The sequence below is a fragment of the Pinus tabuliformis genome, chromosome 2_2, assembly GCF_031772625.1.
Source record: "Pinus tabuliformis cultivar Carrire ecotype Pingquan chromosome 2_2, CPIR1, whole genome shotgun sequence".
Classification (NCBI taxonomy): domain Eukaryota; kingdom Viridiplantae; phylum Streptophyta; class Pinopsida; order Pinales; family Pinaceae; genus Pinus; species Pinus tabuliformis.
In genome coordinates this window covers 965,866,643-965,938,731 of record NC_142300.1, presented here as the reverse complement: position 1 = coordinate 965,938,731, position 72,089 = coordinate 965,866,643, and the positions used below count along the sequence as shown (strand labels likewise).

The 72,089-nt window shown below is 36.2% G+C and overlaps 2 protein-coding genes and 2 pseudogenes across 3 annotated transcripts; all 4 read right to left on the bottom strand.

Annotated features, from left to right (window-relative positions):
• Positions 1-22,258: 22,258 nt before the first annotated feature.
• Positions 22,259-22,603, bottom strand: LOC149196443 (protein PMR5 pseudogene; annotated as a pseudogene).
• A 1,492-nt stretch (positions 22,604-24,095) lies between these two features.
• LOC149196442 (uncharacterized) lies at positions 24,096-27,207 on the bottom strand (annotated as a pseudogene). Its single transcript, XR_016254672.1, has 6 exons — positions 26,844-27,207; positions 26,238-26,501; positions 25,837-26,090; positions 25,594-25,805; positions 25,126-25,393; positions 24,096-24,658 (listed from the first exon to the last, which is right to left on the bottom strand). The product of XR_016254672.1 is annotated as an uncharacterized LOC149196442 (transcript).
• LOC149196441 (glucan endo-1,3-beta-glucosidase 2-like) lies at positions 26,877-31,041 on the bottom strand. Its single transcript, XM_089408285.1, has 7 exons — positions 30,846-31,041; positions 30,455-30,534; positions 29,476-30,120; positions 28,841-29,431; positions 27,936-27,963; positions 27,254-27,753; positions 26,877-27,117 (listed from the first exon to the last, which is right to left on the bottom strand). Exons 3-6 carry the CDS (start codon positions 30,044-30,046, stop codon positions 27,576-27,578), a joined length of 1,368 nt encoding a protein of 455 aa, XP_089264411.1. The 5' UTR covers positions 30,047-30,120; positions 30,455-30,534; positions 30,846-31,041; the 3' UTR covers positions 26,877-27,117; positions 27,254-27,575.
• Positions 31,042-34,116: 3,075 nt separating this feature from the next.
• LOC149196440 (alcohol dehydrogenase-like) lies at positions 34,117-36,984 on the bottom strand. Its single transcript, XM_089405561.1, has 7 exons — positions 36,848-36,984; positions 35,783-35,865; positions 35,562-35,637; positions 35,398-35,459; positions 35,003-35,098; positions 34,704-34,865; positions 34,117-34,426 (listed from the first exon to the last, which is right to left on the bottom strand). Exons 2-7 carry the CDS (start codon positions 35,861-35,863, stop codon positions 34,310-34,312), a joined length of 594 nt encoding a protein of 197 aa, XP_089261687.1. The 5' UTR covers positions 35,864-35,865; positions 36,848-36,984; the 3' UTR covers positions 34,117-34,309.
• Between the last annotated feature and the right edge of the window lie 35,105 nt (positions 36,985-72,089).

Here is a 72,089-nt window from a genome sequence, read left to right as displayed (position 1 = left end):
TTGCATGCTCCAATGCAACGGTTGGGAAGGCATGTCAGCTGTAGGGAATAAGTTCGTTCTGTAGCAAAAAGGATTGATAAGAATTTACTACATATTTTATACATACTAAAAATTCAAAGTTCCATTATGATCTAGAAGTTAGGTTCATGATATAAGGTACCAGTACTCACTGTTTCTCAGTTTTTTCAAAATTTAAATCCAATCATATCTTGAAAAATTATTTGGAATTCGGAATAGAAGAGAACACACTTTAGGTCATTTGAACTAGGAATAAGTTTTTTAAAAAGACTCATCTAAAACAACACGGGGTGAGATTTTTTTGCGAATCTATTCTAAATATTAAAATTCTAGAGATCCGAATTGGTGATGAGATTTTTTTTTCAGAAGAAAAAGCATAATATATTATATAAGATATATAAAGAAACAGATACATTTGCCAGATAGACCTTTATAGGATTAATTTAGCTGACTTAGGATTCCAAAAATTTGGCCAGCCCATTGAGCTAACACAAGTACCATACAAAAAGCATGATAATCAGATGCATTTGCTGACATAGGAGCATAAAGATCTCTCCAAAGAGAAAAACAGAATTCAGAAGCTTGTTCTAGATATTCCAAATCCATTACAATCATAATCAGCTCTGGAGGGAAGAAAAAGACCAAGATTCTAGAGACAGGAGCAAAAATAAAAACAAAAAAGATTTGAAATTAAAAGTCTGGTAAAGAAAAGTCCTGAATAGGGAATATTTCCTCGCCAAACTTTACCTTCATGTACCATATACCTGGTTCCAAAAGAAAACCCTCCTTTGATAATATATCTGCTTGTAGATTCTGAGACCTGTAAATGTGCTTGATGGAGCGTCCTTCAGACTTGGTGATGAGACTTGTTTTATGGAGTTCTAAAAAAAATAGTTCCAAATTTGTTCAAATACATTCAATAGCTTGAAAAACACTATAACACTTTGATTCTGCAAATTACACTCAAATTTACTATTCTAAAATTATTTTATCAAATTTCCAGCAAAATTAATAAAGAAAAACCTTCCCAATTAGTAAAAACTTCTCAAGTTTAAGATTCTGAAAATTCTTTATCAAATTTCAAAGTAAAATTAACTATAAAAAATCAAAATTGAAATAGGATAACCTGTTGAGTATTGCTTTGGCAAGATCTTTATCGCACCGCTCTCAAGCGTACATAATCCTGCTATAGCAAGATATTTGCAAGTGAGACAGAGTGGAAGAGCTATGAAAGACAGGATGAGCTGAAGCTGCAACTCCAATCAGATCAGATTTGAAAAGACTAGAAACCAGATACAGATCGTTCTGATTTCATCATTCTGAAAAGAGAAACAGCTTTACAGGATTGGTAAAAGAGAAGAGAAACAGCTACAGCTCTGTCCTGGCTTTCCTGGCTCGCCTACCCTTAATGCTTTCTTTCTTTGTATGAAAAGTGTATCCATCAAGGCTTTATGCCAACTGAAGCTCTCTGCACTAAATGCGCAGAAATCAAAACAGATGTAATTTGGGAAGTACGCTGTGATGCATGGGAAGTACTCAAAGAAAACGTCGCCAACTTATAAGTTAACATGCAGTGCAACGCTGAGATGCGCCCGCAAATTATGCTTCGAGAGGTTTTTCAAGTATATTTTTGGGTATTTTTTTTAATTAATGGATAAAGGAGTTTTAGAATTATAAATTTAATTCGTAATTGATGGGTTATTTAAAAATAAAATTTAAATAATAAAATAAATATTTTTTTTAAGTATAAAATAGTGTTTTAGATGGGAACTTGTAATTTCCATAGATCTATGTAACAGTTTGAAAAACTTATAGTTTAGTCTAGAACTAAGATATGGTTATCGTGAGACCATCTAAATTTTGGTGGGTATCTTAAATTTCAACAAAAGATTTATATCAAAAGATTTAAATCTTTATAAATAAAATGATAAGTTACCAAAATTAAAAATATTGATTAATAATTAAATTATATTTTATGTTGGAATGTGATGCGTTCAAAGACATCAGAGAAAGTTATGAGAACATGTTAGTATCAGTTTTTTGGCAACTTTTTTTAGCAAGAGGATTGTTGGAAAGTTGGATCAGCTCATCATCAATTTGAATTGGATTTTGATTTCTCTCTGGATTTTGAGTAATAGCTCTCTGGATTTTGATTTTTATAAAAATTGTGTATATGGGAAGCAGAATCGGGTGAGTTTCCCCTCTGGTAGTAAGAAAGCGAAACAGATATTAGAACTTGTGCACAGTGGTGTGTTTGGACCTGTGAAGGTTCCATCACTAGGTAAGTCTGTGTACTATGTATCATTTATAGATGACTTCTCAAGGAATACATGGATATATTTCCTTAAGAAGAAATCTGAAGCCTTTGACAGGTTTAAAAAATTTAAGGCTCTCGTGGAAAATCAGAGAGAGAAGAAAATGGACAGATAATGGTGGAGAGTTTTGCAACAACAAATTTGAAGAATTCTGTAAGAAGTGTGGTATAGCATGACAGAAGACTACTCCATATACACTTTAGCAAAATGGAGTTGCAGAAAGAATGAATAAGACGTTGATGGAAAGGGCAAGAAGCATGCTCAGTGGTGCCGGGTTAGGACAGGAATTCTGGGCAGAGACGGTGGATACTGCATGTTACCTGGTCAACAAGTCACCTTCATCAGTGTTGGAGGATATGACTCCACAAGAGGTATGGACTGGTAAGAAACCCTCTCTTTCACATCTGAGGGTATTTGGATGTGATGCATATGTATATGTTCCAAAGGAAAAACGAACCAAATTGGATAGTAAATCTGAAAAGTGCATTTTTATTAGGTATAAAGATGGTTTAAAGGGTTATAAGCTTTGGAACCCAGTCACACGGAAGCTTGTGTACAGCCGAGATGTGGTGCTCAGAGAGGTAAAAGATGTTATTAAACATGAAGTCCAACTAAAGGAACCTGAGAAGATAGAGTTTGAGCTTAAGGAGGAAGAATCAGACTCTACAACAGAGGAGGAATCAGAAGATGAAGAGCCACAAACTCCGGGTGTGAAAAGATCAGTTCAAGAAAGAAGGCAGTCAGAAAGGTATAGTCCATCTGCTTTTTGTTCAATTTTTTTTTTATCTATTATTGATGATGATTCCAGAAGTATGAAGCAAGTAGTAGATTCAGAGGATGGAAAACTCTGGAAAGAGGCCATGGTTGATGAAATGGCATCTTTGCACAAAAATGAGGCTTGGGATCTAGTGGATTTGCCGGCTAGAAGGAAACCCATTGGCAGCAAATGGGTGTTCAAGAAGAAGACAAATGCAGAAGGAAAGGTGGAGAAATACAAAGCTCGGTTGGTAGCAAAAGGTTATTCCCATGTGCTTGGAATTGATTTTGGTGATATTTTTTCTCCTGTTGCCAAGGTAACTTTTATTAGATTACTTTTATCTGTTGTTGCTGCTTTTTATTTTGAGGTAGAACAGATAGATGTGAAGACAGCATTTCTTTACGGGGATCTGGAAGAGGAAATATACATGAAGCAACCTGAAGGCTTTGCGGTGAAGGGTAAGAAAGAACTAGTATGCAAGTTAAAGAAGTCTCTATATGGGTTAAAACAGTCACCAAGGATGTGGTATCAGAAATTTGATACATTTATACGGGGACTTGGCTTCATTAGAAGCAAAGCAAATCACTGTGTGTATTTTAAATTAATTGGTGACCGTGTTATTTATTTGGTCTTGTATGTGGATGAAATGTTGCTGGTTGGAAATGACAAAGAAATTATCCAGGATTTGAAGACCCAATTGTCCTCCAAATTCGACATGAAAGATCTTGGTGCTGCAAACTATATTTTGGGCATGGAAATTAAAAGATATCGGGCAAAGAGGAAGCTCTGGTTAAACAAGAGGAAGTATGTTGAGACAATACTACAAAGGTTTAATATGCAGGATAGTAAACCGGTGAAGGTTCCTATTCTTATAGGTGTGAGGTTATCTGCTGAACAGTGTCCCAAGACACAAGAAGAAGAAGAGGACATGTCCCGTGTTCCATATGCAAATGTAGTCGGTAGCTTGATGTATGCAATGGTCTGTACTAGACCAGACATTGCACATGCAGTGGGAGTATTGAGCAGGTTTATGTCAAAACCAGGGAAGGAGCACTAGATAGTTGTGAAGCGGGTTTTCAGGTATTTGCGTGGCACTAGTGATTATGGTTTGTGCTACCAAGGAAGATCAGGATTGGACAAAATGTTGGATATTCGTGGCTTTGTCGATGCAAACTGGGCTGGAGATCTGGATCAGAGAAGATCTACAAGTGGGTATGTGTTTAACCTATTTGGAGGTGCAGTCAGTTGGGTGAGTAAGAAACAATCTGTAGTGGCATTATCAACTACAGAGGCAGAATACATGGTAGCCACTCATGCAAGCAAGGAAGTCGTTTGGTTGCAGAGATTGTGTTCAAGTATGGGGTTAGTACAGGGAGCTATAAGGATAGACTGTGACAGCCAAAGTGCAATTTTCTTGGCAAAGAACCTCGCATATCATTCAAAGACAAAGCACATTGATGTTCAATATCACCTTATGAGGGATATGATAGAAAACAAAAAGGTATTGCTGGTAAAGGTGGACACTTTGAAGAATACTGCAGATGCATTGACAAAATCTGTGAGCTCTGAGAAGTTCTCTTGGTGTATAGAGACAAGGGGCGTTTCAGGGCTGGAAAAATGATTAAGCTCTCTTCTAGCCCCCTTTGGAAAGAAAACAACAAGTGGGAGAATGTTGGGTTGTGTTATATTCTTTCCACGACTAGCCCGCGTAGTTAACCAAGGGGTTAGACGGGGGGCGGAGCCCTCCTTCGTTGCACCAATTGTGTAGCCGGGGGGGTCATAGGGGGATTGAGGTGTACCCGTAACCCCACTTTATGGGGTCCGGGGCAGTGCCTCGGAAAGTTTTGGTTTTGGACCCTATGTTAGGATGGGCAGACCCACCTATGGTTTTGTGCATGATTTTCGCACATGTTTTTGGACGCGATGGTTTTCGGTCCATGGTATTGGATGCTTCAGCGTGTATAAATATGTATTATAACATTGAAAGGAACATAATATAAAAAATCAAGCTGGTAGTCCCGGTTTTGGGATCTAGCGGAAAATCTCTGTGTATATGTGTTTTAAGTGTTATGCTCTCGCATTGTTTATTTTCTGTGTTTTAGAATTCGTGTGTAGGTAATTTCTGTACGGGGTTAAAACCTACAAAAAATATTTAGTGTTGTCATCACCTTCTTGCAACCAAAGAGCAAAAATTTTCAACAAACATTTTTTCTCCCAATCCAAAAGGATATTCCTTTTAGACATTACAAGATCAAAGATATTTTCCTTTAAATCCTCAAGGGTCTCCTAAGAGGTTTGCAACTCATGAAGATATTTTAATGACTTATATGTATTTAAGGGATTTCGAGTCTACCTCTCTTTTTTCTTTGCCTAATTTGAAATGATTTTTTTAGAACATTGATGTTTTGTTGAAATTGAATAGCAGGGCAGTCTTGGAGGTCTAGGGAGAAATGGATCCATTTTTCCTTGAGCATATCGTACAGGGAGGGGTCCTCAAGCTAAGAGGGGTTTAACTCGAAACTAGGAGACTTTGTTGGAAAGGGCTCAATTTCCATAATAATAGGAGAATGGTATAAATCTTCCCCTACAAAGGTCCATTATCAAATTTTGAGGTAGGTATCAAGAAAGGCATCCACAATAAGGAAACAATTCAAATGTTTTTCAATCCTAATAGAACTCAATCTATTATTTTTCCACATTCAAATATTTTTTGGGGGAAGAATATCATTGATTTCCAATTCGTTAAAGAGAGGAATGAAAAAATCAGAAGGGGATCAGGTCTAGTTGAAGTCCCCCAGAGTTCAGAATTCCCTAGTGTGAAATTTAAATCACCTCCAGTAATAACTCACCCAAAAATGAAAACAAGGAGAGTTGCAAGGTATGACCGGAAATATTTCCTCTCTGCATACTGACCATATATATATATATATATATAGAGAGAGAGAGAGAGAGAGAGAGAGAGAGAGGCATAAGAAGGACATATCCCTCATCAAAGAATGAATAACCAGAATGAGACTCAATAAGAAATACCATTGAGAAGAAAGATGAATTTGATGAGAGTTCCATCCCAAGATGAGGCCTCTCGATCTTCCAATGGTGTCAATAGCCAAGAATACTAATTGAGAAGTGAGGAATTCAAAAAATGAATGGATTTATCTCTTTCCATCATCATTTCTTGAAGAAAAGAACTTATGGGGAATGAATTTCAATAAGCCTTTTTGTAGAAATTTTGAATAATTTAACACATATTCAATGGAGATTATCCTAATCATGTACTATTGCGGAAAACATACACAATACATAAGCTCCTCTACGTTGATCATCAATATAGCAGCATCAATAACAATAAAACATCAAGAGCATTCACTCATTAACACAATATGTATCCCGGGGAAAGCATCTCGCTAAAAACCCCAACTATCTGTATATTAATGATTGAGTCATGTAACATTACACAGCATAATACTTCTCACAAGTATCTCCACCTCTGTTACACACAATACAGCTCAGATCTGATCTCCAAATCTCTTCCACTGCTTGCCTGCCTCCACTGCTCAATACCTGCTCAAGAACTGATGAGAATGACTCACCAAACTCGTTTTTCACCTGCAAAATAGTCACTCACTCTTTGTTGGACGTGAGCACAAGCTATTATGTGGGAAAATACATGAGCAAACTCATTGGCATACTCAATCCCTTGATTGTGCAAGATCTGGTGCACAACTATAGTCACAACTGATAGCAATCTGATTCTCTACCACCTGTCCCTGTTGAACTGAACATGCACTGACATGCAACTGAGTTAACTGATGTATTCATTAGTTGTATTATGAGTTAATAACTTGTGAATTAATTAATAACTAATTCACCCAACTCATCTCTAGTCTATTTTCCAGTTAGACTAAATACAACCAGTTTAACAAAGTTAAACTGAACACAACTCCATCAACTCCACAATCAACTCCACCAAACTCAATTGATTGAGTTCTAACTGAAGTCATGCATGCAACAACTCAACTGACTACTAAGAAAAGCGTATTTCCTTCTGACAGCTGCATGTGCCACCTCTGTAGCTCAAATTGAAGTGCTCCAAGAGAATAAGATTAAGTTTATAGTCCAAATATTATTGTGAGATAATAATATTTGACTTTTCTATTTTTGACAGCCAGTCTAAAAATAGACTTTGATCACTCACACTGTGATCACTCACACTTTCATCAAAAATAGAAGTCCATCTATTTTTTTCCAACTTGATCAAGCATCCATAAACAGCAACCTGCAATCCATAGACATGATCCATATGTCTAAAAATAGACATAGTCTAAAAATAGACTTGCGCCAAAAATAGCCTGCGGGCCCACTTAGTGAAGGCGACTCTTTTCACTAAGCTCCATCATCTTGTTGCAATCTCAACACTCCCTCTCGACAAGATATGGATTATCAGCAACCCCTATCCTGCCTCGGTGGTACTCGAATTTACTCCTAGTGAGAGCCTTCGTCAAAATATCAGCATCCTGATCCTCCGTTGGGATGTACGAAAGTAACATGATCCTCCGCTGCACACAATCTCTGATATGATGGTACCTGATGTCAATATGTTTAGATCTATCATGAAATACAGGATTAGCCGAGAGTTTAATGCAACTCTGGTTATCACAGTAAATCACAGTAGGATCCAAATGAGAACCGAACAAACCAACTAGGATCTTCCTCATCCATATAGCCTCGCATGCAGCCAAACTTGCTGCCATATACTCGGCCTCCGCTGAACTGAGTGCCACAGATCTCTGTTTCCTGTTGTACCAAGAAACTGTTGTCGATCCAATACTGAAGACCCCTCCCGATGTGCTCTTTCTGTCTGTTGGGCTCCCTGCCCAATCTGCATCTGTGAAGCCACATAGCTTCACCTCATCCTCCTGTCTGTACCACAAACCATATCCTGATGTGCCTCTCAAGTAGCGCAATACATGCTTGCCCGCCTTCCAGAAAAGCTTGGTAGGCTTAACCATAGCTTGTGAAAGCTGGTTAACTGCATAGCATATATCAGGTCGTGTATTGACCAAATACATCAGCGACCCCACCAACTGTCGATAAACAGTGGCATCCACTTCTTCTCCCGAAGTGGCATCCTCCTTCCTCCAACCTCCAGGAAGAGGAGTATCAACAGGCTTGCAGCCATGCATGTTGAACTTCTCCAGTATCTCCCGAGCATACTTGCCCTAAGAAACAAACAGTCCACCACTGCGCTGCCATATTTCCAATCCCAGGAAATAGTGAAGGAGGCCCAAATCCTTCATCTCAAACTCTGTAGCAAGATCCTTCTTGCATGACAGTATCAACAGCTCATCACCCGTTAGAATCAAATCATCAACATACAGTACAATGATAAGCAACTTACCCTCCACCACAATCTGGTATAGGTTAGGATCCGCCTCGCTCTTAGAGAATCCAAGTCCTGTGAAATAGTTGTCTATCTGTGTGTACCAAGCACGTGGTGCTTGCTTCAACCCATACAGCGCTCTCTTGAGCCTGCACACATGCAACTCACTGCTGAAGACTTCAAAGCCTTCGGGTTGCTCAATGTACACCTCCTCCTCAATGACTCCGTTGAGGAACGCAATCTTCACATCCATCTGATGAATGTGCCATCCCATCTGCGCTGAGAGAGCAAGAATCGTCCGTATGGAAGAATACCTTGCGACAGGTGCAAAGGTCTCCTCATAATCAATCCCCTCAATCTGTGAAAAGCCTCGGGCAACAAATCTTGCCTTGTACTTCTCCACACTCCTGTCAGCTGCCTGCTTAACTTTGTAGATCCATCTCGAACCCACCACTGATTTCCCTTCCGGTCTAGGAACAATCTCCCATGCACTGTTTCTGACAATAGAATCATACTCTTCCACCATGGCGTCTACCCATGCGGGATCCTCCACAGCTTCCTCGAAAGAGGATGGCTCAGTCACAACACACTTGCTCATAAGAGCCATGTATCCAGTGTACCGATCAGGTGACTGTCTCTGCCTGCGTTGGGCTGTAGATGGTCCTACAACTTTCTCTGCATCTTGAGCCAGTCGCTCAGCTTCTGTCAAGCGCTTTCGCCCTCTGATGGTTGGCGCTGCATGAGTGGTCTCTTCCACTCCATGAACTTCGTCCTGTGGCTGATCCACGTCCTGAAGCTCATCCTTAGGAACTAATAGCTCCTCATCTGCATGCAAGTGTAGCTCCCTCTCAAGCGAACACTTCATGGCTTTCTCCTCCTGAAATTTTATATCCCGTCGCACAACAGTTTTACCACTGTCTGGCAAATACACACGATAGTTGTGGGGCGTATCAGTGTACCCCACAAATATCCCAACCTCTGCGGTCGACTCCAACTTCTTCCTGGCATCCTTCGTCACATGCATGTAAACGTTAGCACCAAAAATCCTCAAATGAGAAAGATCAGGCTTCTTACCAGAATAAGTCTCCTCAGGTGTACTCATGCCAAGTATCCTATGAGGACAACGGTTCTGCACATAAACTGTTGTATTGCATGCTTCCACCCACAAGTGAAGGGGTAGGCCCTGATCATGCAACATTGCCCGTGCAGCACCCACAATCGTTCTGTTCTTCCGCTCAGCTACCCCGTTCTGTTGTGGGTTATGGGGAGCTATGAGCTCTCTACGAATCCCTTCTGTCTTGAAGAAATCCTTGAACTCGTCCGAGATGTATTCACCACCATTATCGCTCCTAAGAGCCTTCACCTTCTTCCCCGACTCCTTCTCGACTAGTGCTTTGAATTCACAGAACTTTGAATATGTCTCGCTCTTCTTCTGCATGAAGAAGATCCAGCACTTACGAGATAAATCATCAACAAAAATCACATAATACCTGTGTTTTGCTGTCGAAGCAACTGAGAAAGGTCCACACACGTCTGTGTGAATTCTCTCAAGAATCGTCGTGGCGCGACTATCCTTCTCGTGAAAGGTGGCTTTCACAAACTTCCCCAAAGTACACCCCTTGCACTGATCTGACTGCGCAAGTGTGCCTTTAGGAAGCCCTGTAGTGATCTGCTGCAGTATCTTCAAGGCTCCATGGTGAAGGTGACCCAATCTCCTGTGCCACAACTTGCCATCATCCCGGCTCACCAATCCTTCTGCCTTGCCTGCCATTGCTGCGCATCCATCTACATGCAACTGATAAAGGTTCCTCACTCGAACCCCTATCTTCCGGGTCTCACCAGTTGTCTTGCTGCGCAGGAAGGCCTTTCCCTCGCTGAAAACAACATCATACCCCTTGTCTTCTAACATCGCCACTGAGATGAGATTCTTCTTCAATCCTGGAACATGCATGACTTCCTTCATTACAAAGGGTTTACCAGACTCCCTCTCAAAGGAAATGGTACCAATACCGGTCGCACTGTATCTACCATCATCGCCCATCTCGATGTGCACTCCAAGATCTTTGTCCTCCAGATCAGAGAACAAATCTCTATCTCCCGTCATGTGAAAAGACGCACCACTGTCCAAGAACCACATTGATCCCATCACACTTGAAACCAAGCATGCGATCAATGAAAAATCAAGCTCAAACTGAGAAGCTAAGGCCTCTCCCCCTGCAGATCCAGCAGCTTGCTTGTTCTTCTTCTTCTGCGGACAATTTGTGGCATAGTGTCCGTGCTGGTGACAGTGAAAACACTTCACCTTGGACATATCCTGCTTCTTGCCTTTCGCACCAGACTGAGAAGCTTTCTTGCTCTTCCCTTTCTTTGATTTGGCAGACAAAGCACAATTCTCTTCATCAGCTCCCTTTGACGAAGATCCGTCCCTGGTACTCCACCTGATCTCCTCCTGCACAAGATCTGACCATAGTCTTTCCCATCCTGGAAACTTCTCCCGACCATTGACAGAGTCCTGATAGGAATTCCAACTCTTCGGAAGACCAAGGAGAGCCAAGCTCACCAAGTCCTCATCATCGACAATAACCCCCACACTTCCCAGCTCATCTCGACACTGAGTGAACTTCGTGAGATACTTGGGAATACTGTCACCCTTCTCGCATTTGATGTTTCTGAGTTTATCTTTGAGCGCCAGCTTCCTCTGATCGCTCTTGCTTTGGAATAATTCTGTTAATGATTTCCACATCAAATATGGAGTAGCCTTTCCATGGAGGCTGGACACAATGTGATCCTTCACGCCCTCCAATAGAATCCTTCGACATTTTGCGGTCTTCTTTTGCCAAACTTCCACCTCAGCAGCATCAGTAGGCTTTGGGATATCCGTATCTATGAACTCCTTCAGCCCGTTGTCATCCAATACTGCCTCCATCCTGTCCTTCCATGCAATATAGTTTGAGCTACCCTCAAGAGCATACTCCAATCGCAATCCGTTGAAAGACATTGCTGCGTTGTCACCAAGAAAACACTGCTGCAAATTCGAATTCCACCAACAACCAACTCAACTGCTTCCGATCTAAAATTCGTGAGAACACAATATTTCTCGTACAGAGATTGACTTTATGGGCATTCACTGGATATCTCACCTTCCAAAGGAAGGATGAATCCAGAGGCTACCTGGCCCGATTACAGACTCTGCCTGAAGAAATAGAATGTAAACACTTCCTGAATAGTAGATCTGATGATCAATCCTCGCTTGATATCCTGTAAAAATCTCTTCTACAAATCAAGCAGCTCCGATACCATGTAGAAACTTTTTCTACAATTATCTAGCTCGCTCTGATACCATGTAGAAATTTTGAATAATTTAACACATATTCAATGGAGATTATCCTGATCATGTACTATTGCGGAAAACATACACAATACATAAGCTCCTCTACGTTGATCATCAATATAGCAGCATCAATAACAATAAAACATCAAGAGCATTCACACATTAACACAGTATGTATCCCGGGGAAAGCATCTCGCTAAAAACCCCAACTATCTGTATATTAATGATTGAGTCATGTAACATTACACAGCATAATACTTCTCACAAGTATCTCCACCTCTATTACACACAATACAGCTCAGATCTGATCTCCAAATCTCTTCCACTGCTTGCCTGCCTCCAGTGCTCAATACCTGCTCAAGAACTGATGTGAATGACTCACCAAACTCGTTTTTCACCTGCAAAATAGTCACTCACTCTTTGTTGGACGTGAGCACAAGCTATAATGTGGGCAAATACGTGAGCAAACTCATTGGCATACTCAATCCCTTAATTGTGCAAGATCTGGTGCACAACTATAGTCACAACTGATAGCAATCTGATTCTCTACCACGTGTCCCTGTTGAACTGAACATGCACTGACATGCAACTGAGTTAACTGATGTATTCATTAGTTGTATTATGAGTTAATAACTTGTGAATTAATTAATAACTAATTCACCCAACTCATCTCTAGTCTATTTGCCAGTTAGACTAAATACAACCAGTTTAACAAAGCTAAACTGAACACAACTCCATCAACTCCACAATCAACTCCACCAAACTCAACTGATTGAGTTCTAACTGAAGTCATGCATGCAACAACTCAACTGACTCATAAGAAAAGCGTATTTCCTTCTGACAGCTGCATGTGCCACCTCTGTAGCTCAAACTGAAGTGCTCCAAGAGAATAAGATTAAGTTTATAGTCCAAATATTATTGTGAGATAATAATATTTGACTTTTCTATTTTTGACAGCCAGTCTAAAAATAGACTTTGATCACTCACACTGTGATCACTCACACTTTCATCAAAAATAGAAGTCCATCTATTTTTTTCCAACTTGATCAATCATCCATAAACAGCAACCTGCAATTCATAGACATGATCCATATGTCTAAAAGTAGACATAGTCTAAAAATAGACTTGCGCCAAAAATAGCCTGCGGGCCCACTTAGTGAAGGCGACTCTTTTCACTAAGCTCCATCATCTTGTTGCAATCTCAACACTTTTGATTGCCAATTTTTTCATAGGGATGGTAATGCCCCTACAATTCAAGGAGAAAATTTTCATTTGGAAACTGAGATAGGGCCCCAAGCTCTAAATTCCCTCAATTTTGATGATTGTTTGCCAAATTGGATTTCATAGGAAGCCTAATTTTGTGCCTTAGAAAGAAGATATTTATATCCTTTGGAGGATTTTTCGTGAGGGGGGTCCAAGAAGGATCCTAAACCCTCTCCAAGATCCAAGGTTGGGAGGTCGGAAGAATTAGAGGAAGGGGAGGGGGGAGAGTAACCCGAAGAGCAGAGGTTGTAGTGTAGGGGGAAAGAGGGATGTTCAAAGACAGGGTTTTGGGGAAGGGGGGGAGAAGGGAAAGGAAGCAATGTGGATAGGTGAGGGTATAGTTGGGGAATATGATACAAGGGAGAAGACGGGTAGGGAAATATGGGAGGATATACTAGCCAGCGATTTTAGGGCCTCTTCAGTGGAGACATAAGTAGAGAAGGAACAAAGGGCAGGGCCTTGTAAGCATAAACAATTTAAAAAGGAAAAAGAACCTAGAAAAACTAAGGAATTAACTACATCGTACCTGTGGAGAAAGGGCCCTCCAAAATATAGTCAGTTCCACCTCCTATGCTTGACATTTGACCATGAATGAATTATATTAACACTACAGCTAAAGGGACTAATGTCAAAATTGGGATTTGAGGCTCATGATAGGTGCTCATGTATAATGGGCCCAAACTTAGAGAAACGAATAGAGGCGAATGACTAGAGGAAGCTTGGGAAGAACCTAGAAATTTTTGGAGATTTGTAGATCGAGGCAAAGAGACTAAATATAGAGAATCCTTGTGAACCCTTTTTTTTAAATTTCCCAATTTCATGTCTTTGCTCAACTTCCCATGAGCATGATAGTGGCACATTTGAAGGGAATTCCTTCGCAATTGAGACCTTAATGATGAATAAGATCTCCTAAACTAACGGTGATAGATTCTAGTTGGCCCAGGGAGAGATTTAATCCTACAAGATATTGATAAGGCCCATACAACATGCCTATTAATAAGAGAGATTTGCATCATAATAAAACCCTAACATTTTTGCCCACTTCCTTGAATATATCCTCCAATTAGAAAATTAGAGGTAACCCTAGAAGTTGAATCCTAACTGGGATGATATCTAACCTATCTGAATGGGCATTGAACTTTATTGACCATTGCTTCCTAAAAAGGGCTTGAGAACCCCATAACCACTTCCAACTTAGTATATTTTGGGTTTCTTCATCTTAAGAGGTGATCTGACCCATACAACCTTTTTTCAAGATCATGCATCTGGGTATATATCCTAGTAGCTACTAAAAATTCTACTCATTTCACTTTATGAGGACCACCATCGACATATGATTATTGGAAAACCACCCCACAACCCCTTTTTTTCATTTTGTGATTGTCGTTAAGTTGGACATTCTTGCCCAACACAAAGCACCACTCCTTTGGATTTTTTTCAATACATTTACTATCATTATTTTGAAGATGGACAACAAGAGGGATGGGGGGGAAGGAAACTGAGGAGAAAACCCTACACTACTAAACATTTCCAGTGTAAGGAAACTACTAAGAAAATTGAAAAGCAAGGGGGGGAAGTGGACAATAGTAAATTCCAAAGAGGAAAGTCAAACAGCACATGCAAGGGCCCCAAGTAGGGAATTTCAAGAGAGGAACTTGGTGAAATGGAAATTTATGGAGGGGTGGATGCAAAACACCAACAGGAAGTAAGTGGAGTCAAGGATAAGCAGTTAGAGGGAACATTGAAGTGCTTACCCGAAATCATCTTGAAGGGTGGGCCAGCCTCCAAGATATGTACTTGCGTGGGAGCCCATGGTGACATCTTTGACTGCGATCTACAATGTATCACCATCAATGCATCAATATATGAGTCAAAATTGCAGCGATGTGATGAGGCACTAGCTTTGCAGGGTAAAGCCCATATGTTGAATCCCTCCCATGGGTTCCAGGAATAATCTACCTTCTTCTTATACATTGCTACAGGAAACAATTAGGGGGATGGTAGAGGATGAGATGGAAAAACCGTTAGGAACCTTCATGGTTGCAAGCCACCCACAATCCTAACCCACTGGGAAAACCCCAGAAACCCTCCAAAGCAAGTGCAACAATGGCCCTCCCTTAGAAAAAGAGTTTATTATAACTATTAATTTTTTATATGTTTATTAATCTAATTTAAATATGAAGTTATAGAATATAATGGTTATGAATATGAATCATTATTTTAATTTATATGGTAAAATGAGCATTAATTCATAGTTACTGATGAGCCACAAAATTACCATCATTTAACATCTTATTTTCCCTATCTTTAATCTATTTTCATTTACCTGTAATCCTCATTAGCCATTTTAATGCTCATCTCCGAGAATTATGCTCAAAGTGTCTTTCGTTTACATTTCTTAGTATTTCATTGAATTTCTTATTAACATTAGGGGAAGTAGTGTACTTTGTATTTACTTTTGAAGTATCGAATGACACGTGAACAAGTTGTTACATGGTTCTTCTTCAAAGATTCACATGTTATTGATTCTTCAATCATGGTCATTACACATCTCTTGCCAAAATTAAAATATCTTGCTACAGCTACAGGGTTCTTATGTTTGAAACAGTCTGTTGTGAAATTGTCATTGTTTGCTACGAAATTGAGATTGTTTGCTATGAAATGGTGATTGTTTGTTGTAAAAACTTATAGCAGCCATTTTTCTGTGAAATTGAGTCTATAGTGGATTATTATGGAATTCGAAATATGGTGCTTCCATCCAGTGACCAAGGCACCTCCAATATGTGGAATATAGTTGCAAAATCGGTCGTGGCTAAAATGCTAGCAGATAATTGTTATTTCTAATGTTCAATTTTAATCATTAAGAAATATTTAATATTATTCCAGCATTTAAATCTATTGAGCAAGATAAATACTGAGAGTTTTTAGCAACGCTCCAACTTGATGCCAGCAAAGCATCCCAAAAACTAGCAACATCTTTATAATTAAGTCAGAAATTTGGTGCTCAATAGATTTGTGCCTAAACATAGCCATCAGTAACTACTTCAACATCCCATGCCTACGTGAGAAGAACATGCCTCACATGATTGAAATAGGGTATATTTTTTCAGCAAGCAAAATATTGTTCCAACCAAAGAAGCCTGCATAATTATTATAAGATACCATCATATAACTACTTTTTGAATATTTTGGGCATTGGTTGAAGGATCCATGTAATGGATATTGATTCTTATTTGCTTGATTGGCATATGATTTCACTTGAAATAAATGGGCATAGTTTCCAGTTTGGTTTTAAATTGATTCCATTCAATCTTGCATAAAGAAAACATGGTTTTGACGAGCCTTAAGAGATGTAACTATAAAAGTTGTATAAGAATAGTCTAAAGAGGTAGCACAACACTCCAAATTCTATTGTAACAAAAACAGAACCTAGGAATCGACGAATTTTCCCTCTCTCTCCTTAAACGAATATATTCTCTATTTTCTTATATAAAGAGGAGGCAACCTCATCTCGGGAACACGAATTTCTGGTTATCAGGGGCAACCAACTCTATTTTCGTACTATAATATTTTCCACGAGCAATTAATTGATGTTGTGTTTTTCTTGTGTTTGAGCATCTACAGAATTATGGTTTGATTTCAGAGTTGGGCACACATGTCAAACCCTTGTAGGGGGCCACTCCAATAAAAGGCAATGTGTATTCCCTTTATTTAAATTAAGTCTATCTTGTATTTTTATTTTCATGTTTAATTAGTGTAGGCTATTACATTTTATTTATTGTGTGCTTGATTAGTTCCTTCTTTATGTAGCATATCATAGTTATTCTTTATCATGTTTGTGTGTGTGTGTGTGTTTTAATTTCCTACAAGTGTGCTTTAATTTTCTGCAATGCAATTTTTAGTTTGTTTTTTTTTTAAGGCGATGATTCCTATGGAGTGCGACTGCTGCGGATCTATGTAGTATTTTTCACAGGATCTATGTGCCAGAGAATTGTCCAATTCTAAGCTAACTTGTAGAAACGCCTTGCACCTAGACCAAGTCATTTAGGAAATGGTAAGAGTCTTTTTTCTTGTGTATATTGCATGGAGTGCCTCGCAAGTTTACTAACCCTGGTCTAACAATAAAATGCAAAATGTATCTCATAACCCTTACTAAATCATCAACATATAAATGCATTGTCATTTTTGGCATCATTGTTGGGGAGGCATAAAAGAATTAGGGTGCATTATCGTAGTTAAACAGGAAATATACAAGGATTAGAACCGACCAAAGGGAATTGTAGACTATCCCTTTCAGTAACCTACATCCATGCTATCTTGAATTAGGTCATATAGATGCATGAATTAAGTTAAATTATAATTATATTTTGTGGTTCAATAAGAGTCACCCATAGTATTAATTGCTTTTGCAGGAAGCTCGATAGGAGGAAGAAGTATTCTTAAATAAGGATTCCATTGGAAGAAGTTTCAAGAGGTTACTTCAAGAAGGTATGTTTCATGAAATTTTTAAGCCTTCTATTATTTTTAGCAAGTGTTAAATGAATAACTATTTTTAAAGCTTTTAGATTCTCTGGAACATGGTGTGGAAAAATTTCATGGATAACGAGGCACTCTACGGACTCTCTAGAGTTCCCACGATGGTTATGTCAGGATCTCGTCCTCTTATACCACACTTTAACCAGATGTTTTACTAAGAAAACCTCTAATGATTCATCTTCTGATTCATCTTTTGTGACATACTAGAAGTGAAAAGAACATGGGTATATCATGACTATGTAATCTAGTATGGTGAACACGTGATTTACTATAAATCATCTAGGTGGCATAGATTTTCTAGGAGTCATATCACAAGTTCCATGAAATGAATATTGAAAATTTTTAGAAGAGGGGATATTTACATTATTATGAACATTCCCTTGACCGACAACATTTTGACTTCATAAAATTGCTAGGAAACAGAGTTGGGCCATCTAATTTTTGCAAGAAGTAGTGGTATCAAAACATCATGGGTTATAAATAGTTTGTGCTAAGAATGTAAATTGTAATACATTACAACTCTGATTTCATGTGCCTTCTTATATTGATTAATTGAACTTTATGATGAAATTAGAGTGGAATTGCCCATCTCAAACATTTTAACAAGTTGTAGTAAGAGAGGGAGAAATGCAAATGTGTTAACATGGACCCTAGTTGACTGGTAGATGACTAGGATTATTAAGCTTAAGGTCAAAATTATCTCCCTTTGCTCACGTGTTTTATGTGAACTGTTTTCTAAATGGACTTTTCATGGTAATCATGAATACACATTCAAAATCTATTATTTTTTAATTAAATCCTCAAAATTACAAGCACTTCAATTTGGCTTTTGGCTTATAGCTCTTTTACTGTAATTAATAAATACCTCATTTTATGAGATATATTTAAGATATTCTTTCTGACATTGATGCATTTATGAATGGTTTAACATGGTTTGGCATGTAGTTTGGCCTCATATTTGGATCTATGAAAAAAATAGTGTTGTGTTTGGTATTAATTTCCAAGAAGTAAAAGTTTTCTTTACATTACTAGAATTTTCTTGTGCTTTATATTTGTAGACATATTTATTTAAACAAAATATAAAAGTTGACATTTCTTAACATCACTGGAATTTTCTTCTGCTAAATATTTGTAAACATATTTATTTAAACAGAGTGTAAAAGTTGACTTTAGTTAGTTTAAATTGTAATTTTTTTTCCTCAAATTTTTTGTTATTGACAGTATATGGATAGGTATATGGATAGCTCTTAAACCATCTACATTTGCATTTACTCAATTTGAAAATAGCAGAGATGCTACAATGTAGCCTTTGTTCAAATGTAATATTATTTCATACCATTCAAAGTTCAATAATTAAACTGAAGAGACAAGAAAAGCTAGCTATACAATCTTGTTATTTACAATTTGAAAAAAAAAATACAACAAATCTAACCCATACACAATAATATAATATATAAAGTGAAAATTATCTGATTTTATATATATATATATATATAAAATAAATATGTACCTTTTAATTACTCTACCATCTTCAATTCACTAAACTGAATTAACCTGCACGTGCGAACTTAAATTAAAAACTTAATATGTGGAAATTCTAACTAAACCAAAACCTGGAACAGACTTCACTGCTGAATATAAATGGCAAATCGAGTGGAACTAAAACTATGGACGGCACATGCATGCATACGGCTGCACGGAGCTCTGCTAGAGGGCGGTCACCTTGCTGCACTCAGACTCGCGCAGTTGTCACACATGCCATTTCTTTGTGCACCCAAATCTCCTCTCTTCCTGCACCCAGGTCTTCCTTGCGTTTTGCTGGCATTAGTGGCACTGGGCATTTTTTAGGCTTTCCGAGCTCCTCAATAGCTCAGAATTTTCCAAGAAATTTATCTCCCAGCATTGAAGCAGTGACTTCATTGAACTAAGCATTGAATTAAGGCAAATCTGGCCACTAAGCATTGAATTAGGGCAAACTTTCCCAGTGGAGTTTAAGTTTTTGTTAAAACTATAAATATTAATATAGTTAGTTTATGGATTGTTAAATTTATTCTGTATTATAGTGATAGCTATTAAATTTACTTTTAATTCTGGTTTAAATTATTCCAACATTACATATTCACTATTATTCAATAAAATATATAATAAAAAACAAAAAAATATAACCAAAAAAATCAATTCCAAACGACCTGATTAACACAAATTTACTACTACTCAATCAAAATGATAATAATAAAAAAATCAATTCCAAACGACCTGATTGGAACCCAAGTGAAAAGTAACCCCCACCAAATTTTGCATGGTCCAATGCAACGGTTGGGAAGACATATCAGCTGTAGGGAATAAGTTCGTTCTGAAGCAAAAAGGATTGATAAGAATTTACTACATATTTTATACATAATAAAAATTCAAAGTTCCATTATAATCTAGAAGTTAGGTTCATGATATAAGGTACCAGTACTCACTGTTTCTCAGTTTTTTCAAAATTTAAATCCAATCTTATTTTGAAAAATTATTTGGAATTCAGAATTTAGGTCATTTGAACTAGGAATAAGTTTTCTAAAAAACTCAAGTGAGATTTTTTGCAAATCGATTCCAAATATCAAAATTCTAAAAATCAAAATTGGTAATGAGACTTGCTTTATAAAGTTCTATAAAAAAAAAATAGTTTGAAATTTGTTAAAATATATTGAATAGCTTGAAAAACACTATAACACTTTGATTCTGCAAATTACATTCAAATTTACTATTCTAAAATTATTTTATCAAATTTCCAGCAAAATTAATAAAGAAAAACCTTCCCAATTAGTAAAAACTTCTCAAGTTTAAGATTCTGAAAATTCTTTATCAAATTTCAAGAAAAATTAACTATAAAAAATCAAAATTGAAATAGGATAACCTGTTGAGTATTGCTTTGGCAAGATCTTTATCGCACCGCTCTCAAGCGTACATAATCCTGCTATAGCAAGATATTTGCAAGTGAGACAGAGTGGAAGAGCTATGAAAGACAGGATGAGCTGAAGCTGCAACTCCAATCAGATCAGATTTGAAAAGACTAGAAACCAGATACAGATGGTTCTGATTTCATCATTCTGAAAAGAGAAACAGCTTTATAGGATTGGTAAGAGAAAAGAGAAACAGCTACAGCTCTGTCCTGGCTTTCCTGGCTCGCCTACCCTTAATGCTTTCTTTCTTTGTATGAAAAGTGGATCCATCCATCCATGCTTTATGCCAACTGAACCTCTCTGCACTAAATGCGCAGAAATCAAAACAGATGTAATTTGGGAAGTACGCTGTGATGCATGGGAAGTACTCAAAGAAAACGTCGCCAACTTATAAGTTAACATACAGTGCAACGCTGAGATGCGCCCGCAAATTATGTTTCTAGAGGTTTTTCAAGTATTTTTTTAGGTTTTTTTTAATTAATGGATAAAGGTGTTTTAGCATTATAAATTTAATTCGTAAATTTCAAGTTCTAAATTTTTTTAAATTATTATATTGGTTAGTTATTTAAAAATAAATTTTAAATAATAAAATAAATATGTTTTTGTTTAAGGTATAAAATAGTGTTTTAGATGGGAATTAGTAATTTCTATAGATCTATGTAACAGGTTGAAAAACTTATACTTTAGTGTAGAACTAAGATATGGTTATCGTGAGACCATCTAAATTTTGGTGGTTATTTTAAATTTCAATAAAATATTTATATCACAAGATTTAAATTTCATAAATAAAATGATAAATTATTAAAACTAGCAATTGTCCCAAAAGGTACAAAGAGAGGCCGATAGGATTATTTAATTGGAATTTTTGAATTTTTCTAGAAGAGTTAATTGGTTTGTGGAAAACCTTGTTTTCTCAGACTGGATCATTGTGCAATTACTTTTCTTTAGATGTTTTATTTATATCTATATTACAAGGAACACATTGAATGTCTTATTTCATTTCTGCTATCCTTACTAATATCCTTTCCGTGCTTTTCTTGATCAATTTGATGAAATATTCCATTATCCTTTGGTCAATCCTAGAAAAATACCAGAGTACTTTATTCAAATTCATAGCACCAATATGCCTGATTCTATATATAAACCTAGCCCAGAGGAACAGAGTCGTCCATAGTCTCAAGTAGTAGAAGAAACTACAAATTTGCCAAACCTAGAATCTCCCTACAAAACTCTTATTCCTAAACAGAAAACCAGACTTAACCAAAATCTACACAAAAAAATGTTAACCAAACACATTCAAATGTGTGAGCATGTAAAGTCAACGCAACAACTAAGGTAAAAATTTTGCAAAACAACCCAATCAAAACGTTGATAGTCATCATACACCCATACTGTAACGAATACAAGTGAATAACAACTCATTCCAGAAATCTTCAATCTAGAGCAACCGAACAAGTAAATTTTTGTTTCCATCATAACCCAATACAGGAATAAACATAATTTTGTGATTTTTTTCTTTCACGTTTTACTGAAATAAGTTCAAATCAATGTTTGCGATGACCAAGAAAGCTCAAGCCAGACTTGGATGGGCCCTGTGGATGGGTTTGCAATGCGAGATATGTTTACTGCTCCAGCGAGTCAAGGCAGAGGATTTCCTCCTTATGGCCAACCAAGTCCCAGATTTGGCCCAGCTTCAGGGATCAATAAGAATTATCAATTCCCTATACCCTTGGAAAGCAAAGTGACATACAGAAGCTCGTTCCATGTATCAAGGACGCCTGGTAAACACCAATGGCTACAATGTGCAAACTGCTCAGGATGCTGCTTCTCATCACTAGTAACGGTACTACTGTAAATTGAAGGGTGACCATCTTTGCGAAATTGGGATAGTCCTGTGATATCCAACAGAGTAACAGGAAAAATCATAGTCCATATAACTTCCTTCACTATGGGCACCTGAGGAATCATTGGAGGCGAGTATCCTTCAAATTGCACTGCTTCAGTCTGACCATAGCATTTCTGCCCGTTCTTCTGATTCCAATAAATTGGGCTGCACATTTACATCAATTTTATGAGGAAAACCATTTCGTATACCTAAAATAAGAGCCATAGCTACTTGAATAGATTTTATGAATATCTTGGAATTTGATATATCATAAGAACAGTTATATTTTTTTAAAGCTTAAACTTCCAATTCCAAAATATTCATGAAAACTGCAATCCACATCAAAATGCCCTATAATATATACAATGTGTGTTTGTATAACACCTCTTTGCAAATCACTGGCTATTATTTTCTTAGTTAGGAATATCTTGTTGAAATTTGGGGAGTATAAAATTCCACAGTTGATCCTTAGAAACTTACGAAATAGAAACTCAGGAATATTCGCTGAAATTACAAGATTGGGGTTTGTTTTGAGAGTAAAGCTCAGAGGAATACTGTAATTGTAATTGCTCTGTTTCACACGATGCAACATAAAACAATGGAACGGATCCCCTGAATAATTTGGAGAGGAATATTTGCTCAGAGGAAATAGAACTGTAACTGTAACTGAAGCAACATAAAACAATGAAACGGATCGAGCGAATAATTTTGATTCAATGAGATTATAACGGTTGAAATGAATTAAGAAGAAACTGTAGAGCCGAGGAAACCAGAAGGAAAATGGAATAATAAAACTGAGATGAATGGACTGGGTTTTGCTTTGAGAGCAGCGCAGAGGAAATATAGTTGTAATGGAGGTTTCTCTAATTCAACTATTTTAATTCAAGAAACATAAAATTAGTATCATTCATGATGAAAGAAACCTACCAGTAGTTGGGTTAAAGAAAACTACATAGAAAGAACAGAGCAAGGTTAAAGATCGAAAACTACATAGAAATAACAGAGCCAGAATTAATGCCAACCGAGAACAGAGCCAAAAGATCAAAATAAAACTAAAGATTAAAAGGAATTAATGGGATTGCGAGCGGACTAAGAAGAGAGAAAAAAGATTGAAGTACATACTTAAGCGATTAATGAGATCCAGAGAGAATTTAAAAGCATTATCATTAGGCTACGAAGGCCACGAAAAAGGAATTCTCTTCGAACATTTTTACAGGTGCCAAAAATATTTCAACATAAATATGCTACGAAGGCCACGAAAAAGGAATTCTCTTCGAACATTTTACAGGTACCATGGCAAATAATTTTATAAGTCTATCAAAATTAAAATTAATTTAATCGTATCTTTAAAAAAATTCCAGAACTTCAAAAGGCACTCTGTCAACCAATTTCATCAGTACTAATGTCAAATAATTCAAGAAACATATTAAAATTAAACTTAATTTAACCGCACATTCACAAAACCTTAGAAAACAACAACCCACAGTCTAATCATATCTCATTTGTCAAGCAATTTCATCAGTACTAATGTCAAATAATCGAAGAAACATATTAAACTTAAACTTAATTTAACCCCACATTCACAAAACCTTAGAAAACAATAACCCACAGTCTAATCATACTTCAAGAGCAAAAGCATTTGACCATGTAATTTTCGCTATCATATAAGATTAAGCATTTGACCATGTCATTTAATTTCATGAAAAGAGTAATGGAAAGTGAAGCAGATATGGCTGCAATGGAAAGTACATAAAGCTGCAACAAATCATTTGTACATGCTCTGCAACAACTGCCCGTGAAAAGGGGTATTGGAGAAAATTTCAGAGATGCAAAGCACTAAGTTTAATATCCATATATTGCAAAAAAGAAAACCACTTGGTCCTAAATGGAGTAACTGAGATACAGGTCTAATTAACCTTGTTTTAACATTGCTCTCCCAACAAAAAACACTTCAAAATACGATCAGGAATGCCTTCCATTAGGTTGAATAAGTGACCAACCCCAGGAAGCTCATGATAGTGGATCCAAGAAAGCTTTTCACCAATGTAACGCTGCAAAGTCACCGGCACTAATGCATCCTCATCCCCTTGCCATATATGAACTGAAACATCATTGTTAGGAAATGGGTTATTGAGTTCCAAAGGATCAAAATCCCACTTGCCAAACATGACCATCAGATCTCGATGTAGAGACTCAAACAATCCTTGCTGCAATGCTGCCTTCAAACGCTGCAGAGGCAAATGAATCAGTAAATAAGGAGAAAACAAATCTTGGATCCAGAATCAGGCATAGTACCAGTATCTTGTTAATTTGGAATTCTTTGTCTAATCTTAGCATTGGTTTATTGAGAAAGAGAAAAGTCAATCAACCTCAAGCAAATTCCACAATTCAATTTCGTTAAGAACAGCATAGCATTCTGACTTGACTTTTGAAAATGGTTTTTTCTAGGAAAAGGAGAGATCAAGGTCTGAGATGGAAACCAAAGTCAGTCAACCTCAAGCAAATTTCGAAATTCAATTTAGTTGAAAAACATAGCATTCTGACTTGCCATTTGAAAATGGTCGTTTCTAGGAAAAGCAGAGGTCAAGGTCTGAGTTGCAAACCACGTAAAATAACATAAATAGACAAGAAATTATAATTCACTTTCCAAAAAGAAGTGAGAGGTATAAGGCCTAGATCAAGGAAAAATAAATACTTCAGCAGATCTTCCACTTGCAGCTAATTTGCGGCCTAGCTCGCGGACATGCCTGTTCAGAGGTTTCCATGTCCCTTGAATAACGCTTGAAGAAGGAAACCATTTTTGGGTATTCCACCAATAAGTCAGCCAAGGGGTATAATAAGCAACACGAAGTGCCCATTGATCCTATCGGGCTTGCTGATAATAAGCTTCTTTAGATAAATTAACTGGGAAACCAGGCCACCTGTAGTTTATTACAGGTGCTAAGAGTGCAGCACCCGCTAACCTGTGTTACCATCATTCATATTTCAATGTTATTAAAGTGCAGAATCCCAAAATTTCTTAGAAAAGGATCTAACACAACCGTTGTGTTTCTTAACTATAGTCACAGAGACTGCAAAGTTCTCTGTGTGCACCCTATTTAGTATTATATCAACTAATATCATAGACAATAGATGCAAAGTTGGGAAAAAAAAAGATGAGAACCTGTGTGGTATATATTTGAGGGATCCCCATATCGCGTATCCCCCAAGGGAGAAGCTCATCACATAAAATTTGGGACCAAGATCAAGTTGGTCTGCAAGCTGTTCAATATCTAAAGCCGCACTTCTTACAGATCGCTTAGGATGAGGATCGCTTTCTCCGTACCCAGGCCTGTCGAAGGTTACAATGTACACTCCCAGCTCTTTCACAATTTCCTGCAAAACCTGAATGCCATTCTGCAATTACCTCAGAAGCTGGAAAGGTATCATTTCTGGATCCTGTAAAACCATGTGCCATAATGATCTTATACTTTGCTCTCTCTCTGGGAACTCCACTTTCCCTGTAGGCCAAATGTCTTCCATCTTGAAGCCGAATACGAGGGGCAATAACTGGAGGGCCATTCAGAGATCCACAGATAGCAGAAGGGGGCGGCTGGATGGACTTGGATGCCCATGCAAGGAACCCCACCATTAAAACAATGGCTAATTTTCTCAATATACCTGAAATGCTATGTTGTTACCTTCGCTTAACACTTTGAGTATTTGAGTATGTTAGCTCATAAAATAGGGAAGGCATTCAAAACTACAACAAAATTGCCATTAATGATCAGAAAGAGCAGAAAACAATTTTAGGTTAAACTAACTTACCTCCACTCAATGCATCAGATCTTTTGTCCGACTTGCCCTTTCTGGTATGGGCTCGGGCAGCTGCAGCCGAAACTTTTCGGTTCCCAGCAGCCATATTCTATAAAATATACTATGCCTCCCAGAAAACTAAAATAAAGAGAAAGAAAAGGCGCTTATCTCGGCAGCCTTCCAATAAAATCGACCACACCAAGAGGGCTCAATGCATATGGAAAATACCCAAATGCAAAAACAGGGCATTCACTATGCTTCCTGCCAGGATTTTCCCTGCCAATAAATTCAACAGCTGAGATCCTCCTCAATTTCTTTATCCTTAAACAAAATTCTAATCCTTTATCCTTAAACAAAATTCTATGCATGCTCCTATCTAAGGATAGAATTCCCCCCGGTTAGGCCAAAATGTGAATCAACTCTACTGTACATGTTAAAATCCAAACACCAAGAAGCAAATCAGAGAAATCTAGGCAAGCCCAATTCAGAAAAACCCAAAAATGTCACATGCAATATCATGCAAAAGCCCCTTTTTCTGGTTTATGAATGTCCAATAGCAATTATCACAAAACTTACCTACAGAAACGAATCTCCAATTGCAATTATCACAACACTTACCTCCATCTCGGTTCTGGGTTCAGGCATGCAATATGATGAAGTTGGAGCTATAAATGAGGTTGAAACAGAGCAGAATCCCATCGCATATAGCTTTTCCAAGAACATAACGCCAACATATGGGTTGCACGTCAGATCTGCAAAATGTTCTCACAACCAATCGTTTCTTCAACTTTAGACGCCACCAAACCTCGGTTTGTGTCGAGTGCGTCACCTTATTTTGAACAAAGTAGGGCTTGTTGACTGGGTGTGGTTGTTGGAGCTCGGCCTCTGCTGCCTATCATGTAAACCAGAGCTTTCAAAAATGTAGAACCTTATTATTATATTTGATTAGTTGCCTATAAATAATGTAAAGCAGAACTTTCAAGAATGTAGAACCTTTCTATTATATTTTGATGAGTTGGGTCACCCACCCCTGACATCACTTTCAATGATATCACTGGAGTGTTTGGTGAGCGTCAGCCAAATCAAGGTAACCGAGAGTGGAAGTTAAAACCTTGAATCTGGACATTGGATGCCATAGAAATTGACTATCAAGAGCAAAGAAATGGACCAGGAAGATATAAATTGACTATCAAGAACAAAGAAATGGACCAGGAATATATATTGGGACAAATGGGATCGAACTCTGGAGAGTTTTTCCTGTACATCCTCTAGCTCTCTGTCTACACTAGCTATTCCAACTAAAACATCTTGATGTTTCTCCTCGATTCACCCAATAGAGATCGATATCATCTAAAGCTGTTTTGCGACCATCATAGATACAATCAAAGAAAACAAAGCAAAGAAAACAGGAACACAGAAGAATATGGATGTTGCATCACCATTATTGCCCGATGTTGGTGGAATACTAGTACCACCCAAGCCACCAGATGCAGGTATGCTTGTATTAAGAAGTGATGAACTGCTACTGCTGCAAGTAATTTGGAAAAATCAGAATGCTACAAAACTATAAGCTGAGATATAACATAAAATATATCAAAAATCCAGTAAATCTTGATTCTCAATTCTGTATGAAAACTTGAAAAAGTACTTATTGTAGAACAGAAAAATGAACAAAAGATAGGAGGAGGAATGCGGTTCCTTAGTATATACCTTTGTGGAAATGTGCATGTCCCAGTACCTGTCATCACAAAATCCGTAAAGGAAGATTTGCATGAGTGCAATGCATTCTCCAGTCTCACACAATTTCAAGCCTCAATTTGTATATCATGTTAACCCATGAAGGGAAGATTTTCGAAAATGTATAATGTCAAGCATATTAATCACAGTCAAATATCTTGAATCTAGCAGAACCAAAACGGTGCACAAAAAACAAAAACGTCTTTTATATTCATATAAACTGGAACAGTAAAATTTGCAGAAGACAGAGTGGGTATAAAGGACACTTAGTATGCATACCCTTAGCTTCTCATAACAAAATCAATAAAGAAAAAAATAATATGCAATATATCCAGGCATAAATGAAAGTTATGTTGCATGCAGAAGAGCAGATTGCCTACAAATATAACTCTCTCTTAATACATCACACAGTTCCATCATTAAACCAAAAGGAAATATCCTGAACAATACAAGTTATCCATAACGAGTGTTTACATTTGAAGGTTGCATGCAGTTTCAAGGCAGACAACAGGCAGGAAATGGGTCTATAATCATGTCACTTACTTATCATGGTGGAACCTACAATGGGAAAATGTATATCAGCGGAGGATGTTTTTGCATTCAGATGAGCTCAACCAGGCATGGAAGTGGGTAGATGAATCATAAGCATGCAACTCAACTATCATCTAACACAATGTAAAGATGAGACTCAGCGGAAGGTATCCAAGAAGTTGACGCAGTGAAACAAAACAAGCAGACAACAAACTATGTAAAAGTGGATAAAACGTTTATCGTCACCACAGGACCATAGGAATCCATATAAACTGAGATTCGAGAAATACAATGAAAAGAAAAACAGGGGGCAAAAAACAAACTTCGCATAAGGGCATATAGCTTACTTGGATCTTGAGTAGTCACAATTGCATTGCCAGCAAAGTCACAAGTACCAGGGGCCATGCCATTCTTCTTGTAGTAGCTGTCAAAAGCATAGCAAGCATGAAAAAAAACAGTATCTGGGTTATAGCACGTGCCACTTTGTTGAATTGCTGTACAGTCTGCACCTCCAAGCCCGCAAGCATAGTCCAGAGCAACCTGCAAGCTTGAATCAGGGGTACCAGGCTTTGCTACACACCAACTTTGGCTTGAGCTGGTTGTCGGTGTTGTTGTGGTAGATGTTGAGGGAGGGGTGTAAGGGGTAACTGTTGGGGTGGTAGGGGTTGTTGGTGTGATTGTTGTTGGAGGAGGAGTTATTCCTATTGGTGTTGTGGGTGTGTTCCTGGTAGAGTTAGCTTTATTGTCCAAAAGCTCCCTAGAGTTTGAGCGGAACAGTTCTTCCCCTTCTCTGCTCAACTCCTTCAGCATAGAAACGTCCAAAGAACTCATTTTCACTATTATTGTCCATATCCGAGCCCTATTCATGCTTTGGGCAAGAACTTGATCCCTGAGATTTTTAGTCATTAAAAAGGTCTTCATTGTTTCGGAAAGCAGACCTTGATCATTAATAACTATGGGATCATTGTTTCGGAAAGCAGACCTTGATCATTAATAACTATGGGAATATCAGGATAGTGAAGAAATGCCATAGCATTTCTGGCAGCAACGACTACAGAGTTAATGAGGTCTTCTTCACTATGTGCAAAATCTCTGTTAAAGTCAGTGTTCAGTATCAGAAAAGAACCTGTCTTTGAGACAAACGCCAGCAGAGGGTGAAGAACCCACCTCAAATCCTTGGTGGAAGAGGATGGAGGCACACTAGATGCATCTTGAATCAAAGTGGATGAAAGTGTGGTTGTGACCTTGATACGCTTATCTAGATTTGCATCCACAAGAGCAGAATAAATGGCTTTCATAGTAGATACCAATGTCGATACTGCTTCTTCTGATATCCCTTGATGGTTAACAATGATACTGGTTATGAGGGTATCAGGCATGAAACCCATGACGTTTTTCTTCAGCCATAATGCTGCTCGTGACTTCGATTTTCCAATGTCCTTCGTTTGCTCATACTTCATACTCACAGCCACCTCAATCCCTGTCCCAGAAAAAGCTTCCAAAACAATGGGATTGGCAACCAAGAGCCTAACATGGAGTAGATCATGTTTCATCAGCAGTTCTACAAGCTTCTTAGGAGATGGCAGGGTACTGTCCTTTGAATCATATGACACTCCAATTGATGTTCCTGACAACACATAAATAATATTATAGATCAAACCATAAGCTCAAAGGAACACAGAACTGTCAAACGTTTCTAAACAATGCCTATCATCAGCTCCTACATGCTCGCTAACTGTAACACAGTTCTGGAAGATTGTGCATCGGATACCAAGACCACATTTTCCCATAGGACTGCAGTTTGATTTATGAACTATTGGGCCAAAGGGTCACAGACTCAGAGCCATTCAAATTTTCCTTCGGCATTCACCATTAAACACAAATTCTTCATATTTTCCATAACAAAGGGAAGAAGACCAAAATATTCGAAATTCAACAGAAAAAAACCACCAATAACTTACATCTTATCAGCTTCCCACCCAGGCTGCCCCATTCTTGCTCTACAAACCGTCACCAGAGTAAGCTTAAAATAAATAAATCCCTGCAGTTATTTAGAACAGTAATAAGCGATTCTTGGAAAACCTAACAGAGAACAGTAATAAGTAAGGTTAAGCAGTCAATATTTCCACCATTTAAGCTCAGAATATAGCCCAAATTTGTCGAAATAAAGCACGAATTCGGCCAAATTCGTCGAAAGAAAGCTCAAACTCAAGCAGAATCCTCGAACGAAAGACCGAATCCGGCCAAATTCGCCACAAAAACGTCAATTTGCTAAAAGAAAAGGTGCAACCGCTGAAATTTAGTCAACAAAAAGAATCGAATGCACTAAAGTCTCGCAAGAGAAGAACATACCGCAATATTTCAGCTCACTGTGTCAAATTAGCGTAGAGGCTGAACCATAAAACGAATTGAAGGGGTCAAATTTAACACAATTTCGGAACCGCCATCGTTATGGAGAAAGGCGTTGGCATACAGTTTTACAGTTGAGGTTTTGCGAGACCCGGGCAATAGAACTCGCGCCAGCTGCAAAGATTGTCGGTTGAGACCATGCCAAATAATTGAAGGAGACGCTGAATGCCCGCTGAAAAATATTAAAAAGAGACTTAATACGAAAACTGTTTGTCCGCTGAATGTGGGCGACACGTGTCAACTGTAGGGACAAAGGGACGACGAAAGTCTCTTTCAAAGGAAGGCCTATCGGCCTAATTAAAAATTATTGACTAATAATTATATTATATTTTATTTTGGAATGTGATGCATTCAAAGATATCAGAAAAAGTTATGAGAATATGTTAGCATCAGTTTCTTGGCAACCTTTTTTTTAGCCAGAGGATGTAGGAAGCAATTGTCCCAAAAGGTACAAAGAGAGGCCGATAGGATTAGTGAAAGGAAGAAAGTTCTATAGATAGTCAAGCATATATAAAGGTATGTAGTGACGAAGGCAATAACCACGTTGACGATCCTGTACCAGTACATTTGATATTAGAAGAACAGAACCAAAACCAAACCATTCATATTAATATAGTAAGCTCAATAGGTTCAATAGATTATTGGCAGCACGGTTTTTTTCTAAATAAAAAGTAAATTACAATGTTGTACATGGTAAATGAAAAGTGGAGAAATTTGTGATTTGCAAATGTTAAAACAAATCACTTACATTACTGGTTGACAGTAGAAGTAAAACATTAACATTATTAAAATTTTGAAACCGATTTTAAATTCATGTATTGTATTTTTCAAAGTATTTTGTTTTACATATCACTTACATTACTGGTTGACAGTAGAAGTAAAACATTAACATTATTAAAATTTTGAAACCGATTTTAAATTCATGTATTGTATTTTTCAAAGTATTTTGTTTTACATACTTAAGTCCTCAAATATAGTGGTTTTAGATTCCATTTTGGCAAACCCACCATTCAAAACACTATGTATTTCTCTGGCCCTCAAAGCAAGCTTTTAGCACTTATTAATCTATGCTCTGTCCAAGATACAATTCAAACTTTCATTTTCAAGCATTTTAAGAGGCAAAATAGTGCAAATATTTTAAATGTTCTATTTACTTGTCTGAATTTCTACAAATAAAATATATATCTTACATCCCCACCCCACCTTTAAGGGGTTTAATGGGGTTTAAAAAGAAGAAAGAGCGCTCTCAAAAAAATTAGAAACCTTTAATATAAGGTGAATTTTTAAAAATTTACATCAAGAATTTGATTCTGGAAATTTCTGCAATCCCTACACATCCTTACTTTAAAGGGCATTTTACAATTTGGCTTTCCAAAAATGGAAATAGTCTCAACCAAAATTTTCAGTTATACTTTAATCTGTGTTTTCAGTTATACTTTAATCTATGTCTCCAGATAACAACTCCCAATGATCGCCAGTTCACACAGAACATTGGTCACACACCAATTGCCCCCACATAACACTGCTTATGCATCACTCATTCGCAATAGGTTAACAGGTTTCTTTGATATCCAAGTCTAACAGTAGTTTTAGACCATCTTTGTGTTTTGCTAAAGGGGTTCAAGGTTTCTACAATTTCAAATTCAATTAAAATGATTTAAGTTTCTTGGAATTTTCTCTGGAGCAATCTTTGCTGCCCCAAAACTGTTTATACCCTTTTCCATAAGTAGGATACATACGCAGCGACATTTTTCACTCAAACCCTGAAAAAGAACAAGCCTTCAGGGAATTTCGTCTGGATCTTTTATCATTAATGTAAACAAAGAAACACAATCTATAAATTCCCACTGTTTTCTTGAAAAAGGAATCAGAAGAATTTACATTTTAAATGGCAAATATGAATACTTTCGAAATTGTGATGAGTTTCTTCTTCCGTATCTATCACATAAGTAGTTTTAGTGCCACCCCATTGTTGGCCACTCTTCGCCGCTACATCTGTAACCTGGAGACTTCGCCTACTTCAATCGCCCTGCACAGTTCAGATATCTCTTGCTACAGGATCTACGCATCAATTCTGCACTCAATGGCTCCACAATTATAGCCCCAAGCATAATTTGTCAGGGATTACCCTAGATTTGTCACGGTGACAATCTAGAAAGCAAATACTCAAAACTAATTGATTGAATATATCTCAGTCCCAGATGAAACATATAAAATTAACATTAATGGTAAAACTTAACAACATTTGAATCCTGCAAATACAGGCAGGGATTGCCTATAGTTACAGCCAAGAATAATGCCTTGTTCAGGATGATATACAATAGAAAAATTCATTATGGAATGAAACGGTTTCATTATGTCTCAAGGATCAAATATGTAGAAATTTTGCATTATGTAATGAAACGGCAGCATTTCATCTCAATGATCAAAGATCTCTTAATCAAAATAATGGTTTCCATTAAATGAATGTCATTACAAATTGCAGGAAGAATAGTTAGGAGCTCTTTAATGAAGAGCAGATCCCCATAATAATCACATGGTCCAGAGAGATATCCCGCAGGTATGTACAAGTAGTTGAGAGTATAAATGAACAGAACATATGTACAGGTAGTCTAATATAATCCAAGAAGATAATCTCTCATTCTTCACTGTTCTCATTACTAGTGAATCTGAAAACACCCTCAACCCCCAAATCTATAGAAAAATGACTCACACAGATAGATATCTTTGTGACCAGTCTTATCATCACCCAACCCAAAAATCTATAGTTTTAAAAATTTTAATTACTCCAATCTTTGGAATCTTTGCTGACCAATTTCTTTAAAGAAAGACTCACTTGACAAAAACCCTTTTGACTAATGATTACTCTTTATCTAAAATCAATAAAGCTTTCCAATCAAATTACCACTCTTAAATCTTCGAATTCTAAATATTTTATATGCTTTCATCAAACTAAAATTCTTATATCTCTGAGCCATCATTCTTATAACATCATTCAAATAGTATACTGTAATGTTAAACAAAAAAGACCACCACCATCCATCTTGTCATATCAAATAATTTAATATAACACAAATTTAAAATAACTAAAAGAAATTTATATAAACTAAAAATAAATCCTTTATAAAAGTTAATAAATCCCCAGTTACACGTGCAGGAAATTCCACCAAAATCCAGCATTCATATTTTACAAATTTTATAGCAGCCAGCCACATTTAAAATAATTCCATATTTAAACGAAGTGTCCTAATCTACGAGAACAAAACTTTATCCAATAGATAACCATTAACACTTTCCAATGTATCAGAATTTTCACTAATTCTAAGCTCAAAATTTATGGCTTCCTTTCCAATGTATCAGACTTTTCACTATTCTAAGGTCAAAATTCATGGCTTCCTCTTGAACATTTACTCAGTCACCTTAATCACAGTTCTCAAACCCTCTCCTTTAATCATGTAATCAAATGCCTTGTTGATCTCCGCAAAAGAAACCTCATATGTAATAAATTTATCCAGTTCAAGCGTCTGCAAGAAACAAGTAATGACCAATTACAAACCTATTTGCCGCAACAAGCAATAATCAATTAAAAACCTAATTGCATCATACCCAGTTCAAGCTTCTCCAAAAATCCAACAAGATCTACTAAAACCCTAAATTACATCTAGGAAGCAGAGTCTGGTGCTGTCATTTACATTGATAGACCAACAAACATCTATTGATGACCATGGTTTGACAGTATTTCTAGCAAGAAAATCTAAGCAAACAAATAAATGCATCATTGAATAGTAATTGAATTCTTACCTTATTCAAATACATCTCTACAAGGCCTGGCAAATCTGAACGAGGTTTATAGTTTCCAAAGAAGGTTCCTTTCAACGTCCTTTCGTTCAGAAAATTCACAGGACTCGTTGCAAACACTGCCTCTGAATGAGGGACACCCACTAACACGGATACACCCCAACCCTGAAAAAACAAAAATATGATATTAAATTACCTTTCATATGCATGGCAGGTGTTTGCTAAGAAAAGAAGCAATCAGCTCTTAGATATCTTTTGAATGAATATATTCTTTTAGACAAAAGGGAACTCAAAGTAAATACATCATGGCAGGCTTCAAAGGCCTGAATCATCGCCTTAATGTTTCCTGTGCATTCGATACTGCAGTCAACTCCTCCATCAGTTATTTCTGCAATTACCTATAAAATATTGAACGAGATATGTGTATATCAGTAAAACCAATAACGATGGGAGATATTAACTCTGAATTGATTAAATCTTTTTCTGACAACTTTTTGTTAGTAAAAGAGTTCAGAAATTATTGGATAAATACATTATGAATTAATTTATAGGTTTGCTTATAAAAGGAATTTGATAAATCTACGTAGGCATAATAATTCTAGCAAGGAAATTTACTTTATGCACATAAAGCATTAGCACAGAGCACCAAGTTTCTCAAGATGCAACAATATCCAGTAATGTAGGCAGCTCAACATACCTCTTGAATGGGCTTGTCGTAGTCTTTAGGGTTTAAAAATTCTGTTACGCCAAATGGTTTCGCTGAGATTACAAAAAGTATTCAAACAGCGAATTAGAAAGGCAATTCTAGAGTCGACATATATACACAGATTATCCGATATGGAAATGGGCAAAATAAGCAACCTGGTTCATATCTGTCATTGCTTAAATCTATGCCAATTATTCGAGAAGCTCCTGCAATTCTTGCCCCTTCAGCAGCCTGTGTAGTCAAATCCAGATCAGAAGATTAACAGAGATTAAACAGTACGCTGATAATATTGGTCCTTAGAAGGAAAGTTTGCAGATTGTAGAACTACAGTATATACTAAGAATCACACACAGGAACATAAAGTGAGAACACTTACAGCAAGCCCAACACTCCCAAGGCCAAATATTGCTACTGTCGAACCCTTCTTGGGTTTGCCTACATTCAAAGTAGCACCCATCCCTGATTCCACAAAAGAAATGAATTTTAAACAATAATTCTGATCAATAAAACATTATATGGATAATTTTATGAACAGTCCAGCCAACAAAACATCCCCAGCATTGAATTAACGACTTTGTAAAACATTTTAAAATGTCAACTGGGTCAAGTATTTCATAAATTCATTCCCCTTGAATCTTCCATAATCAAATTACCCACTTTATAAAAAAAGTGTCATCCGAGTAACATTCAATTTTTAGTGGAGCATCCAAGAGCAAACCCAGAACTTGGAGGGGCAGGTGATTGTTTATAAGCATGGCTGCAGTGCAAGAGCAACCCAGACCTTGGAGGGGCAGGGGAGTGTTTCTGAGCATGGTCACAGTCCAAAAGAAACCCAGACCTTGGAGTGGCAGGGAAGCGTTTATGAGCATGGTCACATTCCAAGGATGTCAAGTTTTTGGATACCAAATGTAACAATCAACCAGAAAAAGAGAACATCCAAGGGTAAGCCATCCCTTGCACAAGCAAGCTAAGGGGAGTGGCGGACGCAGTGCTTAGATATGACCATGGTCGTATTGGAGGAATTTTGAGCCAAGTTTTTGGGCATCAAACAGAGAAGTAGGCTTGGCATTTGGCCGTAGAAGAGTAAAGGACAGAAAAAGCTTATTATAAACCATATGAATGGGGAAAGCTAGATGGTTATTAGAGACCATATCTATCCGAAAACCCCGCACAGAAATTGTGAATATGGCAAACATGGTCTCTTGAAAAATAAAAACTATCCAACTTATTAGGGGCAAGGTGAATCTCGATAATAAGAGGTACGGACATCTGCAGTGATCAGCCTAGTATCTCAATCTCAAGGGATTTGATATTTTTGGTTCAGATGTGATCTAGACAAAGGCATAATAAAATAAATAGCAGGCATTTGTGAAGGAAGCAAAATAGACTGTGAAGAGGAAACAAAATATACTGTGAAGCTTTAGTTGAGGCTAGCTAGTACCCAGAGGCGATATGCCGTTGCTTTAACGTATTCCGAAAAGAGAACAGTGGGGTGCTGCAACAGTTGTGTATTTGAAAGCCATGGAGGTCATCCATCCATGAAGCTGCAGCTGTCAAACGAAGCGCAAGAGCCACCTGGAAACTATAGCTTTCTTCGGCCTGTGAAGCCCAATTCTGAGCGGCTGGAGGCTTGATCTGCTGTCTGCGTGCGTCCAACCAGTCTCTCATAGACCGCATTGGAGACGGCAGAATGGCTGCCAGTGGAAAATGTCGGCGGAACCAGCTATTATTTCTCTGTAATCCGCCCGTTGATTGCGAAAACCCTAATCCTGGCCCAACCCTTCTACGTTTGTAGCCATTGCTCCCATCGAATCCCCGCTGGCGAGCCCTGTTATCGGCAAATTCTTGTCTGTAAAATGACTTTGGTGCTGTATCTATATGTAATTTTTGCCCAAATTTTGGTCCGGGGAGGGTTTCCATAAATGGGGCCGGCTGCGGGAAGGAAACCAGTCGGCATCGTTTCTGCAGTGGGAGGAGGAAAAGAAAACCCTGTTGAGAGCTGTATATTTGAAGCTGCGTAATGGTATTCCATGGTATCTACTGTGCGCTACCATGATTGTAAATTTTAAACCAATCTAACCAAGAATTTGAAGAATAACGACCCTAACCGGCAACCCCGCCCGCATTATTATGCACAGATTAACTAACCGGCGTTGCTGCTGCAAGAGAAACACGGAATAGCCATGGGGTGCGCGCGAATAAACAGAAATCACGACAGATACGGACGGAAACCCAGAAGTTTTCGGCACTGAGAATAAACAGAAGCCCACCGAATATGCATGCCAGGTGTCAACCTGAGATTGAAAAGGACGACGAAAGTCTGTTTCAATAGGAAGGCTTATCGGCCTAATTATATTTTATTTTGGAATGTGATGCATTCAAAGATATCAGAGAAAGTTAGCATCAGTTTCTTGGCAACCTTTTTTTTAGCCAGAGGATGTAGGAAAATTAACTCAACTCATCTGGCAAAAAGCTAAAAACAAAAAACTAATAGTCGCATAGGCTATTTTTAGTCTCGTAAAACTTAAAATAAATATTTCATCTAAAAAATAATTAAAATTCTAAATTCTAAAAACTAAGACATATTTGCATTGCTGAAACATGAATTAACGGGGGACCGGTGGACATTTTGTCCAAGTGTACATGTAGCGCATTGCTAGTTGTGCTGCTTTCCACATCCACATTTATCTGAGCTTGCAGATCAGTTCATTTCTTCTTCTAATTGATTTATCTTTGATTTCTGTTTCTGGAATTTTTCGTGGGCGAAGAGAATGTGCTCAGACTACTGGCTCACCTGCTGCTTGAGTTCATTGATCTCATCATTGTCATCCATTGGAGGGTGAGGGTAATGATACAAATTTGTCCCGCCTGAAGTGGTTGCAAGCTCGGCCCAAGAAATCGACTGACACGTGGCTATGCCAGTGAATGAAGGTTGGTAGAGAGCATGCACTGACGAGATTGAGAAACCCTTTTTATGCTGGCCTTTCAATTTACCAGTGAGAGGAATTAATGGGTTCTCTGAAATGTTGCTACCAATGAGATTGAGCTATCAACCAAATTGAGATTATGACCTTGCAACGCGGGAGTGATGAAGGGAATTTCACTCTCAAGCTCTGAGCCTTCAAACCTGTAGGGTACGAGGTCAGCCAGCCCAATGAGAGCAGACCAACCAAGCAGCAATAGGATACCAGCTAACGGAAATGGTTGCATACACCAACGAAGTTGCAGCGGATGCTCTGCAGCCCTGATGAGGATTTAGAAGAATCCCTCCCCTTCTTGTGAACTTAATTTAAAATTATATAAAATTAATTATAATATTTATTAAAAAAAAAAATATCTTATAGAAGAAAAAATCGAGTCATTTTAGAAAAAGTAGAAAAAACTATTATTGTTATATTTGTAGTTACGATGGTAGTCACGATGAGGAAAAATGTGATTTTATACCACATTTGTTAAAAAAAAATTGTTTGTTGTGGTTGTTGAAATTGTTTGTTATGTTTTTATTGCAATTATTATCATCCATTCATGTTAACATCTTTTCACTTTTATCCATTCATGTTAACAACTTTTTACTTTTGTTGAAATTTGTTTGATATATTGTAATGCTATGGTTTTGATTAAAGGTTTTACAAAATTTCACAAAATATAAATCACATATGTTAATTAGACAATCCATGATTTTATGTGGGATTTTGGATAGGTACTTCCCAATATTCCACAAAATTTTTATGATGGATTCTTCATTTTTCATCTCATTCCTTACCATTCATTTCCCTTCCCAATGACACTAATCTTTCAACATCCCTGCACCAATGAAACTTGTGATGATCTAACTCAATGGTGTTGCAGTGACGAATCATAAGGGCACCATCTTCTTAATAAAACCTACCATTTAAAGAGAACAAAAAATAGGGACACTCACTATGCAGTCACTTTCTGATTTGAATGAGAAAGGGAGAGTGAGGTTTTAAAGAAATATATTAATATCTAGTTAATGGGTGATAGAAAGAGAAATGATTTAGTAGTTTCAAAAATAGAAATTGAAAAACGTTCAATCATGAATACATATTTATTGCAATATACTAATAAACCAATAGACTAATGATACAATATACAAAAAAACGTTGTAATTACAATCATGAATACATATTTATTATTTCCTTACATGATACCGCACATGTACTCCCTATAGACCAATGATTTCCCAACACCCAATTTCCATTTTCGAATTTCAATTATTTAGTATTTTCAGTGATAAAAAAAAAATATACAAGTTAAATATTTGTTATAATATCCTAATTCCCAAGGCAAAAGTCATTGTTCCTGACAACATCTCATCCTTACCATCTCGTTATTTGTGATCAATATGTGATTACTGACACAGTTATCCCTTCAACCAATTTAACTTCTTGCAAATCAATCAATTGTGGACACTAATGATAACCATGTCCCATCATATTAGGCTACGAAATCCAATTTCCTACCCCCTAGCCCTAGAAATTATTGACTTGAAGGTCAACCAAGACCTAGTTCAATCAGAAGTTGCAAAAATAATTTTGGCACAAGGTAGTTAATAGATTGGTCCACTCATTTCTCTGTTGTTTAAATATGTTACATCATTAGCTTACCCAACTTAGATAGTGACTTCAAATACACAGGTCAATAGAGATACCTTCCATACACTCTAAACATCTTGGAAAATAATGTCCTTTCATGTTTGAAAAATATACATTGTATCTCATGGATGACATGCTAAAACATATGTTCTTTATGGTAGAGTTGGTTTTTATGTGAGCTTATGATGGTGATCAATCCATTCAAGAATTAGAGACAATAAATTAGGCAAGTTTTACCATGTTCCAATTAGCCAACATCTTGCATTATCAATGCCTTATAGTGACCTTATTCACCCCTTCAATATAACCACCATCTTCATCCCATTAGTCATTAATGCAACCATCCTACACTTACACTCTCATTGTTAAATAATACACACTCCAATTACCCTACTACTACCATGGCATCGGTAATAATACTTCACCTCAACTATGTAGCATTGACTTCCTTAGATCAAGTAACAAGCATATGTTGACAAAGATACCATCCATGTGCTCTAAAAATCTTAGAAAAAAATTATGGCAACATTTAAACATTAGGCCCCATGGCCAATCTCCCTTTTCGTTTTTAAATAAGGTACAATATAGCTCATGGATGACATGCTACTGTATGTGTGTTTCATGGAAGGGTTGGTTATTATGTGGGCTTAAGATGGTAGTCATCCATTCAAGAGGTAGAGCCCATAAATTACGAAATTTTTACTATGTTCCAATTAGCCAATATCATATTGGCCAATGCCTTATTCAGACTACACTTACTTCCTTAGATCAAGTAAAAAACATATGTGTGCAAACAAGATGCTTTATGATATGTTACATCCCCTTCTTTACCTAGAGTTTCAATTGATATAGCTAAGTTTCTAGTGAATAACTCATGTTGGTTTCAATCAAAATATTATTGCATCATCACAATTATTTGTTCAACATACCCCTATTTCAAATTATGCTCACATTTCACAATTGATGAGGTAATTTTTGAGCTTGTTTGTGAATGTTGGAAGAGTAACCTAGTTGTAAATGTCAATAACAAGTATGCCATTTGGCTCCACCTTCCCATTGACCTTCTTGACAATAGAATTTTGACATCCACTTTCATCCATAAGTGTTTTGAAAGTGCCCCAAAATTCTTTGAAGATATATGAAATGAAACTCAAATAGTTTCAATATATAACCAAGAAGTTTCAATCCCTTAAATACATCAAGCCAACTTCCAAGTGTTATTAGTTCCAAACCCAATCCCCAAGTTAGGTGTCTTAGGGAACCAACACTTTAATGGAGAAACTACTATAAAATTTGCACCTTCCTTTATTAATGTTCCCTAACTTCCTAGCTTTTCTCAACCACAATAACAATTCATCCAAGCAATCATGCCAAATAGACACCCAACGCTATAGAAGGAGGTCAAGCCTATAAATTCTTCCGCCTCTTGGGCCCTTTAACAAATTTCTTAGACAATGTGCCTCAGTGACCCACAAATCAGCACCTACAACATTAAGGCCCCATCTACTAAGACACAACGTGACCCTACCAAACCCTCATGATTTAATTGGGTATGATTTTCATTCTCATTAGCTAAAATGGAACCCACCTAGCAAATCATAGTTGAGTGTAGATAACATTAATGGAATCACACCTCTTCCTCTCCCCACTTTGCACAAAATAACCCTACAATTGTAGAATCATCTGCACCTTTCCACACTAACACCATCCTTGTAGTCCATCCAATTATGCACTCTTCTGACAATTCTCCATACATAAGACACATTTTTGAATAATGAATACATCTACATAGGTGAAATACCTATGTAAAAGGATCCTTAACATGTACCATACTCTATGAACCTCGACTACATTATTGATTTCAAACCTTGTGTTCATCCCTTTTTCTCTAACCACTCTGCTAATCTGGACTTAAATTTATTTTATGCTTGGGACTAACCATGTGGGTCAACACCTCTACCATTATATATAATATTTACCCTAAATAAATAACGCTCCATGCACCCAAAAACATAGTCAAACACCACCATTTTCATGCCCCCATTAAACACATGGAAAAACTTGACATCTCTCAATGCCAAACACGCCACTAAACAAACCTTTCAACTTGTGCCCTCTTCAAACACATGGGCCACCTTGACATCCATCAATGCAAAACACATGGTCCACTTTGACATCCATCGATGCCAAACACATGGGCCACCTTGACATCACTCAATGTCAAACACAGAACCAAGCAACACCTTTCATAATGTTCCCTAGGCATACTTTTTGATTGCCACATTAGTGCACAAACTTAAGGAGATTCTATACCAACACCCTCTTAATCTTGCATAAAGTGTGGATTGTCACCATCCTACCCCTCAACCCTCCATATGCTTTTAGTTATTTCCATTACCAACCCTACTCAAATGCATGTTTACCCGTAACCATGTTTCATTAACCACAAAAAAAAAACAATGGAAAGATCATTTATATTGAAATAAGATCAAATACCACTAAATTTTCTCAAACCATGGTAAACAAATTCTAAGCTTCAAAAGAATTCTTACATACAACTAATCAATATGAAACTTAAAACTACTCCAAATAATACTCTATAATTAATGCTAGAATATATTTACTCACACCATAAAACATATATAACATAACAGAAATACAACCAGTATAGACATATTTTACCCAAGGACCTACCAAGCACCCAAAGGGATCAAATCTCTTGAGGTACAAAACTTTTAAAAAAATGCACATAAGACACTAGATACCTTTAGGCTTTATATATATATATAAACCATAAGATTTTTATTTCAATCATTATATATACATTATTAGTGAAATATTTTATTTAACATGGACATTGAAATATTTTATTCATTAATCACATTGTCCATATGAAAATGAAAATTGTTGTTTTTTAATTAATTAAGCATCTCTCTTCTTAGTTTTATTAGAAGTAATTGAATTTTTTTACTTTGAATTATTTTTTCTTTGAACATTAAAATATTTTTATTAAAATCTAACATCAGAATATTTATTTTTTCTCTAAATATATGAAATTGATATTGAAATATATTAGTTAACATAGAAAGAAAGAAGAAAGAAATTATTTTAACGTCCACGAGGCTAAAGATAGCATATGGGACAGATTGCTTCTTCATATGCTTGATGTATTCGACCCTTTTTTTGTGAAGCTTCACAATAAATGCTCCCAGCTTCTCAACAAAACCCTCTCTAAATAGATTATTGCAAGAGCTAGCTGTCAACATATCTACATAACTTTCCCTGTTGTCTTTGAATGCCTCACATTCTAAAATGAAATGTTTTTCTGTTTCCACTTTTCCAGAAGAACAAAAAATGCATACCCTTTCCTCCCACACTTCCTATGGCCTTTTCTAGCGCCCTATTTCACAACGGAGTTGATGAGAATTAGTCCTTAACTGAGCAATAAGAGTTTTGGCTCTCCAAGAGATATTGGCCTCTATGTACATTTTTGGTTGATGATTATGAGTGGGATTAAACACTTCAATATAGTAATTTTTCTTTCTTCCTAGCTCCTTATCCCAAGTACGTTTGTGGAACTTTTCCATAGCAAAATATTTTATCTATTTGTTGTTTATGGGACATGTGTTCAAGCAAATACCCCATTTACTAAACCATTTGTTATTTTGTTGCATCCAAGTTTTTTTTCTCTTGCACAATCTATCATTAAAGACAACCGTAGGCCATCTACCCTCTTCCATTTGCTCAATTTTTTTAAATATGTTATGACTCGCACCATAGCAATTGCTTCAATAGGAGTAGTCCCTGTTTCACTTAACAAGATATCACAAGGAATTGCACTTTTAATCTTAAATTTGTTTGTAATCAAACGCTTCTGAATTTTCTCAATTTGTCTCCACTACATGTCAGAGGTATTGCTATCCCACAATTCACAACCATAGAGAATCACCGAAATCACTAGAAGCCCAAAAAGAGTTTGAGTGGTCTTCCAGTCCCATAACTCTGCCTCTCTACACCTATTTTGAAAAGCATAAAATGCTTTCCAACCCTCCAAAGTTCTTTTTTTTCTACAACCATTCCAACTTTTTGTTGAAGTCAATTCCGAGGTATTTGTAATCCGCAACCTCTTCCAGAATGTTGCCTTCAAAGTAGAACTTACGTTGGTTATGTTTTCTTTTCTTAGAGAATACCACTACTTTCGTTTTGTTGATATTGACTTGCATCCCCACACTTCTACAAAAATGCTCAAGGGATAGTAAGTGCTCTTGCAAACCAAGAGTCGATTTAGCAATCAAAATAAGGTCATCTGCATACAAAAGAAGCCTTATAACAAACTTGCACAAATAGTTACCATCACCCCCTTGTGAATTTAACCACTCTTCAAGCTTGTCGATATATAAACCAAAAAGGGTAGGAGACAATGGGCAACCTTGCTTGACCCCAATATCGCTTCTAAAACTTTCAGAAATGCCTACTTCTAATTTTAACTTTCACCTCTTCATACAGCCTATGCACAGCTGCTCTCAAATGTTTAGGAACCCCAAGTTCCTCCATTCTCTGCCAAAGTTTATCCCTAGGAACCAAGTCAAATGCTTTTCTGAAATCAACAAAGCAACAAAAGACTTCTTCCTTTTTCTCCCAAACTTTTTCAATGATGTGCCTTAAAGTTATGCAATAATCAACTGTGGAATGTTTAGGTCTAAAACCTGCTTGCCCTTTAGCGCGCATATCTCTTTCTTCTGCCCACTTGCTAATTTTGTTTTCTAGCATGCTTCCAAATAGCTTTTCAAACAAAGGGTTAATCATGATGGTCCTATAGATATTCAAATAATCTATTGAAGTCTTGTAATTAAATATTTTTATAATTATAGGAATTATGCATCTTCAAAGTAAAATATTTAAGATTTATTTTTACTTTATTTTTTTCAAGTTGATTTAAAATGATATTATTTCACATGTACATCAAAATATTTCATTTATGTGAGAGTGAGAGCGAAATAGTTTTACCATATCTCCTTCATACTATGTTTGTTGTAATATCAACAACAGACAAGTACAATGGGAGTGGGATTATTGATGTTCTATAATGCTTTTAATTAACACTAATCAAACATATATATTTATTTTTGTTTCTTCTTATAACCAAGAATATTTTTCAAGAGAGGACACATCTCTTGATTGAGCACTAAAGTAATAGGAATTATACATTTCCCATATGTTGTAAAATAAACCTTTGACAAAAATAAATTAACTTTCAAATCTTTTTAGCCCCCAAGGTGTATAGAATATTTTGTGATGGGGTGTACTAATAACTCACTCCATGATGTGAAGGTCACCAGTTCAAAACTCAGTTCAGTCATGTTAAGGGCTTGTGTGGCATAGACCAATTGTGATCCCCTAGTGATTTTGACTACTTAAATTCTCCTCATACCAAATTTGAAATCAAACTTAAACAATTTAGCAAAAAAAACTTTCAAATCTCTTTCATTACTTTTCATTACTCTTCAAAATAAATATATCATGAAAAATAACCAACCATGAACTAATTAAACAACTATCCCAAAGACGAAAAAAACAAAAGCCCAAAACTCCTATTAATTTAACTATGCTTCATATAAACTCCCATGTGATATCCTTGGAAAGACTGCTACAATGATGCCGAATGAAAAACACCCAATTAAAAGAATTCACTATGTACGCGCAAAAAGTGGATTCCGGACCATTAAAGCTTAACGTGATTGCCCCTACATATGGGGTTACATCGGATCGTTTCAGGCTTCGTTGATATCTTATTATTCCTGCCCGCCTCTTAAAGTTTTCAAAATTCAATCACAACAAAGAATTCAATAATTAAATAATTAGAGAATTTGATTGGATGTTATTTGAAAATAAAATATGATATTTGATATAAAATATTTGCAAATTAAAAATGAGTTTAGTAATTTAATTATTAATAATTATTAGGTAGTATTAATTTAACTTTCATAGAATATTTTTAATAATATACACAAATCAAAGTGTTCGATTTATTTTCAAAATAGTTATATTTTTTTTTGGCTTTTTTAATCAAATTTGTTCATTAAAAATGTAATATAAACAAGTGTCATATGAAATGAGTTATGGTTTATTCTTGGTATTATACACAAATCAAAGACTAAGATTTATTTACAAAGTAGTTATACATTTTTTTCCTTTTAATTAAATTTGTTAATTAAAAAAATGTAATATAACCAGTTTCATATGAAATGAGTTACGGTTTTTTGGCCATGTGGTATTGATAAGCCATGTTATTGACCCATGGTATTGTAACAATGTTTATTTCAATCTCCATGGTTAAGAATCTCCTTCTATGTTTTTTTCTATGTATATATGTTAACTTCTATATATATATATATATATATATTATTTTTATTATTAATATTTTTAAATAAAATTGTAATTAAGGTAATTTTAAATTCATTTTTTATTTTATTTTAGCAACGTATGTATCATGAAGTAAATGTTGTGATGCTTATTATGAATTGATGCCTACATTTACTAGCCATTTAATCTATATGGATGGGCTACTATATATTAGATATTAATATTGTGTCATTACTAAATAATAAAATAAATATATATCATATACCCTATGTTTTTTTTGTAGGTCAAAGATTTTCATTTATAGAGAAAGATTACATCATTGTCCACAACTTTCTAAAATTCTACCACCCTCACTCACTAGATTTGTTAGCCATTGGATAATTTCCAAAAAAAATTACAACAAACCAAAAAGACTTTGTTGTCCAAAACCACACAAGTGCACAAGACCAAAATACCAACAATATCAAAACACAATAAATAGCCATCTAAGAGCCAAATGAAGATACCGAAGCAGGATTCTCCAGTCTAAAGCCAAGGGAGGTGAAAGTCGAGATTCACATTGTATATGTTTTTCCATGTGACCAACTATGCATCTAGGCAATCAAGGTCGGCATGGATTCACCATTGGTTCCTTTGAAGGTCATTGAGGAATGAGATAATCTCACTTCAATCATCATGCTTTTCCTTGAGAACTTCTCCCAATAACGTCTTCAACCGCTAGTGAAGGGTGATCGAGTGGATATATTATTTTCTCCTTCCCCTAGTGTTCCCAAGGTCTAGGAGCCAATGAGATACTTCATTGATAATATCAAAGTCAGAAAAAGATTGCCTTTCTCTGCATACTAACCTTTAAAGGCAGCGAATGTTTGCCCGGGTACTAGGGGGAGTTGCTACTTGAAAATCCATTGTTGCCTTCTAGGCCAGAGCCTCATAGCGAGGCCTCCTATTTTGGCCACGCTCCCCCGCACCTTAACGAGCATGACCATGTCGTCTCAACATGGTAAGCCAATCAAAAGACCAAACATAACAGACCTCAATTATGTCATGCGTGCAACTTGGCGAAGGACCCAACCAAACAAAATACGCACAAGTACTCAGAATTCCCCAACAGCCAATAGTGGCTGCAAGTCCCCCCTATCCATTGTACCATAGGGCCAACAGGTGATCCAGACTGCTTGTAGGCTAATGCAGCAAAACCAAACCCCTACCACCCAACTCGTAACTACACCACTAGAATACTAAAAGCACAAAGGGGAGACTAGAGGCCTATGGCCAAACCACTTGACGCAAACCGTACACAAATCCAAATACAACAAACCATATAGGCCAATGACAACCTTAATGCAAAAGAGGAACCAAAACCCATAAATTAACAAGCAATCAATCAAGACAAAAAATAAAATTTGGATAAGCCAGAAGCCCAAGATTACCTCTAAATTTTGTCTAATGAAATTCGAAGTGCCCAGTGACAGACCAGCACTAGAGAGGTGACCCTTCAATTGCTCCCCATCCACACCAAACTGAGCATGAAATTTTAACGTCTTCCTTACACCAGAGGCCCTAGCTTTTTAGACCTACTTTTTCCAGCCAAAGATACCAACGCAAGACGACTCCTCAAACTAGCAATTTCCACCATTGAAACTAGGAACCAACCTTATAGGGATGCGTGTGAAACCTCCCTACAGCCTTTGTAGAATCCATGTTGAACTCATTAATAAACAACCGAGGAGAAGAATTGAGAAACCTGGAGCAGAACAAGCCATGAATTTAATAATAACATCGTATGTATGGTGCATAGGGGGGGAGCATTCCACTTCGCCCCCCTTATTATTGTTCTTGGGATTTGGTGGGGTGGCTGGGATTCGCCCCCTCTCCCCACTCTCCCTCGATTCGCTCATCACCTTGATCATCCACCCCCATCAAGGTATATCATGTACCATGTTAATAATATGTGTATGTGTGTGTGTCAAAAGATCTTCATAAAATTACGAGTTTCAAATAAGAAAAACAATTGAAACAACTTTTTTCCATTAGTTACAAATTCTTTTTCTTGCTTTTTTCTATTTTAGATTATTGTTTTTTAATTTTGATTTTTCTATTTTTTTTCCTTTTTTTTTTTTTAATTTTCATATTAGTTCCCAAGAAGAATTCAACTATTTTCACCATTAAAATGATAAAACATAAAATTTTGATATATTACAAAAATAAAAATAAAAATAAAAAATGTTTGCTTAATGTTTTACATTAACAAATATATAGATATTTATAATCAAAGCATAATTAATACAAATTCAACTAATCAATTGTTATAGTCATGTCTTTATATAAATAGAGTGTGAACCAAAATTAATAAGTGTAATATGCAAGGTTGTTGCTTAGTACCTTCCTCTTATGCAAAAAGTAGAGAACCCTTATGAGGTGAATGTTATCATATAACTTAGTTATATTAAGTGCATGATTTAAGCACCATAACCTTAGTTGAGGATGAATCAAATTGCTATTAATCTATTGGTACATGATAATATAGTTTTATGAAAAAAAATGTCGCAACCATTAAATAATTAAACTATTTAAAAAATACTATGATTAATAAAATATATTAATGGAAAAAGGTGAACAAACATTGTTATTAGAAAGAATACAACAATTAATAGAAAGCAAACAAGGAATGATTATAGGTTAATAAATATTTATTGTTAAAAATAAGTATGATAATGAACGGAAAGAAAATATTAATTATGGAAAAATCCATATATTTAAATTATAGTTTTGGATAATTAATTTATGAGGACACTTGGCAATTAGATTGTTATTAGAAAAAAACATTGTTATTAGAAAGAACACAACAATTAATAGAAAGCAAGCAAAGAATGATTATAAGTTAATAAATATTTATTGTTAAAAATAAGTATGATAATGAACGGAAATAAAATATTAAGTATGGAAAAATCCATATAATTAAAAAAAATGGATAATTAATTTATGACACTTGGCAATTAGAGGGATTTTTTTTTAAATAATTTTTAATTTTGACAAATTGATTTTAAACCACATAAAATTAGTCATCCACCAATCAAAAATTAGAAATTCTAATTTTAAAAATTCAAAAAATAATTTTCAATTTCTAAAAAATAAATTTAATATTTAATTTTATCAAAACTTTAATAAACTTTGCAAATAGTTTTTACAAATTTGCAAATTAATTAAGAGCCAAAGCATTTTGACCCAAACTTATTACCATATATTCTACCTTCTGTAGGTATAATAAATTAAAATAAATAAAAGTAACAATTAGTTAAAAAAAAAATGGAATAAATAATATGATTCATATATGGATTCAAATAAATTAAACAATGAAATAATTTTTTATTGTCAACATGTAAATAGAAGAAATAAACATAGAATAGATAAACAAAAGAAATGTGAATAAGGGAATGTTGGAGGAGCTAGTTGGTCTAACTAACTAGTCAATAGTCATGTAATGTAATGAAAGGATAACTAATGATAGATTAAGTACCATGTTTGGTCGGACAGTCAGACTGCCATAATTGTCTCGACAATCTATATATATGTGTCTACATATCAATGCATCAGTTTTGGTTTGGCATATAACAAAGAATATATCTATCTGCTTCTGTTGGTTCTCCATTACTGTGTCTCTTGTATCGTTGTTTATGCTTGTCATGTAATTACTCGTTGTATGTCTACTGGTAATAGACAATCAAAGAATTAGCCAAAGTTGAAAAGTGAAATTAAAATTAATTTTATTACATTTTTTAAAGTTTGCAAAGTCAAACATTCGGCACCTTGGAAACTAAAGGAAACTAAGAAAAGACCAAATGAATTTGTACGTGAATACGACAAACGATTTAAAGTTTTATTGAGCCAGATTCCATATACCATCAACGAACATCTCTTAGTACAAAGGTATGTGTTGGTCTACTTCAAATGATTCGCAGTCTGTTGAGAATGCACAAAGTCGCCACTTGTGAAGAAGCACTTAAATTGGCTCAGCGCATTGAGCAAGATGACGAAGGACAGTTGATTATCTCACCAACTGGCAATAAACTTGAAGGCAAACTAGAACAGTTGCAAAATTATTTAATGCAGTTGGCCCACTTATTTGGAAAATAATCACACTAAAAGCAGGGCCCAAGGGATGCTTATCCAAGAGCTGTCTTCAAGGAAAACTTTAGATCTCAAAGCACAATAAAAATTTCACTAGAGCAAGAATGCGCAATTTTCTCGCAATTACTGTGACATAAGCACCAGTGGATGAGGGAAGGAAATAAATCCCAGCATGAAGCTTCCAATGCATTTGAATATCTATAGGGGTTACTTAATCAAGTTTCGAGCATTGAAGCAACTAAACCATTTAGCCAAAGGATAGTAGAGGTCACGCCTCTTGAGGAGAAAGTTCAGTACCTTTTGGACCTCAAAGAATGTAGTTCTAAAGCCAGACTTGCATTTCAAGAATGGTCTATCTTCAACAAGAATATATAAATTTTCGCTCCAACCATCTATTAAACTACGTTTCCACACGCGCCTCCATCACTGCCAGCTCGTTCTGTGTCGCCACATTTGGCACGGCCTACCCATCGGTTCTTTGCACCTAGTGTTTCAACATATGCTACAACACGAGAACAACATTCTCATGAAATTAAATTCGACAAGGTAATAAATCAGTCAGCAGATCCAGTTCCAAAAGTTTTGACTGCAACTGCAGAAGCACTAGGTGAAGACCCACAAGTTGTTTTATCTTAGTTTACTTTTATTCTAATAATAGTACTGATAATTTTGCGTTAAATAACTAATGACATGGAATGCATTTTTTTCTTTTTCAGTTTTTTGGGAGGAGCTAGTCAGTATAACCAACTAGTCTAATGAAAAGAGGGTTGGTCGGCCCAACTGACCAGCCCAAGTCAAGTCAATAGTAATGTAATGTTATACTAGTCTAATGAAAAGAGGGTTGGTCGGCCCAACTGACCAGCCCAAGTCAAGTCAATAGTAATGTAATGTAAGGATGAAAAGAGGGTTGGTCGGCCCAACTGACCAGCCCAAGTCAAGTCAATAGTAATGTAATGTAATGTAATGTAAGGATAACTATGGATTAAGTATCATGTTTGATTAGACAATTAGAATGCCATAACTACCCCGGCAATTTATATATATTTGTTTGCATGTCAATGCATCAATTCTGATTCGCATATAATAAAGAACATAGTTGTGTGATTATGTTCGTTCTCCATTATTGTGTCTCTTGTATCGTTGTTTATGTTTGTTGTGTAATTACTCAGTGTCTATCTGTTGGTAACAATGCATGATTTTCATTAGATTACAACACGAAACAACTAAATTAAAGGGCGAAGGAAGGGTGTAGGTAAAAAAAATTAGAAAGAAAATATTTATTCAAGGAATCTATATAATATTATTAGTAAAAAAAAAAGATAAGGATTACTGGAAATTCAATAGTAATTAATAAAAAAATAAAAAACTTTAAACCCTTAAAAATTGTATTTAATTTAGGTATGAAACACGATGGGGTGGAATAATTAACAGAAGAAAAAGGGGTGAGAGGAGGAGGAAATCAAAAGGGTAGAGAGGGGAGGGAAAAGAGGTAAAGATAAAGGGAAATTTCTATGGTGGCACAAAGAAACACATTGTGAACACAAACCATAATAATGTTTCCAAGTCTACCATGATTGTCGAACACTTTTTAGAATTTCAACATCTAATTTGCTTTGCAAAACCAAAATTTTAGCTTCAACCCCCCATTTCCCCACATGCATCATCTGTGAAGCTCTTGAAATCGAAACCATTAACACAATTTTAATCGTGAATATGCCTATAAACTAAACCAATTGTTGGAATCCCTTCATTCATCATCTAGATCATCAATCAAGGAATTTTTAATCTCCATTTTAATATTTGGTTTCTCCATGCCACTGTACCAGTTTACCTTTATATTTATATCTTTCCCATTTCGTCTCCTAACTCACCCCTTTTTATTTTGTTAATCAATTCCACCCAACATGTTTCACACCTAAATTAAATAATTTTTTTAGGGTTTAAGGTCATCTCTTTAATTAGTATAAGATTTTCAGTAATCTATATCTATATTTTTAAGAATATTATATAGATTCCTTTGATCGTGTTCCCCGAATCCATAATTTCTCTTTAAAAAATGTTCCATGCCCCCTTCCTTCTCTCTTTTCCCTTTAAGTTAGTTTTTCCCTTGTTTACCTATTCTATATTTATCGCTTCTATTTAATTGTTAATAATCGAAATTTCTTTCATTGTCTAATTTATCTGCATTCATATTCCCCCAAACCACAATTATGTTTCCAAGTTTGTCATAGTTTAACACTCTTTAAAATATCAACATTTAATTTCCTTTAATAAAACCAAATTCTTAGTCATAGCCCCCCATTACCCCTCATTCATTGTCTGTGAAGCTCTTGAAATCAAAAAATATCAACACAATTTTAATTGTGAAGATGAGTATACACTAAGCCAATATTGGAAGCCCCTCATTTATCATTTGGGTTGTCAACCAAGACATTTTTAATCTCCATTTTAATATCTAGTTTCTTCGTGCCACTATATCATTTTCCCTTTATCTTTATCTATTTTCCCTCCCCTCTTCTTCTTTTTTCTTCTGTTAATTAATTCCCTCCACAATGTTTCACGTGTCCTTTGTTTACCTATTCTATGTTTATTCCTTCTATTTAGTTGTTGATAATAGAACTTTCTTTCATTTTTGCATAATTTATTTGAATCCATATTTTAATCATATTATTTATTCTAATGCACTCCCCTCTCTTTTACCAATTGTTACTTTTATTTATTTTAATTTATTAATTTTGGTCCACATATTTATTTATTTTAATTTATTAATTTTTGTTCCGTGTTTTACTCATATTATAAATTTTGTTCCACATATTAACCCTTTTATATATATTATCCTTTTTCCTTATTGGTGTTTTTCTAATGGTTATCTCACGGTTTAACGGTTAACTTCTCTCTCTATTCTTTATAATTTCATTTCACTTAACTTGCTTCTCATATTTACGCTTTTCTGGTCCCTGGCAATGGGTGGAGTGTCCACTTGAAATGTTAGATGTTTCAATATATAACACAGTTTATTCCTAAAATAATATGAATAATGAATTTATGGTTTTTTTTAAATAATTGGTAACATGATTTTTCAATGAGATTGTAATGTTATGTAATTTAAATTGTATTTTTGAATGTCAAAATAGATTTGATGTTTTAAAATGAGGTACTTAAATTATACAAACTAAATAATTTAAAACTACAATTTCCTTAATTATTTTCATTAGATTTAAGGAAAAATCAATTAAAGCATCTAGTCATACACTAGAAATTGCCTCATTAGACTATTAGCCTAGAAATAGAAAAGAAAACATTTGATTGATTTCGTGTGAATATGTTGCATAAGATAGAAGAGATCACTATTGTTATTAAAACTAGCATAGATCTATCTTAAATCCAGATATACCAAGCATCAAGAGGATCATATCTCTCAAGATGCAAACATTTTTGTTAATGTAAATCTTGAGCAAAGGTTTGCACCTCGAGAGAGTTGACCCCTCTTGACACTTGGTAAATCAAGAACTAAGATGGATCTATGTTGGTTATTTATAACATTATTTATATTACATATAAATATTACAATTCCCTCTCATCTAACTGCATACACATACTCTGCTTTTTTTCTTTATATTATCATTTATGTCAAGGATGATACACAATGGTAACTATACTCATGTAATAATCAATTAAGTATAGAGAGAAAATGGTCAAATAATTGTTTATTCTTTTAGTTAACAACATGTACATACCATTAATACTTTAAATGCTCTATCAATATATAAATCACTTCTAAGTAAAGAGAATATCTATCTTAATGAGCATACACAACCCATTAATCTTGGTTAAATACACAAGGATGTAACTAGGTTGACCCTTAAAGTTCATTCTGCAAATGGGTAGTCAAGATTCCTCCTTCTACCATTTTAGAATTACAATCTATATTGCCATCATACTATGCTCATAAAGAGCTTTCCAATCACATAAATTTCATTTAATTTTGAGCTATGAACATAAATTTATTCTCATTAAATAAATTTACCCCTTTCGGGCCACACCAACATTTATATGGTCCACTCAGCATGACATATGGTTTTCTCCTGCCACGCGACACCTCGCAAGGGTACACTTTTTCCACTCGGCTAGCATATTGGACGTACCACTATATTAGTGATTTCCAAATATCGTTCTTTGCAAATATTCTAAGCAATTGATAAGCTAATATGTTGCATCTTTGTTTCATCGATTTGTCGATATTGACATATCCGTGTTTCTTGGAATCATGGTGATATGCCCACATGGTCAATATACCAACACACTTTATATTTTAGTTCACATGCTATTGATTCTTCAATCATGGTCATTACACATCTCTCGCCACAAATTTAAAATATTTTGCTATAACTACATGGTTCTTATATTCGAAACAGTCTACTTCGAAATCGCCTTTAACAGTTTGTTATGAAATTGTCACTATTTGCTACGACATTGAGACTATTTGCTACGAAATGGTGACTATTTGCTGCGAAAACTCGTAGCAGTATGTTTGTTGTGAAATCGGGCTTGTAGTGGATTATTATGGAATTTGACATATGATGCTCCCACCAAGTGACCAAGGCACCTCCAACACCTGGAATATAGTTGCAAAATTGGTCGTGGCTAAAATGCTAGCAGATAATTGTTATTTTTAAAGCTCAATTTTAATCAGTAAGGAATATTTAATATTATTATAGCATTTAAATGTATTGAGAAAGATAAGTACCAAGTGATTTTAGCAATGCTCCAACATGATGCCAGCAAAGCATCCCAAAAACTAGTGGCATCCTTGAAATTAAGTCAGAAATTTGGTGCTCAATAGATTTATGCCTAAGCATAACCATCGGTAACTACTTCAACATCCCAAGCCTACATGAGAAGAACATGCAATTGAAACAGGGTATATTTGTTTAGCGAGAATAATATTGTTCCAACTAAAGAAACCTACATAATTATTACAAGATACCATCATATAACTAGTTACCTTCCAAATATTTTGGGCATTGGTGGAAGGATCCATGTAATGGATATTGACTCTTATTCACTTGATTGGCATTTGATTTAACGTGAAATAAATGGACACGGTTTCAAGTTGGATTTTAAACCAATTTGCAGCCAATCTTGCATAAAAAAAACAAGATGTTCATGAGCCTCAACAATTATAAAAGTTGTATAAGAATAGTATAAAGAGGTTCCACAATAATCCAAATTATGCGGTAACAAAACAGATCCTAAGAATTCAGGAATTTTACCCCTCTCCTTAAATGAATATATTCTCTATTTTCTTATATAAAGAGGAGGGATCCTCATCTCAAGGACATGAATTTCTTGTTATCAAGGGGGCAGCCAACTTTGTATTTTGGTACTGTAATATTTTCCACTGGCAACATAATTGATGTTGTGCTTTTCTTGTGCCTAAGCATCTACAGAGTCGTGATTTGATTTTAAAATTGGGCACATAGGTCGAACCCTCGGAGGGGGCACACTCCAAGGAAAGGCACTATGTATACCCTTTGTTTATATTAAGTATATGTTGCAGTTTTATTTTTATGTTTGATTAGTGTAGGCTATTACATTTTATTTATTGTGTGCTTGATTAGTTCCTTTCTGATGTAGCATATCATAGTTATTACTTTATCCTACAAGTGTGTGCGTGTGTTTTAATTTCCTGCAAGTGTGCTTTAATTTTTTGTAATGCAAATTTCAGTTATTTTTGTTATAGGTGATGATTCCTATGGAGTACGGTTTCTACATATATTTATAGTAGTTGTCACAAGATCTGTGTGTTGAATAATTGTCCAAGTTTAAGCTAACTTGTTGAAACATCTTCCACCCAGACTCTATTTCACATAAGAATTTCCTTTCTGCAATATAGGTCATTTAGGAAATGGTAAGAGTCATTTTTCTTCTATACATTGCACGAAGTGCATTGCAAGCTTACTAACCCTGGTGTGGAAAATAAAATGCACAATGTATCTCCTAACCCTAATTAAACAATAAAATATAAATGCACCGTCATTTTTGGTTTCATTGTTGGGGAGGCACTCAAAAGAATTACGGTTCATTACCTTAGTTAAATAGGAAATATACAAGGAGTAGAAGCGACTAAAGGGAATTGAAGGTTGATCATAGATTTTCTAGGAGTCATATCACAAGATCCATGAAATGAATATTGAAAATTTTTAGAAGGGGGGATATTTACATTATTATGAACATGCCCACCAAAAATATTGAATATTCGGATCATGATTTGATAAATAGATATTTCCGACAACATTTTGACTTCATAAAATTACTAGGAAACAGAGTTGGGCCAACTAATTTTTGGGATACCAAATGGACATATATTTCAAAATTGTTTCTATGGCATAATATCTTATGAATATATTTTATAAGGAAACTTGAACCATTCCATTTTGATATCGTATTAGAAAGGTATGCCCTAATTACTAATTGTCTGTCATAAATCTGCATTTAGAAAACTATGTTTTCTAGGATGTTCTTTGGTACACTTGACTCATCAATTCTTAATATTTTCAAAAATTGTTTCTATTATAGGTAACTAAATTAATTTGTTTTCATTTCCAATTACAATTAATTCAATCCATCATGAAATGAGAAATTTATGACAAAAATTGTGACGGTTGGTCAAGGTTGGAAATTGAAAACAACATACCATGTAGTTTGTTTCCTAGCATATTTGACACATTCTATCAAATAATTTTTAAAACTTATTTATTTTAAATTTAATCCTTTCAATCTAATTCAATTTGGCTTTGGAATCACTCCAGTCGGACATCATACAAAAAAATTATCATCAAAATACCACGAGGCAATCTAAGCTGGCCACCACTCCCTAACAAGTAACAACGAAAATTTTTCAATAAATCCTTCAGGAAATTTATTTTATATGCATTAATTGTAAACATTTTTATTTTTATTTGAGGAATAAAGTCCTCATAACTCTTTTCCTTCATAATCTCACCATATGTTGCAGGAAAAATGCTAGTTTTTGCAGGTTAACGAAGGATCATGGAGGTCAATCCATGAATGAGTGATTTTTGAAGGTTGAATTTGATGAATTAGGAAAGTCACCATGAAGTTGAAACCATGTGATGCTGATTCCTTAGAAAAATCATGCCAAACGTTTGAGTTCCTAGGGATGCACTGCAAAATTGTTCTAGCTATCGACCTATAAGGACATTCAATAAAATTTCAGATGGAGATTTACAAGAAAAATGGAGAATGGATCAAGAGTCTAGCCTCTTTCCTACACTATGTATCCCATTCATGCAAAAGTCCTATTCAAGAAGACTTGAATTAACATGGCACGCCCATACATCTTCCCAAGCTCAAATGGTCCACTACTAAAGTTCATGAAGTTTTATTTTCCTATGTGGTTAACTTTAAAGCCTTAGAATGTCATTCATGTAACCACTGCTATCATGTCACAACTCTGGCCTACTTATTTTCTTCCTAACACTTCCATAACCACCTTCTCCACTCACTACTAACCCACCCAAGAAAGTAACTTGGTTCACTTACAATGCTAAGTTACCCTGCTTATTTTATTAGTTGATGAATAAAGAGAGATTGATGCTACCAACCCATCATAAATTTCTTTTAATTCCTGCCCACTATTAATCATATCTAACTCAATTTATTTATCTTCAAACATTTGACAATGTGTTAGAGATATTGCAATATATTTCTATTCTCAATAATACTTCACAGATCCATCATTGTGATAGAAGCAGCAAAAATGAAAGTTCTAAGATTGACATTGGCATTGTCACACAAGAACCAATACAAATTATTTATGTGGTTGTCACACAAGAACCAACCACCAGATTTCTAAAGAAATAGGCGTTGTCACACAAGAACCAACACCTACCATTCATGTGGTTGTCACACAAGAACCAACCACCGGATTGCTAAAGAAATAGGTGTTTTGACACAAGAACCAACAGTAGAGAGAAAAATTAGTTGAAGAAATTCTCCAACAGGAAAAGACTATTGCCCCACAAGAACTTGTAGCAGAATAAGTTGTTGCAAAATTATTCTTCCCTCAAAACTTCAAAGAAATATATTTCAAAACTAGGAGGAGATTTTGTTGATAGTCCTTGGCACACATTTTCAAATATGTTTGCTCTTCGCCATGGGAACTTGTGAAGAACTTGCTATAAAAGATCATATGCTTGCTACAAATTTCATAAACTTCTTGGGTAGGTACATGTATGTTTCTTCTTTCTAATTTTTTATCAGATTCATTTAATACTTTAGATTTGTATCTAGAAAACACTTAAGCCTCTTTTCTTTTCTGTCGTACTTCCCTACCATTTTCTATCTTTTTCGAGGATGGAAAAGGTCTTGAGTTTGGTGGGGGGACACTTTCACCTTTACCATTCATGACCACACCATCACTTATCATGCCCATATCATACTTATCCTTGTTCAATCCAAAGCCTTCACCACACCATCCAAATCATGACATCATCTTACCTTATCCCATGGTTCATGTCCATCCCAACACCTCCCTATTTATCCAAGCAATGATAAGGACTAGAATTTGCTCAAGGAAAGAAATTAGTATTACTACATCAAGAATTGATGTTGCTACACAAGAACCAACATCAAGGAATCCCTATTGTTGCTCCACAATAACCAACATCAAGGAATCCCTATTGTTTCTCCACAATAACCAACATCAAGGAATCCCTATTGTTGCTCCACAATAACCAACATCAAGGAAGCCCTATTGTTGCTCCACAAGAACCAACAATAGAAGGTCTTGCTACTGCCACACAAGAACCAATAGCAAGGGAAAAAGAAGACACGAGAGTTGTTACATAAAAAAATGTTGTTTCTCCACAAGAACCAGTAACATAAAATAAGCAGCCAAAATGGACAAGCCAAGGAAATGATCGAAAGAGGAACATGCTTCCATCAAGAAAAAAAATCAAGTCGATATTCATTGGAGGCTGTATTACATTTGGTATGTGGATTGCAAATCATTTCATATATTGTATACATGTTATAAAGGAGTTTGATGTGTTGTGAAATTCATAAGTTCATAAGAAGTGTTGTGCACTAAATATAATGAAAAAAAAAAAACTATGTTGCTAAGATCTTCATTAGGAGCCACAACAAGTATGTTTCAAGCCTCTTTTGGCATGCTTTGACAAAAAGAAAAAAATAGGCCATTTATCAATTGTCGCATATCCATCAAGGGTAGTCCATGGTAGCTTATATCTACATAAATACTCATGCCCATCCTAGACACATCAGCATAGATGCTAGGGTGTTTGAAGATCATCAAGCAATCTAATTGACGACATGGGCAACATTGTAGTGTTGTGTTCACTCACCTTATTTCCTTGAATAAATTTGAAGAAGACTTCATGACTTGATCTATGCTTTGGAGTTGGAGTCATCACATTAAGCAATATGCAATATCAAGATTCATTAAGTATATGTCCTTACAACTTGGTTGATATAGAGGTATAGGGTTTCATGTGTATAGGAAATATATTGAGTTTGGGGGAGATGACGAGCCACAAAATTCCCATCATTTAACATCTTATTTCCCCATATTTAGTCCATTTTCATTAACTTGTAATCCTCATTATCCATTTTAATTCTCATCTCCGAGAAATATGCTCAAAGTGTCTTTCATTTACATTTCTTAGTATTTCATTGAATTTTGTATTAACATTAGGGGTAGTGTAATATGTATTTATATTTGAATTATCGGCTCACACGTGGACAAGTTGTTACATGGTTCTTCTTCAAAGTTTCACATGCTATGGATTCTTCAATCATGGTCATTACACATATCTTGCCAGAAATTTAAAATATCTTGCTACAACTACAGGGTTCTTATGTTCGAAACAGTTTGTTGTGAAATTGCCTATAAAAATTTGCTGTGAAATTGTCACTATTTGCTACGAAATGGTGATTGTTTGCTGCGAAAACATGTAGCATCATGTTTGCTGCAAAATCGGTCCTATAGTGGATTATTATGGAATTTGACATATGGTACTCCCATCCAGTGACCAAGGCACCTCCAACACGAGGAATATAGTTGCAAAATTGGTTGTGGCTAAAATGATAGTAGATAATTGTTATTTCTAATGCTCAATTTTAATTGTTAAGGAATATTTAATATTAGTGGAGCAATTAAATATACTAAGCACGATAAATATCGAGTATTTTTAGCAATGCTCCAACTTGATGCCAGCCAAAGCATCCCAAAAACCAGCGGCATCTTTGTAATTAATTCAGAATGTTGGTGCACAATATATTTATTCCTAAGCATAACCATTGGTAACTACTTCGACATCATGAGCCTACATGAGAAGAACATGCCTCACATGATTGAAACAAGGTATATTTGTTCAATGAGCATAATCATTTGTTCCAACCAAAAAAACTTGGATAATTATTACAAGATACCATCACATAACTACTTTCTGAAGATTTTGGGGGTTGGTTGAAGGATCCATGTAATGGATATTGATCCTTATTCACTTGATTTGCATCTGATTTCATGTGAAATAAATGGGCACAGCTTCCAGGTGGGTTTTAAACTAATTGCAGCCAATCTTGCATAAATAAAACATGGTGTTCACGAATATTAACAAATGCAATTATAAAAGTTGTATAAGAATAGTCTAAAGAGATTGCACATTGCTCCAAATTCTGTTGTAACAAAAATAGATCTTAAGAATCAAGGAATTTTCCCTCTCTCTCCTTAAATGAATATATTATCTATTTTATTATATAAAGAAGAGGCATCCTCATTGCAAGGACACAAATTTATTGTTATTAGGGGGCATCCAACTTTGCATTTTGGTAAAACAATATTTTTCACCATAAATGTAATTGATGCTATGTTTTTCTTGAGAATGAGCATCTATAGAGTCATGGTTTTATTCTAGAGTTGGGCACATAGGTTGAACCCTTAGAGGGGGGCCACTCCAAGGAAAGGCATTGTGTATGCCCTTTGTTTATATTAAGTATATGTTGTAGTTGTATTTTCATGTTTGATTAGTGTAGGATATTACATTTTATTTACTGTGTACTTGATTAGTTCCTTTTTGATGTAGCATATCATAGCTATTACATTATCTTACAAGTGTGTGTGTGTGTGTGTTTTAATTTCCTGCAAGTGTGCTTTAATTTTCAACAATGCAATTTTCAGTTATTTTTGTTTCAAGTGATGATTTAAATGGATTCTAGCTGCTACAAATCTTTGTAGTAGCTATCACGTGATCTGTGTGTTGAAAAATTGTCCAAGTTTAAGCTAACTTGTAGAAACGTCTTCCACCCAAACTCTATGTCATTAGCATTTCCTTTATTCCATATAGGTCATTTAGGAAATGGTAAGAGTTGTTTTTCTTGTGTATACTGCAAGGAGTGCCTCACAAGCTTCCTAATCCTAGTATGACAAATAAAATTCATAGTGTATCTCATAACCCTAATTAAAATCAATAACATATAAATGCATCGTCAATTACTATTTATATTTTTTATATATTTCACATCTTTATGTACATAAATATTCTTATTTCTAATTATATGTTTATTAATTAAATTTATTATGTTTTTATATGTTTTTTTAATGTGGTTCACGAACCCTGGAGATTGGTGACTGCTACATCCACAAAATAATTTTACCGAGCAAATCCACCCAGACGGATCACTTCATATCAGCTCAACCATGCATCCTGACCTCAATGGTGTCGACATAATTGAATATGTGACCTCTCAGTAACAAGGGTGCTTTACCAACGAGGACTCGACCAATTGAGCTAACCCTCGAAGCTTTTTATATGTTTATTATTAATTCCTAGAAGGTCAAGAGTATAGCAACCATTGATTCATCATTGATGTTGCATTAGTTGTGCTTTAAATGTAAATATTTGCCTATTTTCTAATGTAAAACTTTAAGCAAATCATTTTAGTTTTTTTGTGATGTATTAAAATTTAATTTTTGTATCATTCAATTGGTGAAAATAATTAAAATCTTATTGCAAAATTGAATTGAAAATAAAAATAAAAAATGAAAAGGTAAAAAGTAAAATAAAAAAATGAAGAAAACAAAAATTATGACTAATGGAAAAAAGTTAAAAGTTGTTTCAATTGTCTTTTTCTTCTTGAAACTCTTAATCTTGTGAATATTTTTTAACACATTTATATACATTAATATATATAATATAAATATAGTATATTATATATAGTTATTATTTATACAATATATGGTATATAATTATTTTATCTTTCAATAGTTGTACAATATCAATAACTAACATGTACTAGATGGTATGAATATTTTCTCCTATGATAGTGTCAATATGTATTTTACAATTGATAACTCTTCATATGAACGTGATTTTAAATGTCCTTTTGCTTTTAGTATAGACAGTTCAATCTTCCTTTACAGCTTCTACGAGTAAATAATGTTTTTCTTACTTTAGTTACCTTCTAACAAAGAACATTAATTAGTTATATTAAGTTTAACTATGTATTTTCTAACTTCTCTCATAGGGATTAAGCTACCATGTAGCACTTGTCCTGAAATACCATGGTTATGAATATAAATCATTATTATTTAAAATTATTTTAATATGATATGCATATTATAATTTTTTAAGAAAGTTTATTTGCAATTTTATTAATAAAATAAAATTACAATGTAGGGGGTCTAGTTTGTATATAAGTTTTTTCTGGGTTTTGACTTTTTCTGTGCCACAATTCTTCCCATCTCTTTTTCTGGCACAAGTTTTTTTTGACAGGCCTTTTGGGGTGACATCTATTTCAACTCAAGCAAGCCATCATGTATGATGATGAAGTCAATTATGAGTTTGATTCTCCCATCTTGGGTGGGATTTTTATGCATAACTCTAACATTGATCTGGGAACTTCTCCATTGTCAGATGGTGCATTTGCCAATCCCAATAATACTATAGTTATTAATTAGCCTAAAAGCACTAATTATAATTCTACGGTGGGAAATTTGTTGTATCAATTTGCATTGGAGGAGGAACTTTTTTCTGGTCCAAAAGGTTTCTGACCTTTACAGAAGTCCGATAAAATCTTGAACTCAAAGAAAATCCAAGCCACTATGATGGTGGGGGGAGATGTTAACTTAACTAAGTTTCCTAATTTGGTTAATAGATCCTTGGTGGGATGTTGTAGTGTTAAATTAGTTGAGGTGACAACCATAAATCTTGGATTCAAGATCATTGGTCCCCTTTGTAAGGTAGCATCCCTCCCTTCCACATTATGTGGAGGGGGTGGTTTTGTATTTTATTGAAATCTAAAGATGAAGTTGATTTAATTATGAAAAGGGAGTTTTTTGAGAAATTTTGTTTTACATATTCAAAGATGGTCTATGAATTTTGACCCTACTCATGTCCCTGAAAATGTAGAAAATCTAGATGTTACTCCCTGGTCTTCCCTAGTATTCTAGTCAAATGGTATCTTTGAATCAATTGGAAACAAGCTTGGTCGTTTTGTTGGGGTAGAAAATTACTGTTTTTCTAAGACAGACAAACATTGTGCATGGATAAACATCAAGGTTGATCTCCTATAAGGGTCATATGAGGAAATTGAGCTCATTTATGAGGATTGTAAATGGTCTCAAAATGGATTATTGGAAAATCCCCTTTCGATGTTTTCTCTATTGGGATAGTGGACATCTGGCATCTAACTGCCCTAGAAATTCCAATGGTTTTAAACATACTCATAATATTTGGATCAAAATGGTGGCGGAGCATCAGAACATGTCCTTGGAGCTAAGGTCAAAAGATTTTGTTCTGGACAATGTTAAAGAAGGTATTACTGTTATCGGGAAATCTAGTGTCTAAGCAGAGCTGCTAGTCCCACTAAGACTGGTAGCTATCTTAGAAACAAACAAACTAAAACTACTTTCGTTTTCCTTTATGAGAAGTAGATAAGAGGGGAACAAAGGAGACTAACCTCTGTCTTGCGCTTGCTTCCTTGCTTGATTCCTCTCCCTTCTGATAGATCTTTGCCACTCGCTTCCTCGTCTACCCAGCATCAAAGAGCACCTGTGGAATCAAAGCAGCATAACACTATCCAAGAACAAAGATCTACTATCATAAACAATATAGGACCAGATATATATTGACTACACAAATGCATATATCATCAATCATACAAGAATGTGGAGGAAAACTTGAATAGATTTATTAATATCAAGAATAGCAAAGAGGATTACAACCAATTGTTCTGACCCAGCATCATCCTCTCAGTAAGAAAGCCCTTCTTCACCTCATGAAAAGCTTAGATCACCAATACTATGATGTTACACCAAGAAACTAGCAGCACTTCCTTACAAGATACAAAATTCCAGCCTCCAACCTCTGGATCTCTGGGATGAGAGATCTATATATAGATATTTCGAGACGTGTGAGTCATTCTGGGTTTTTGATTAGTGTCTTCTCTCTGATAGTTCTTGATTCCACTTGGAGATCTCATTGATCTCTAACTCATCCTTGGGCAAATCTGAGAGGCAAGTGTCACAGGAGAAGTTTCTGGAAGATTCCATGATCATCCACCTCGCAAACTGTCTATGCCACTTGTCTATTCTCATCCATCGCACCCTATAGAAGGACTTTTCAGTATGCATCGCACCTCTCGTGTGTAGTAGGTGCGATGCATCTCACCCTCAGCACTGAGCAATCAGTATGGTCTAGTTTTGACCATTTCTGAGTAGTTTTTCATGGAGAACTTCTGGGAGATGATATAATCAGCTGACCTTGTTTCTTTAGAGTATTAAGCAACACTTTTAGGGACTTAGGATCCCTTGGTTTATGGACATATATGATTGGGGTTGCAGTGCCAAAAAATGTCTATAACAGTTGCCCCCTAAAGCATGAGGTTGTTAATCTTTTGATGTCGGGTGAAATGCTTTATCATGAGGATCCGAATTTTTTTCGAACTGGAAGGCGACCTATAATAAGATACAATACAATACATTATCTTCATAATATTTTCATGATCTAGTTGAGGCGGGCATTCCCATGCTCAGCTTTATAAATTCATTTTCATGTACATAGGACAGACAATCGTCTATGTGCAGACTGATGATTCTGGTAGAGCCATCATCCCTTAGTTTGGATGATTATCTGTGCAGCAATGATGTACATTTGATGTCTTTATTTTCCTGAATGTATATCACAGCCCGGATGGATGAAACTAGATCCGAGGTCTTCAATCTCGTTTGATCTTCACTCAAAGTACAAGTCAATCCATGTGAAAGATGTTCTGAAGTCGAACATGGAAAGACATCGCCTGATTACCAGCCAGTGATGTAAGCTGTTAACAGGCGCGAGAGGAATCACCGATAATGATGATGACCCTCAAGGTACAACAGTACAATTCACGTGGTGTGAAAAAGGGACTTGGCGTCGAACACCACGCAAAATCTTTCGGTCGAAGGCCATTGATGTAAACCTGTCACCGGAAGTGAGAAACTTGCTATTGAGGCATGCAAGCTTCAAAGTATTGAAAGGGTTGTTCCTAGATCGACTTCCTGGATAATGAGCTGATGTCGACAAGAAGCGATCCGTCGTAGGAGGGCCTTAATGAATCCCACATCTACGACACGGAACGGAGCAAATGATTTTAATGGAGGTGAAAACGATCTGATGATATAAGGTTCAGGGTGCCGGTCATGAAAGAATGGAGCGTAGATGTATTGCAGTGGATGAGACACAGGTGAATTCTCTGAGCGACTTCTCTTGAACATACCGACGACACTGACATGGATTGGTAGCATTAACCCCAAATATGGATGGTGTGATGGACCAATGGTGATATGACCGGTGAACGGAATAACCCAACCAGACTCTGTGATGGAGTGAAAGTGTCATGTTCAAGAGCGACCTTTCTACCAACAAAGTTTCTTCAAGTTTTCTTCCCAATTTTTCCCCAGTCATTGCTGACTAGTACCTCTTTATTTTTGTCAAGCTTGAGGAGGATAACATATGCTTGTTCTATAATTTTCCCTTCGGGCAAACCTGTCGCTATATTTTAACGAGCCTAGCGACAGTGAAACTCGTTCTTGTCTGTATGGACAAGTTTGTCGCTATTCGGTTTTAACGAGTTTAACGACAAAGATAACTCGGTCCTTTTCAATTTTAGAGAGTCTGAAAGGGACGTAAAGAAAACTCCAATAATCCTTTTTCGTCTTATAATCCCTTAAGTCCGAAAAAGTATAAAATAATACAAAAGGGATGAATTTTCGGTAATTTTAACGAGCCAAACAAAACAAGCGCTCGATCTTTTTGTGTAATAATCCCTCAGGTCCAAAAAGATTAAAATCTAGAGGAGGGATAACACTTCCGGTCGCTTTAACGAGCTGTAGAGGCCAATTGCTCGACAATCTTTTCATATTTTACGAGTCAGATGAAAAGAGCTTAAAGGAGACTCGTTTTTCGAGGAACGAGTGATAAATTTGGGTAGCAGTTGATTCCAAGTAAGGTTTGGAATTTTCCAATCATGGCAGCGCCACAAGGATGGCTAACAGGATCACTCTTCACAGTTGTTCCTCAAAAAGGGTAAACAATCAAATGGAGGTGAATGATCGGTCAAAACAGAGTGGAGGTGATGATGAGAACACGACCAAGGCTCAAAGGTTGATGATAAGGCATTCACAATGGTTATTTACCGGAAATTGGTTTTTTTTTTTTAATAAATGAGCTTAAACTCTGGGGGAAACATTTGCTCATTGCTTATGTTTAATTTTTAACGAGCTTGAACTCCACATAAAAACTGCTCGTGGCGGGTTTATGTTTTAACGAGCTTGAATCCTGCGGTAACACTGCTCATGATAAGTTTGCATGCCCCCAGCATAATAACGCAAATTGAGGTGCATGCCCCCCAAGCTTCATTGCATTCAACACTGTGGTTGGAATGAAGGTGTATCTTCGTTATCTTTGAAAGACTCGATTTGGATTTTTCGAGTTCGTAATCAAAGATTCGATTTGGAAAGGGATTTGTTTCATTTTTTAACGAGGTTGACACAGTAAAAGAACTATCCTCATGACTCCTTGTTTCATTTTTTAACGAGGTCGACACGAGATAAGAACCGTCCTCGGAATCCATCGTATTTACAGTATTTGATAGAAAATCAAAAACTGAAGGATGATTAAGGTTCCTGGAATAATCTTCGTGGTAATCCGGAAGATGGGAGCGATGGTGGTAATCTTCCCATGGTGCCTCTCCTATCATCATTGATTGAATGATTCCTTTGTCTGTAGAATGTACATGCGACCAAGGATCTGAAGAGGTGCCATATTCCTTAGACCTATCTATCCAAACACTCGATGAGCATTGATTTGGGTTTGCCCCCCAGGCCAAGAAAATTGATTGCTACAATATTTCTAAAATGGTGATGATCCATGCTGACAAAATGTTTAGGAATCTTCCGAATCCATTAGATATAGAAGATTTCATATTGCAGGTTTCCACTGTGGCCACTTCCGCCAGATTACTCAGAGGCGGTAGGGCAAAAGTACCCATTAAGGCAGGGTCTTTTAGGAGGCCTACTCTGATATTTTGAAGTGAATGATTGCTTCCATGGATCATTGGAATGCTTCCCGTAACTTGTGAACTGTTGGGGAGAAATGTTTGTTGGTCGACGATTGTAATTCCTCCTTGGAAGGGAAATGAAATCTTCCTGAAGTAGGTCGACACAACGACAGCCATAGCATATATCCAGGGCCTTCCCAGTAGGATGTTGTAATCGAGGTTTTCGTCGATTACTTCAACATCTATTTCTACTATTTTCCCCCAGTTCGACTTGCAAGTTACTTAAAATCCCATATGGGGTATATGTTCGTCCATCAAATGCTTTTAATGTCATCGAAGATCGCGACAAGGGTGGAGATCCTAAAGTTTTCCAGCAACTCATTGACATAATACATGTAGATGCCCCCTCATCAATAATTGTTCGATGAACAGTTTTGTTGAGGGCTTTCACTTGAATCAGGAAAGCTAGTTGAGCTGGCAACTGAGGGTCATATCCTTTGTGATTAAAGGACACAAGATTGGAATCCTTTGGGTCAATCCCAACTATTGCTGATAATAAAGCCTGCTTTTGGGAGGGCAATTTACAGTACCTCAAGTGTCGACATAGCGGATGGAGATTGGGCCAGATCTTCCACTATATTATAATGTTGTGCTGCTTTAGCACGCGGATTAAATGTCGACTTGGGTATACTACTCCCTTTGGCGGTTTTATTGTCAGCTCTGGAATGATGGGCGGCGCAACTTCTGTCAAAGTTGTTGTCGAACTACTAGGTTGATCTTTATCCTTGTTGTTCGACAGCTGTGGATTCTCGTAATCTTTATTCCTTGTCGTTATCAAAGCATCATTTTGCTGTTTCGAAACCGACAACATCAGCACTTGGGACGGGGAAGCATTATCACTGGCAACTAGATTTGTTCCTGGATTTGGAAACGGATCAGTTAATACTGCCGAGGTTTTTGAATTCTTGAAGAATCTTTTAAGCTCAGCTTTATTTGGACAATCTCTTATCCAATGATCCTCATCACATATAATACATGGACGATTTGGCTTCTTATCTCCAGAAGGGTTTGCAGAAGATTTTTCAGGTGATGATTCCTCCTGTTTCTTCTTCTTCCCTTTGTTTTTCTTCTTGCCTCCTAGTTGCTTGGTTTCTTTGCCTTTGTCAGTTGAGACGGCATTTACTTCCGAGGCGAGAAGTTCTTCTTTTTCATTTTGACTATAAATCTTACGGGCCTTTTTAGATGTAGCCTTTGTTGATTTCGTGGTTGTCGTACCAATCACACCATCATCGGCATGAGAGTCATTGTTCGATTTAGGAGGAGGAGGAACGGAAAATTCCAGTCTGGTAGCGTCAGGGATTTTATCGTAGAGCGTGCCAGACTGAGTATAAATCAAGTCTAAATATTGCGCACAAGCAATAACTTTCTCTTTAGTGACGACTCCTCCCTTTGCCACATCTTCTGTAATGGAAGGTAATAATGACTTAATAAACTATTCAGCTAAAAGTTGATCAGGAACATACGTTTTTTTCCATTCTACGACGACGTCGCCACTCATGAATATGATCGGATATGTGAGTGGCCGTCGTTTGCTTTAAATTGGTAAGAATTTTTGTTCCCGTTTCGTACCTTATGGGTAACTGAAAATGGGTTAAAAAGGTTGTGGCTAGGGTACTAAAGTTATCAAACAAAGCTCTAGGTAATTCGATATACCATTTTGCTGCCGGACCAGTTAACGTTCTCTGAAAAAGGCGAATCCTAATCGAATCATCATTTAGGGTGTTTGATGAACACCACAGATGAAAGGTCATCACATGATTCGATGGGTCTTCACTCAGATTTCCATTAAATTTAGGAATATCTGACAGAAGTTTATGCGGAATCGCTGGCCACCAAGGGGCGTAAGCAATTGGATCGTTCGTTAGCCGATTTCGATCCGGTAACTCTAAAGTCGCCACGAAGGGTAACTGTTGATTCAGGTTTGGCGAAGCATACCCAGGATAAGATGGAATCGCCTGGGCAGTTGGTCTTTGCATACCAACATAATTCATTTCATGTTGGTAACTTTGGTAAGGTTGATGGGTATAACCATTATAGAATGGTTGATTTTGACCGTTTTGAATATACAGCTGCCCATTATTTGCAAAGATTTGTTGCTCAGATCCTTGGTAAACTTGTTGGAATTGCGGTTGTTGATATTGCACCATCCATGGTTGTGAAGCCATGTGTTGTTGTCCAATACTGGCTGTTTGACCAAGATGAGGGGTAATTGTACCCGTTTGGGCCTGTGTCATTCCACTAGTTGGCGATTGTGGTTGAGTCGCAGGGATAAGAGGCTGTTGCATTACAACCTGAGAAACCTGAGGTTGGCATACAACAGGCAATGCTTGTACTTGCGACACCGTCACAATAGCTGGCGTAGTTGGTATATTTGACATAGGTAAACATTGTTGCATTGAGTATACAACTCTTGGTTGTTGAGGCAGTATTGGCACCCAACCGCTAGATGTAATTCTAGCATAACCTGAATTTTGTTGTGAACTCTCGTATGGTTGTCCTCCCGGAGGAGACAATGAGAGGGTATATTGGCCCCCATAAGGCGGTAATCCGGTACTTAAAGGAATTGTTTTCCCTTGAGGACCGGACTGCCCAAATTGACACCGTGAAGGATCAATTTGCTGAGACTCAACATAAGAGTTCCCGGATATTATTTTGGATGAACAAAGGGAACGGACCATACTGTCGAAATAGCCCCTGAGTGGGCCCCATCTAGCGATTGAGAGCTAGTTGGGACAGATGGTATGCCGGCGAACATTGTTGGAGTGACAGCAAGAAGTTCTGCTGTCACTGCATCAGATGACACAGTCCTAGATGTCGACGGTTGTTCAGACATTTCTATTCTATCCAAAAGATTTCCTAGCGATTCTACAGGAGCTTCCGATAACGGTAGACTAATTTCTGATGAAGAAGGATATAGGGTGATCCCGACTCCAAATTGCGATGGAGTACTAGATGGAGGATCCTCCACAATCTCTTCTATAGCAATCAGACCAGGTGGAAGAGGTAGACCGTCAGGTCCATAAAATATTTCCGGTGTCGAAGAAGGTATAGATTCTGCAGCGACAGATGTTTGGGGAATAACACCTTCCGAATCAGCTGTAGATGGAGCTGGTTCAGTAATACAAGTGTTTACCTTTACACTAGGATCAGCTCTACTGTCCTTTGGTGGCTGCAGAACTTCTTCTATAAAGGTAGGGATACCAAAAATGTTTGGAGTAACCGAAGTCTCTGATGGTGTTGGAACACTTGTTCTAACTTTACCAGGGGATTTTGAACCGGTTAAACGAGTCCGCTTCGTCCGTAACAGTTTTGATTCTGGAGACAAAGACGGTTGACTCGTAAGCCTCCGCGAACGACGGGGTTTCAATTGACTTTCTTCCATGATTGCGGATTACTCGATCAACTAAAAATCAAGGGGAAATATGTTTCCGAATTAAATGAATTTTAGACGCTTTGACACAACTTGTTTTTTCAATTTTTAAGAGTCGAGAAAAAACAAAAGATGACTCTAGTCGCCTTCGATTTTTAATGAGCTTGAAGTGACAAGTGCTCAGATGGACCTTTTCCTTTAAGGAGTCTGAAAAGGAACGAAAGAGACTACTCTGGAAATCTAGACAGATGGATTACAAAACCAATCACAAAACTGCAGAATACTTTTTATGGTATGGCAGTCAATCTTCCCGAATGCTGTGTTCAGTGCATTGCGATCGATAGGGCAGCAGACACGGCTTCCTATGGATAAAGGATATAGCCTATTGTGGTCTCCCAATATATACTCGACGGTACGTGGGAGCACAAGTCCGTACTGGCACTTGTCGTCTCAAAGTGGAGGAATCACCCAACCAGCAATGAAAAGAATAGTTACCAGGCTTTACGACGCCGGAATACGTCTCTAGCCTAGACTTCTAAATGTTGTGTGTTAGGTTCCAAAGC

Coding starts and splice junctions, on each gene's coding strand:
- LOC149196441 (XM_089408285.1), bottom strand. CDS start 30,046: ATGAAACATGATCTACTCCATGTTAGGCTCTTGGTTGCCAATCCCATT. Junction 27,964..28,840: donor TGTGACTACTCAAGATCCAA/GTAAGCTATATG, acceptor TTGTGATGACAG/GTACTGGGACATGCACATTT. Junction 27,754..27,935: donor ACATGCACATTTCCACAAAG/GTATATACTAAG, acceptor AATTACTTGCAG/CAGTAGCAGTTCATCACTTC.
- LOC149196440 (XM_089405561.1), bottom strand. CDS start 35,863: ATGGGTGCTACTTTGAATGTAGGCAAACCCAAGAAGGGTTCGACAGTA. Junction 35,460..35,561: donor CAATGACAGATATGAACCAG/GTTGCTTATTTT, acceptor TTGTAATCTCAG/CGAAACCATTTGGCGTAACA. Junction 34,427..34,703: donor TAGAGATGTATTTGAATAAG/GTAAGAATTCAA, acceptor TGTTTCTTGCAG/ACGCTTGAACTGGATAAATT.